Source organism: Schistocerca nitens, chromosome 9 (assembly GCF_023898315.1).
Source record: "Schistocerca nitens isolate TAMUIC-IGC-003100 chromosome 9, iqSchNite1.1, whole genome shotgun sequence".
Taxonomy (NCBI): Eukaryota; Metazoa; Arthropoda; class Insecta; order Orthoptera; family Acrididae; genus Schistocerca; species Schistocerca nitens.
In genome coordinates, this window is record NC_064622.1 from 250790390 (window position 1) to 250862478 (window position 72089).

At 42.2% G+C, this 72089-nt stretch overlaps 1 protein-coding gene across 1 annotated transcript; it reads right to left on the reverse strand.

Moving 5' to 3' along the window:
• Positions 1 to 20068: 20068 nt before the first annotated feature.
• LOC126203103 (flexible cuticle protein 12-like) lies at positions 20069 to 57821 on the reverse strand. The gene is made up of 3 exons (XM_049937346.1): positions 57740 to 57821; positions 37017 to 37135; positions 20069 to 20518 (listed from the first exon to the last, which is right to left on the reverse strand). The coding sequence occupies exons 1-3, from the start codon at positions 57752 to 57754 to the stop codon at positions 20257 to 20259; spliced, it is 396 nt and encodes a 131-aa protein (XP_049793303.1). The 5' UTR covers positions 57755 to 57821; the 3' UTR covers positions 20069 to 20256.
• Positions 57822 to 72089: the final 14268 nt, after the last annotated feature.

The following is a 72089-nucleotide window of genomic DNA, read 5'->3' on the forward strand; positions in this document are numbered from 1 at the left end:
ACTTCCATTACCGTGAGCTTCGCCGTTCAGAAGGATCATGTCGGTATATTCTGCAAAGTGTACTTAACTATGTTCCTCAAACACCCACAGACGCATGAATGAGCCACCAAAAAGGTCAGAGAGGTAGAATAAACTGCCGATCCGACATAACATTGGACCCTCCCCTCGCACACGCGCCATGTCTATGCTGTTGCATATCTGCGTAGCAAACATGCTTTCAAATGGCTCCGGACTTGGGATTGAGGCGCCCTGCTAAACCTGCAGGACAGGAAAGGTAGTTTAAATTGTGGAAAGGGGCCAAAATAAGCGATTGTCAGTTACACTCGAACATACAACTTTATTTATTTGACCAAACATTACAAGAGCCAAGAAAATAAAAAAAAAACACAGCATTAATTTTTGGAACTTAATTAGCGGCTGAATGCACACCACACAATTTCATGCTTTAAGGGTAAGACCATTTTAATTTAAAATCACCTTATCGCCTTATCATAAATCAGTTCATTAAATTAGGCTGAAGGCCCAAACAATCTCACACCTATAATTAAGAAACAATCGGCTGAAGTCCCATCACTTAAGACTCAACAAAATAAAATTTTTTAAAAGGACAAAAGCCGTACTTCAAACAGTTCATTAAATTAGGTTGAAGGCCCAAACAATCTTACACCTTAAGAGCAAAACAACTTTAATTTAAAAATCGTATAGAAGCCATACCAATACAAACAACAAGAACAAACAAGAAAAGGTAGTACATCCAATGGCGCTCAGAAGTTTCCGAGGGTCGGCCTGGAATTCAAACACTAACGCTCGCTTAGGTGAGACAGGCAGTCGGCGCAACCATCCTCGATCCGATGAAAACGCTACCGTATTGGCGCCCACAACCATATATACATTGAGCTGTCAAACTACACACCGAGATGGACAGCAACAACATGATTAGGAAAATACACTGCCTGAATTTACGTCAACAGCCAGGGCAGGTAACCGGAACGTTAACGGCCACAAGGCAGAAGATTCCACTGGTGCACTTCAACTCAAAATAACCAAGTACAGTTAAACTCCACTGGAGGGTGGCTAAACTTTGCCAATTTGAAAAACACACGTTGTTGCTCACAGGAATGTCCCAACAGCCGACAACGAAATTCAAATGACACATTGTGAACAGTCGTGACTTGCTGGTAAATGAAGTCAAAACTCAACTTTCGTCTCCAGGGTCGGTGAGCCACGGACCTCGTAGCAAAGGGAACAGCACCAAACACTCCGACCGCGCGTAGACGCCGCCAGTGACCCGGCCAAACTAGGCGCCGCGGAGACTTCCTCGCTGCTCCACGCCAACCGACCAACTGGTCGCACACAGCGCCGCCAGAAACGATAAGCGCCTGGCTAAAGATAGTACAAGGTGCGAATATCGATACACACCACTGCTGCCACTCGGGAAGAGAGAGGATAACAGCATAATCGCGATAACCACGGGAGACTAAACACAGAACAGCAACGAAGGTTTAATCCAACGCATAACATGAGCCAGCCACGGTTCAGGGATTTTAGTCAAAATATTATGTACTCACTCCTTCCCAGAAAGTCATAAAGTGAATTTACAAACACTCTTGCAGCCTGTATGCTGCGTCTGCTTCGCCTGCCACTACGAGAGGGAATATCACAAGACAATGCCAAACCGCGTCAGAGTATCGAGTTTGATGTATTAATAAATAAAACATGTTCGTTTGTTGTTTTCCTGCAGCTTCCCACAATGTTCAAAACACTCTCCCAGAACTCCACGAGTGGGAGTTGGACGCATCCTGACCCACGCCAAGACGTCTTCCACAATCCAGCAGCGGTCATTCGCTCCCCCATCCCGTTGTAATACATTGAGAGAGTTAAATCTATCCCGGTGCATTACTCAAAAGAGTAATTCTTTGATATTTCAAGGGATGTGTCAAACTGAAACGATATTCCTACGTTAAATCGAGACATAATCAATATATGACCTAATGTATTGACGTTCAGGTCAGGACATCAGATCACATGTTGATATTGTCTCAGTTCTAAGAAGGTATCAGAAAGTTTCCATTTTAAGGCGTTGCTGCTACGTACATGCAACGTAGCGTGACTACTATGCTAGAATATAAGCACCGACACGTAGGCAAAGTTGTAGTGTGGCATTTGTGTCTTTCGGGAGTGCATGCGGTAAATGGTAAGCGTGAACTGTAGCAACGACTTATCTTATCGAATGCGTCCAAATAGGACGAATGTGCTGTTATTCTTTTCTTGGCTGCCGAAGGATAAACTCCGGTAGACATCCATTGCAGAAGGGAGTGTGTGTAGGGGGCATCAAGTCCGTCAAGGAAAACTGCGCCGAAGTTGCTGCTGCTTCATGACAGTGCACGTCGCCCAAACGTAAATGCCGTAACGTCAAAGTTATGCCAACTCAAGTGGGAGACGGTGGAGTTTGCAAGCCGTCTCTTCCTTTAATCATAAATATTTATCTGTGTGATGCTAAAAGTTATTATATTTACATAAATAAAAACTTTATCGTCTAAATAACTTCACCCTTAATTTTGTATACGAAATTAATGGGTTTACTCATGGCACTTTTGTTGTCTAACACTGCAGTCACTTTCAGAACTCAAATTAATAATAAAATTAATTAATTTCATAAGAATGTCCCTTAAATTGCTGGTGTACCCACGTACCACTACCATAAAATAAAAACAGTGAATAGTTGAGGGAGTATGAATGAGAACAGTGGCGTATTTAATTTTTCAAAATAATGACCAGTTTTATTGATCCTTTTATAACTACAAGTACCTGATAAATCTTACGCAAAAATGATAAACACAAATCAGAAAAGGAATGGTGTTTAATTGGCAAAGCATTCCTCGAGGTGGAAGCTAAACAAATTCTTCCATGAAGTAATCCCGTTTAAAATGCAATCTGACTTTGTTTACATGAATCCTTTGTGAGGAACAACTGTATTCAAATGGAATCAACAACACTGATGTAAAGAACACCACTCACAGCTGGTAAAATTGTTGTTTATTAAAACACGACCGGTTTCGTGGCTCTAATGTGCATCATCGGGTGAACAACGTCAAAAGGTCATAGGCATACCCAACGCTCCTGGTCAAATGTTACTATTCAGAGACGAGGAGCGTTGGGCACGCCTATGACCTTTTGACGTTGTTCACCTGACGATGCGGCTCAAAGCCGCGATACTGGTCGTGTTTTAATAAACAAGAAAGTTACCGGTTGCGAACGAAATTCTTCCTTACATCATGCCTTTCAACAGGTGCGGTTGCCCGGATTGTAAAATAGTTTGAAATTAACTATGACCAAGTATACCAAAAACTATGGTTGGTTCACCTGATAACAGAGAGCTGTGAGTATCATTCAACAATCCTACGACGGTGCAGCTTGATTCAGCCGGCGGCAGAAATCGGCACGCTCTGAGCGAGGAGCGGCGCGCTGCGGCAGCTGTAATGTTCTGAGGCGTCCACGAAAATTTGCAAACTATGTGGTCTGGCGTTCTGATTGTCAGAACACTGCAAACTTTCCTAACAGAGCCCTAAAATACCTGCAGATTTCAGTGTGAAGTGCATTTGTTCGCTGGTCTGCTCAAACCAATTGGACTCACAGACACAAAGGTGCTTGCTGAAATTGTCAAACATCAGACGGCCGACTCAGGGCGAATAAGTTCACCCTCGTGACACACGATATGTCCGAGATGATACGCAGTTCCACTGTCGGTACAGTTGGAAACTTGCCACTGGCTGTAGTCCACCACAAGATACAGGCTACAACGCTCACCCACTAGGGAAAGACCTTACGTTCTCCATGAGGGGAGGACCAGAAGACAAAGAAAGCGAAAAATCATAACCACGTTCCAGCATGTCTCGGTATGGCAGCCAAATTAACAAAAATGAAACCGCCCCCACAGTGTACAAACTAATCGAATCTAGTCCCTTCACAACTGTTCTGTTGGCCTACTAACCAATTCAGACACAGCATCAAGGGCCCACACTAGGGGAGCATGCCTCTACTTCGCATATCTTGAGAAGAGCCAATCAGCAACTCAAAGTCTTTCTGGTCTGAAAAAAGGAGGTTTTCGACTAGGGAGGCATCGTTCTCACGTTAAGCATGGCCATTTTTGGGCAAAAAAGAAAAAATATATCCACCGAGATGGGACCACAGTCTCTCATTCATGGAGAGATCTAATCTTTTCAGGCCAACCATCTCCAATTTCTGAAAGACTGATAAGCTTCCCACGCAGTTTTGGCCATGAAATATATCTTTCTTGCCGCTCACTAAAAGAAACTGGCGACTTCCTGGCATCAGGGGGGACTACAGTGTTGTCTCCACTAAACATGTGAGCCAGCTGCGCTGCCGTTACCGCCCCAGATTCTAACGTGAGAATGCATGGAGTTTTATGATCTTCCCATGATTTGCACAAAGCGGTCTCTCTGAAGTACCTTCCTCCACCCATTTTTCGCCAACTGGCCGCCTTTGCGATGGACTGCTGCGTGGTGGAGACAAAAATGTTTTGTGAATCGGGGCCCTCCTGCGCAACTCTAAGTGGAAGTAGGAGAGTGCTTCGCCAGAAGTCCCCCTGCAGGTACAATCCACTGAGTCTTCCTTAACAGAATCACTCACAAAGCCTGGTCGCTAAACTGGGGAGCACCGAGATCATAACCTAAAATACGAATAGTAATCTGACTGACAACGTTGTGCAAGTAAGTGGCGTGCCACCTCTCAAGCTCTCTACCCTTGACATTCTGTCCCTTAAAAGTGGCCCTGAAGGTTGGGCGATTCCTTTAGGACAAGATGCGTTGTGGGCAATTATGTACTTCCTCAGCACATGGTGTTTTGGCTCTGAGCACTATGGGACTCAACTGCTGAGGTCATAAGTCCCCTAGAACTTAGAACTACTTAAACCTAACTAACCTAAGGACATCACACACATCCATGCCCGAGGCAGGATTCGAACCTGCGACCGTAGCGCTCGCGCGGTTCCAGACTGTAGCGCCAGAACCGCTCGGCCACCAGCGGCCGGCACATGGTGTTTTACCAGACGGGCATCTTCAACCTGGCGTGTCGGAGTGATGACTGCCTCAACGCTCAAGGTTATTTTGCCTTATGACCATTCTGTTTCTGGACTGTACAGCCTTCGAACGTGAAGAGTTTAGCCATGCACGAGACTGCTCAATCTTTTGCTCGGGTTATATCCTTGCTACAGTCCCAGCCCCATTTTTATACAGCTCTCTTGTTTCGCTTTAGGAAATCAAACGAAGTACAAATTTGGCGACACAGTCCCTGGAGGGTCCCTTCAATTGGCTTGTCCAACGGCCTGATTGGCTAACTTCAAAGCTAATTAACTTGGGAAAGGCGTATTGTTTCGTTATTTAACAACTATTTCTCAGTTCAAAATACTTTGCAACATGCTTAGAAGTTGTAGAGGTGGTCTATGACCACCCTTTACTGTGAGCTGCTTAGGGGTAACACCACTTTTCGATTCTCAACATCCATAGTTAAGTCTCCCCTTATTCCCTAACAGATGCCTGGCGTTCATAGCTTACTTAGATATCCGTTTCCCATCTTCTAGATGGTCAACTTCCTTCTGGAATTCATCTCCATACCTCCTTTGGCTACATTTTACCATCAATTCGTGCTAACATACCTACTGCTGAAACATTTACGAAACGTCGCGATCATGTTCTGCACTTGTAATGAAACTCTGGTCTTATTAACAAAATATTTGTTTCATTTCTTCCTTGCTGTGCCGCGCGTGGCTCATGTTCCTGCCATCATGTATTTTACACCCTGTTTTTAACGTACTTCCACCTCACTACGTTAATTTAAATTACTACTGTCACTGAGTTGCTGCTTTGCCTAACCGTGAGTGGCGCTAGCAGCGCCTATCAATATAACACCCCTCATACTATCTTTGCTCGACTGCTAGTACTTCCTGGTCGTTGTCTGTCGTAACTCTGCAGGTGTGCCCCAGGGCTCTGTCCTCTCCCCTCTCCTCTACCTCCTGTACACGGCAGATATGCCCCAACCCCCCCCCCCCCCTCTAGTACACCTCTTGCAATATGCTGATGACACCGCATTCCTCGCCCTCGCTCCTACCCTCCAATGGTCCCAACGACTTCTCCAGAATCACCTTGACCGTTTTGCTGCATGGTGTAACCAGTGGCTCCTGAAAATCAATCCTTCCAAATGGTTCAAATGCCTCTGAGCACTATGGGACTCAACTGCTGAGGTCATTAGTCCCCTATAACTTAGAACTAGTTAAACCTAACTAACCTAAGGACATCACAAACATCCATGCCCGAGGCAGGATTCGAACCTGCGACCGTAGCGGTCTTGCGGTTCCAGACTGCAGCGCCTTTAACCGCACAGCCACTTCGGCCGGCTCAATCCTTCCAAGACCCAGGCAATCATCGTAGGTCATACTACTCGCTCCTTCTGGCTCCTGGATTTCTCCCTTACTGCCTGCGCCCGTCCTGTCCGCCTCACCCCCACCCTCACCTACCTTGGCCTCACTATTGACCGTCACCTCACCTGGATCCCTCATCTCCGCTCCATCCAATCCAAAGCCCACAACTGCCTCTGACTCCTCAAACTCCTCTCTGGCCGGACATGGGGGTTGCACCCTTCTACCATCCTCCACACCTACAAATCCTTAATCCGTCCCATCCTCTGTTATGCCAGTCCTGCCTGGATATCTAGCCCCCCTTCAAATTCTATAAGTCCCTCCAGATCCTTGAGCGTCATGCACTCCGCCTCGCCTTCCGTATACACCTCCCGTCCCCCACGTGGATCCTCTATGATCTCATTCCTTTCCCCCATCTGCTCCTATCCCTCGAACATATCTGCATCCTCTACACCTCCCGCCACCTTGAACCCCCTCACCCCCTGGTTGCTCCTCTCCTTTCCCATCCCCGCCACCTGCCACGTCTTCACTGTTGTGTCCCCCCTACCCTCCATCTCTACACCCTACATTTCCTTTCCCAACGTGGCTTCCATCAACTCCCCCTCCCGGATGATGCCCTCTCTCCCTCCATTTATCCCTCCTATCAACTCTGATCCTCACTCCACCTCCTTTCCTCTGTCCTTTTCCCGGACTCCCTCTCCCCCACTTCCATCCTCTTTCTTCCCCACCGCCCCTCTCTTTGCCCCCTTCTCTCCCCCGAGTCCTTTTACATTTCCCTCCTCTGCCTCCTCTCATTCCCTCTCGCGTCTGCCCTTCTCCCCCTTTATTAGTCCTCTCCCTCCATGGTTCCCCCCCCCCGTTTTTTCCATCCTCCCTCCTTGTTCTTCCCCCTCCTCCACGTCCCCCCCCCCCCCCCAACTGCCTTTGGCTCGGCAGTGTCATCTTTGTGCCGCCACTTTCGTGCAGTGTTCTACAGTGAGTGTTCTACAGTGCGTGTTTTACAGTGAGTGTTCCGTGTTGTGTTTTTTGGGAAGTGTTGCGCACGGCCATCATACTGTCGCTGGGTGTGCCTTTTATCTCTTGCGAACAGAAACCAGACTGTCGCCATGTTTTTTAATTGTCTGTGTACTACGTTACTTGTCTGATTCCTGTGTCTTTTATTAACGTTGCCAACCCCTTTTGCTTTCTGTTTTATCTTTCCGCATTTTTCCGCCATTTTACACTTGACGTCACCATTTTATCGCCAGTTTTTCTTGTTTCTTTTCTTCTTCCGTTCTTTAAAATAAAAGTCTGTACGCTGTAGAGCAGCGTACTAAGCTGCTGCCAGCCAGCCCCCTTCGGGGGGAATTGAAAATCAATAAAGCAAAAAAAAAAAAAAATCTGTCGTAAGCCAGTTCGCGTTAGAGTTCGGGCTGCCAGTCAGTTGGAACGCGTCTGGAGCGCAGTCCGGACCTGCCAGTCGGAGAGTTGTAATGCGGCACTAGTGCAGTCTGCTTGGACCAGTGAGGTGTGCGTCGACATGGCTCGCCCGACCATTGCCGCCACACATCACTTGAGCCGGGCCACGGTCTTGGTGGATCGTCGGTTGGTCGTCCTACCGGACGACGCGTTTTGGCTCGCCAATCGTTCATGAGTCGTGTGTGTGTGTGCGTGTGTGTGTGTGTGTGTGTGTGTGTGTGTGTGTGTGTGTGTGTGTGTCTCGATTTGTCTTCGAGCGTGCCTAGTTATTGTTAGGTATCATTCACGTCTTCGTGCAAGTGTCTGTCAGGTTCTGTGTGTAGTTGGCGTTATTTCCACTGCCGAATATTTTAGATGTTGTCGGCATTCTGAGAGGAGTCGGTCGGTAGGTGCCGATCAGGAAGGATATCTCCGCGCGGTGCAGTCGGCTGTGTCCGCTGGCGGTCCCTGCGCAGTGTCGGAGCGTGTGTGGAGCTGTCCGATCGCTACGAGCTTCGTGGTCACCGACCCAGGACGTCAAAGCTGAGTGGTGTTTTAAGTACACAAGTCACGTCCATTCATATTGTGTGGTTCGTTTCGGTGGTTCGCTGTTGGGGATATTTTCGTGTGAGCAACACCGAGCGTTTGTACTGCTGAAGTTCAGCCCACATGCGGTGGAATTAACTATATTGCTTGACTAAAATTCAGTGCACCAGAGGAATTTTCTGCCTTGTGGCAGTTAGTGTTCCGTTTACCTGCCCTGGCCACCAAGGTACTTCAGGCAATGTCCTTTCGTCATCTGTTGTCGCTGTCCAACACGGTGTGTAGTTTTGACAGCTTAATACGCATACATATTTGATTGTGAATAATTTAGCTCGTAACATTTCGTGTTTGAGTTCTCATGTACCGATTGGTGGCAAGCAAGTCCTTTGTCGGTCGGTCCGTGGCTGTCCCTTGGTTGGGTTCCGACGGATCAAGTGTAGTTGGGCTCACCTAAGTGAACGAGGGCAGGCCGACCACCTGGAGGCTTCTGAGTGCCGGTTGTCGTTACTGTCTTTCTCACGTGTGTTTAATTGTCTGTATAATCTATCAAAGCCAATGATTTAATAAATTCTTGGTTTTACTGTGTTTTACGTAAATCAGAATTGATTGTTGGCCTTCAGCCGCTTGGAACCTTGTTCTTAAAATTACCTTTCAAGCTTAAACATTGCGGCCTTCTGCCCTTCAGGGTTTATGGTATTTTTGAATTTTTGAAAATCAACTGTGGACCTTCAGCCGCGTCAAACCTTATTCTTGAAATTACCCTTCAAGCAAAAACATTGCGGTCTTTTGCGTTTGAAAGGTTATCGTAATTAATTTTAAAATCTTGAAAATTTTATTGTGGGCCTTCAGCCGTTTGTATTGCAACTTCTTTGTTCGTCTATCCACTTTTGCCTTGAGGATTTCACCCTAGCTGTGATTATATACAGGGTGAGTCACCTAACATTACCGCTATATATATTTCGTAAACCACATCAAATACTGACGAATCGATTCCACAGACCGAACGTGAGGAGAGGGGCTAGTGTAATTGGTTAATACAAACCATAAAAAAATGCACGGAAGTATGTTTTTAACACAAACCTACGTTTTTTTAAATGGAATCACGTTAGTTTCCTTAGCACATCTGAACATATAAACAAATACGTAATCAGTGCCGTTTGTTGCATTGTAAAATGTTAATTACATCCGGAGATATTGTAACCTAAAGTTGACGCTTGAGTACCACTCCTCCGCTGTTCGATCGTGTGTATCGGAGAGCACCGAATTACGTAGGGATCCAAAGGGAACGGTGATGGACCTTAGTTACAGAAGAGACTGGAACAGCACATTACGTCCACATGCTAACACCTTTTTATTGATCTTTTTCACTGACGCACGTGTACATTACCATGAGGGGTGAGGTACAAGTACACACGTGGTTTCCGTTTTCAATTACGGAGTGGAATAGAGTGTGTCCCGACATGTCAGGCCAATAGATGTTCAATGTGGTGGCCATCATTTGCTGTACACAATTGCAATCTCTGGCGTAATGAATGTCGTACACGCCGCAGTACATCTGGTGTAATGTCGCCGCAGGCTGCCACAATACGTTGTTTCATATCGTCTGGGGTTGTAGGCACATCACGGTACACATTCCCCTTTAACGTACCCCACAGAAAGAAGTCCAGAGGTGTAAGATCAGGAGAACGGGCTGGCCAATTTATGCGTCCTCCACGTCCTATGAAACGCCCGTCGAACATCCTGTCAAGGGTCAGCCTAGTGTTAATTGCGGAATGTGCAGGTGCACCACATACGTCGACGCGTTTCCAGTGGGATATTCTCGAGCAACGTTGGCAGATCGTTCTGTAGAAACGCCATGTATGTTGCAGCTGTTTGGGCCCCTGCAATGAAGTGAGGACCCGGAGGTGGTCGCCAATGATTCCGCACCATACATTTACAGTCCACGGTCGCTGTCGCTCTACCTGTCTGAGCCAGCGAGGATTGTCCACGGAACAGTAATGCATGTTCCATAGATTCACTGCCCCGTGGTTTGTGAAACCCGCTTCATCGGTAAACAGGTAGAACTGCAACGCGTTCTCTGTTAATGCCCATTTACAGAATTGCAGTCGATGATTAAAGTCATCACCATGTAATTGCTGATGTAGCGACACATGAAACGGGTGAAAGCGGTGATGATGCAGTATGCGCATGATACTACTTTGACTCAGTCCACCGGCTCTCGCAATGTCCCGTGTACTCATGTGTGGGTTCATGGCAACAGCGGCTAACACACCAACTGCACCCACTTCTCCTGTGACGGGCCTGTTACGGACCCGTTTGGGTGCTACGACCATACCTGTTGTATAGAGTTGGCGGTAGATGTTTTGCAATGTGCGGCGCTTTGTACGGGTACCGTTCTGCATACACCCTGCAGGCTTCAGCTGCATTTCGTCGACACTCGCCATAGATGAGTATCATCTCCGCCTTACACCATGGTCACAGTTCCTACAACACTACACTATCACAGACGTCTGGTAACACGGTGTACTACAGTTGGTCTGCGTGCGGAGACGAATGCAGAATAAGAACAGCAGCAAGCGCTACATGCGGACACTGCGACAGCTAGACCAAACCACAACAGTGCACTACAGCCACACTCGTAAACACGGTCGTCATCGTAAACATGTCCCTGCAGATGCTGCTCGCCGACCGTGGCCCGTGTTTGTTACAACACGCAACTGAACGTCGGAGGTTTCAAGCGTCAACTTTAGGTTACAATATCTCGGGATGTAATTAACATTTTACAATGCAACAAACGGCACTGATTACGTATTTGTTTATATGTTCAGATGTGCTAATAAAACTAACGTGGTTCCATTTAAAAAACGTAGGTTTGTGTTAAAAAACATACTTCCGTGCAATTTTGTATGGTTTGTATTAAACAATTACACTAGCCCCTCTCCTCACGTTCGGTCTGTGGAATCGGTTCGTCAGTATTTGATGTGGTTTACGAAATATATCCAGCGGTAACGTTAGGTGACTCACCCTGTATATACAGAGTGTTACAAAAAGGTACGGCCAAACTTTCAGGAAACATTCCTCACACACAAAGAAAAGATGTTATGTGGACATGTGTACGGAAACGCTTAATTTCCATGTTAGAGCTCATTTTAGTTTCGTCCACCTACGCTCAATGGAGCACGTTATCATGATTTCATACGGGATTCACTACCTGTGCTGCTAGAACATGTGCCTTTACAAGTACGACACATGTGGTTCATGCACGATGGAACTCCTGCACATTTCAGTCGAAGTGTTCGTACGCTTCTCAACAACAGATTCGGTGACCGATGGATTGGTAGAGGCGGACCAGTTCCATGGCCTCCACGCTCTCCTGACCTCAACCCTCTTGACTTTCATTTATGGGGGCATTTGAAAGCTCTTGTGTACGCAACCCCGGTACAAAATGTAGAGACTCTTCGTGCTCGTATTGTGGACGGCTGTGATACAATACGCCATTCTCCAGGGCTGCACCAGCGCATCAGGGATTCCATGCGACGGAGGGTGGATGCATGTATTCTCGCTAACGGAGGACATTTTGAACATTTCCTGTAACAAAGTGTTTGAAGTCACGCTGGTACGTTCTGTTGCTGTGTGTTTCCATTCCAAGATTAATGTGATCTGAAGAGACGTAATAAAATGAGGTCTAACATGGAAAGTAAGCGTTTCCGGGCACATGTCCACATAACATATTTTCTTTCTTTGTGTGTGAGGAATGTTTGCTGAACGTTTGGCCGTACCTTTTTGTAACACGCTGTATATATTAATTACTGTATTTTATTTGTAATTTTAACTGCGTGTCTTCAGACACTTGAAAATTACCTTGTTGATTAAGATTTCTTGTTTGGAAGCCTTCAGCCGTGAAAGAATTGGAGTTAGAAACTCGTAGTTGTAAAAGTTTCGCTATGTACCGTTTTGGTTTAAAGGTGCTATTAAATTACAATAAATTACAATTTTGAAGTGAAACTGACCGACACCTGATTTGGCCCTTTCCACAATCCTAATCACCTGAATTGCCCAGCGGGTATAGCGGGCGCCTCATTTGCGCTTTGTGGCATTATGCAACTGCCAGAGGAAATGAGCATAAAACGAGAGGCACACAGTGAGAAACGTATCTACATCATGAACACATCTACAGACAGCAGAATTTAATCCTACCAGAACACTGTTCATAGAGAGTAAGAGTTGGATTGATACTCATTATCAAAAGTTTTCTGGTAGGTGCAGCTTCTGTTGTCTGCACTATCGTATTCAATTTCCTGTGTAGATACGTTTCTTATTGTGTGCTTCTCCTTTTACATTCACTTCCTTTGACAATGGCGTACAGCCGAAACGCTCAAGAAAGAAATACTATAAACATTTTGTGTCTGTATGGAAATCGCCTGCCGATGTGACCGTGCGGTTCTAGGTGCTTCACTCCGGAACCCCGTTGCCACCACGGTCGCAGGTTCGAATCCTGCCTCGGGCATGGTCGTGTATGATGTCCTTAGGTTACTTAGCTTTAAGTAGTTCTAAGTCTAGGGGACTGATGACCTCAGATGTTAAGTATCATAGTGCTCACAGCCATTTGAACCATTTGTATGTCCATCTTTTCAGACGGTTGCAGGACTTCAGCTGTTCAGTAAAAAATGCCAAATCAAACACCTTACAGCCTTCTAAATTTGCAAATTGTTATTTAATTGGGCTACCAGTTTCGGCGATATATTACGCCGCCTTCAGGCCCCCTGACCAACGTGTAGGAAGATTCCAACCTCGGTTCCGGTCAAAATAGGGGCCAGGATTTAAAGACTGGTACCTGTATATTTTTGAGACAGCGATCAGACGTAACTGTGGTCCACACGGGAGTTTTATTATACGTAAAGGCTGATTAAAAAACATTTACATACAGACATAGCTAGTCGGTCATACAACAAGGATCAGTAATCACATTGGAACCGGGGGTCGCAAATTGCAGGAGAGCACGCTACGGTTAGGATAGGGCGGTGCCCAACTAACATCAGCGGATCACACGGAAACCGTCGCCATTCAAGCCCTGGCATGGCTAGCTACATGTACCACGTAATGGCTGAGATGAATTTGATTTATGGTGCGGCCAACAGCAATGGACGAGTAGCTGTGCGAGTGTATCGTGCGAAATATCCCGATAGAAAGATGCTGTACCATACAATATTCGTGGACCGCCGATTGTGCCAAGTCGTCTCTTTCCATGCGCACAAACTAGTTCTGGTCGCCAGCGAACAACACGAGCAGTTCAGGCGGAAGGATGTTTCCTCGAAAGGACACAGCATGCGCCATCAACCAGTACACGAGATGTATCCCGCGCCATTGATATCCCCCAACCCTGTATATGGCGCATTGTACTCTACGAAGGACGGCATTCGTTTTATTTCCAACACGTCCAGGCATTACAACCTGCGAACTACAACGAGCCCTTGCGATTCGGGCGGTGGTTTCTGCAGGAATCGACTGAAGACAGAAGCTTCAGAGCGAGTGTCCCCTCTACTGTTGAGGCTATTGCTATACCTACAAATGCCTCGCAAAGCAAATTTATCCATAACGTGTGGGCTGGCATCGTTGGAGACTGTTTAATTGGGTTGCACATTCTTGCGGACCGACTTGGCGGTCACACATATCGTATTCCTACGAGAGGTGAGGCCAGACATGACGAATGATGTTCAGTGCCTATTCGTTGCCGCATTCGGTTTCAGTACGACGGTGCCCCTCGCATTTCAGCAGACATCTACAGGCAACCTACCCTGACTGCTAGAATGGTTGCGGTGGGCCACTCACATGGCCACCACTATCACGCGACCTGCCCCAGTGGACTTTTCCTGTGGGTGTACTGAAGAGCTTTGTGTATGAAACACCTGTTACGTCGCTGAAGTACGTAGTGGGCAGGATTCCTGCGGCAGGTATCTTTGAGAGAGTGCGCTGTTCAATGCAGTGTCGATGTCAGCCGTGTATCGATGAATCTGGGCAAAACTTTGAGCATTCCTCTAGTGAGCGTACGTTGTAGAATGTGACTTAACAACGGCAACGCCGTTTAGTATCACTGCATGGGCTTTGCGACCTCCGGTTCCTACGTTTTAATTCATCCTTGTTCTATGCCCGATGTGCCACGTCAGTCTGTATTTTTTTCTTTTTAATCACCTTGTCTGTTCCTTCTAAACAAATGTACCCTTCCACTTCCATAATTTTTCTGATTTCCTCATTTCTGATGTTGTCAAATCTCGAGACTCCATCACTTCGCTCCCAGTAATCAGTTCCATGGCAAATAGTTTATCTTTTCCTCCATCCTTATTTTTCAATCAATGCATATGCTTAGTGGTACCGTTTTGTATATTATGTATTGTTAGTGATCTTATTACACTAAGTGACTGAGTTCAGTTGTCGAATAACACATTCCTCTTGTCCAGTCTCACTTTCAACATTACAGAAGAACAACGTTTAATAAAAGGTTCCCACAACCTAACTTCTGTTGTTAATCACTACCTACTGTCCTATACAGATTATTCTTAGTGTTTGTTTTTAAACTCCACACTTATCACATTCTTAAAGCAGGTTCGTTAGCCTAGAACGAAAGTCGTAACTGTATCTGACGTTATCAACTAGTCGTCGGTGAACGGGAGAACGTATGGCTTATCACCTTACGCTGACATTCTCATCCGTATAAACATAATTTGTTCGGTTGCTAGGCGCTATGGACGAGCCTTAGAAAACAAAACTGAGAAACTTTTAAAGCATGGAAAGGCCAAAATGGATCCAAGGCCGGTAGGTCATACGAAAATGATATTGCCATTGCTAAAGAAATAACAGAAAACAGTATTTGAAAGCGGAAGTACAATTTAATGTTTTTGGACCTAGAGAGGGTCTTACGCAGAACCGTTAAATAAATTGTGACTGACTATGAGGAATAACAGCGTTTTAATAACCTACGTTACTGCTGCCAGAGCCTTATATTGTAGACGTACCAGAGTACTGAAAGTGGGTCATGTATTTTCAGACGAATTCCAAATTACCAAAGAGCTTCGACAGTGTTGTTCACTGGTTCCATTCGTAATTATGTAGCTAAAATTGAGTTAAAAGTTCTTACAATCTATGCATCCGAGACAATATCCTAATCAATTTTCTTTCCTCGTCTCACTATATTCCTTGATGATTTCCAAATAGTGCTCTGTGCAGCTCCACTTTTAAGCGTGGTTGTCATATTGCGCGACAAATTCCCATGGGTTTTTAGAAGCAGTTGGTAATCCTCCAGTTTTAGTGACAGGCTACTCGGTTTATAGTTGTTCCTGTGATTTGTATCTCTCCTTTTTATGAGAAATTACAACACCCAGTTTGGAACCGCTGTCATCTTATAAATAGATTTTGTAAATAATTTACCAAGTAACTATTTTATTACTTTTAGTCCACCTTTTAACGAATATATTTTAACACCAGGGACTTCAAGTGCCTTTACGCGAACCTCGTACCCACCTTATTAGAGATTACTTCCTGTTAGCAGCTATTGTGGTTCATCTCTCGAGTTACGCAAAAATTTGTAAAAACATACTGTTTCTTGCAGTTTTTCTCATTGTTAATTACTGAGCGACCATTATTTTTAACTGATAACCATCCAATTTTCATCAAATACCGTTCTGTTTCGCTTCATTATTTTTCTCGAAGTTTTCAGCTAATGTATTATCAGATTTTTATAGCTCATAATGTCCTGCCACGTCTGTGTCATCGTTTGAAATTAACTCTCACCTTTTCTGTAATAGAATCTTGTTAGCGTTTCTTTTTTTATATATTTCTCATACTCACAGCATTGTTTGCTTTCTGGTTTAGTGAAGGTAAAGCTGTATTGAAAACTGAAAGATTCTGCCACGTATGTTATGGTTCGATTCAGGCTCCAAAGGCTGCCGGCACTTTGAATTCCCGCTGAGTGGCGCCTCTGCCTCGGGCAGAACTGTCCGGAAGTGGACGACGTAAACTCTTCAACAGAGACAGCTGATGAAGAGTGGCTGCTGTCTTCACCCTGGTGATCCGTTGGGCTGGTCGGATATTTGGTCAGTCAACCGGATGCTGCAAGCCGTTGTTGGATCCAGTGGGCATGAGGAGTTTTACGAAGGGTTCCGCTGGCAAACTGCTGCATAGCGCCGTTTGCCGAATTGTGGACCCTGAGCGACGTTCAGCAGTCACATAAAACGTGATGTTCGTCGATACGGCCGTTTGCTACTGTTTAGCCTATGTAGATTCGAGTGGCCGCTACAGCTTGTAAATGCGTAGTCACTGACCAGACGCTTGAGTAGCTTAGTTGGCTGGAGCGATGTACGTTAATGGTGCGCATCGTGGTTATTGTACTGAGTTCACGTGGTTTTGGGTGGGCGTGCTTCACTTGACAAGAGTCACGTTTATTACATTATGTGCTAGTCATATGAGTACTGTGTGTCCTGTTATTCATCTGATCATTGTTGAAAAAGGTTTTGGGAGGAGGGCTGTATATAGGCATTAAAAACATGTGAGTTATCAAATGAATGTAGCACTGGACTTGTCTGTTGTATAAGGATTACCTGTGGTCATTTTCGTATCTATTCTCAAATACGGGATGGTGAACTTGTTCATTGCTACTGAGATCTGTGGGACTTCTGTCTACCATGTCAGTTGATGTAATTTGTTCTTTTCTAACGATTCTGGGGGCGCTTTAAATTGTTTATTCTAAATTTAGGAAGGTGAACCCAGCACATAATTTGAAAGTTTTTTTATTGATTCCAAGTACGCTTATGTGAAGCTGGTTCATTTGCTGCTGTTTTAATATTAATTTTTTCTTAAAGATAAAGAAGGAATCAAAGTTTAAATTGGAATATTCCCTGCTCATTGATCTTAAAAGTTTTATTTAAAAAAAAGACTCTTTTTTTGTTCAGCGTTCAGAACACTGTGTTATAAAAAATGTTTTACGGATTCTCTTGTAACTCGAACTGGGGTATCACCTCTTAAATTAATTTCCTGTTTAAAATTTTGCGTCTAAGAAGAAGATGGAACATTTTTCATTGGAATGTTATAACGCATGCCTGGAAACCCCAGTATTACCACTCCATTGCTACGTTACAACATTTGGTTCTGTTCTTTCGACTGAACTTCCTTGTCCATCCGTTTATGGGAGATTTAACGTTTAATGTGGACTTGGAACCGTCGTGCACCTTGCATTTGCTTTGCATATGTCAATAATTGCCAGGGTTCGCAGAACGTACAAATGAGATAACAAATCCTAGGACAAGCGGGTCACTAAACATCGAACATTTGAATTTGTAGTATGACTACGTAAGTGTGCTGAAAAAATTAATTTCATCATGGTAGCGACAACAGCAACCGTTACGAAATTGTTTCAAATGAAAAACAGCCCACAGCTGCACTAAATTATGTTTATTTTAAATCTTGACCATGGTTTCAGCTATAATAATATAACCTTCTTCATAGCCAGCGCCGCTGGGCTAAGACATTTTTCATTTATTAGTGTGTATGACTTCTGAGGAAGGCTATATTATTATAGCTGAAACCATGGTAAGGGTTTAAAATAAACATAATTAAGTGCCACTGAGGGCTGTTATTCATTCGAGACAATGCTAAAAACAGTCGCTTTCTTCTGTGAAGATATAATCTTGATTTTCTAAGCTTCTGTGCTGGTTGCTTAATTTTACTACCGTACATTCGCTTTCCCATAAAAGTTGTCACATGGTAGGTATCTGTTCCTTTCCTAGATGAGTTGATTTCTTAGAGCCTTATGTGAAACTTTACTGTGATTATTATTCACGTATTTCAGAAAAAAAATAACGAGGGCTAAGACAGTCACAGAGCTCGCAGGACATTTTGGCACTGCTAGAATTCTGAAAGAACATGGAGTATCATGCTTTTATATTCAAGTTCTTGTGATCCATTGCAAAATATAGTCGACAGATCTACGAGGAAGAACAGACTTACATATTAGTATCATTACTGTTAGGACGTTATTTGAGAAAGGAACACACGAGTCTTACTGCTAATCGACCTACCTTAGTGATAATTTACAGGCAAAGTATTGTCCGTTTTGAGTGATATTATCATCACAAACCACTACATAAAAAGGAAAAGATGGGGCACAAGCCCGCGACTGCGCTATTGGTCTGCCTTTCTCCAGCGCGTCACTAGGAGGCGGAGAGTAGCAAGCCCAGCGCCCCAGTCACTCTCCTGCGAGAGATACCCCAGTACTCATTTGATAGCAGGCTGATTGGAACCAGGGCCGACGTGGAGAGACTAGAACGAGGAAAAATGAACACCCGTATATGACATTGAAACTGGGATCATCTGGGCCAAATACCATTGCTCTAGTTCATAGACCATCACAGTCACGTAAACATATACGGCCACCAATATTTTGTTTATGAAAACCTGCAAATGTTTAAGGATATATTTGTTTTATTTCAGACTGGTCTGACTGTCTGTAGAGGAATTATTTCAAAGCATATCTAGGAGAGGGTCACTAAATTATTGAAGAATCGATAAGCATTTTGCGAAAATTATGTCATTCAACATTTTTAGCAGTAAGGCATGGTGCTCAGAAGAAATTCGTGTATTGTCTTCGTTACAAAACACACGCATATGTGTCGTAGTGTGACAGTAATATAGCGATCGTGCCATTGTAAATAAGACAGGGTTTATGAACAATAATACGAGGGGTATTCGTTTATTAAGGTCAGATCGTTCATGAAATGAAAACAACAGCAAAAATTCAATGAAACTTTTCACAAATGTTGGACAGTGGCTCTAGTATGTCCGTCTACAGTGTCACGTCTGTCTTTCCAGTTCTCAGCATACCGCGAATACATAAAGATGCATAGTAAATAGTCTACCATGCCAAGCAAAAGTGCCTGCCGTGACATTTCGCCTGATTTTATGCAGCCCACCTAACATAACTGCCACGCATTTCCTTTTTCAAAACAATTCTCGGCTGCACACTGCAGGGGCAATGAAGACGCCCCAATAGCATTTCCGATGGGTAGTGTTTGATCACTCATGATACAGGCCGGATTTGTTTCTCCTGTGAGTTTCATCTCCGCTCACATGAACAGTTTGCTATGAAGATGGGGTTTTGGCACAGACAAGGAGCTGCACACCAGCGCAGAAAATTGTCGGAAATTTCTACCCTATGGCGAGGGTACTGGAACGTTGGTACTGCGCTACGACAAATGTCTAAGTCGGAATGGCCACTGTGTGGAGAAGTAGCTGGGAGGTGAAGTCAACTATCGCGAATAAAACCGATCGGACCTTAATAAACGAATGACCCTCGTAAATAGAGGCACATCATCGTAGCAAGAATGCCAGCCGGTGTGGCCGTGCGGTTCTACGCGCTTCAGTCTGGAACCGCGTGACCACTACGGTCGCAGGTTCGAATCCTGCCTCGGGCTTGGATGTGTGTGATGTCCTTAGGTTATTTAGGTTTAAGTAGTTCTAAGTTCTAGGGGACTGATGACCACAGATGGTAAGTCCCATAGTGCTTAGAGCCATTTGAACCATTTTTTTTTTGTAGTAAGAATGTAAACATAATTCATTCACTTCTACGTACGATAACTTCAATAAGTTATATTGATGAAGAGTATACCGTTGGTGCAAATTCCCATTTAATCTGTGAGACCGTGACATATGCGGATCTTAGATGCCAGGAATTAATAGCAACATTCCAGCTACAAGTGGTAGGTGTTAAGCACTTGCTTGACGATTTTAAGCTGTTAGTTCAGAAACTTGTGTTGAGATATTATACATTTGAATGATCGTAAGCAGTGACAGTCCACTTAGCCGACAAGTGTAAGTGCAGCGTTGCTTCCAAGGTACGCGGAGGGCCGTAGCAGCGGCTGCTGCGGTGCGGGGCGCACCGTGACGGGACCGCTGCCGAAAGAGACTTTGGGCCGGTAGCCGTTCTCGTCGGCCTCGTAGGTGACGCTGTAGGTGGCGCCTCCAGCATCCGGTGGCTGCCACGAGAAGCTGCCCCGCAGGCGCGCGCCGTCGCCCTCCGTGCCGAACTGCTCCTGCCGGATGCCGTTGCTCGTCTCGTACCTGCGCAAGCATTTCACCCACCAATCATTACTGCAGAGGGCGGAGTGCGAAGCTATCTACAGAGCAAGGTGATCTTGAGTATGTGTAGGTGTGTGGCTCCAAAACGCCAGGGACAATTAAGACCACAGCTGGTAAATGTATGAATTAGTACTATCAAACGCTTGCTGTGGGGTTAAGACCAAGAACTGGTATTAAAATTCAGTGTTTAAAAATACATGTCCAGGCTGTCCCCAACTAACGTTACTAATGTTCACCTATTCAGCCACTAGCTACGTTCGCGATTTAGACTGATATGAATAGCTTCGTGAAGTAGTTTTCAACTGCAAAAATAAAAAACCACGTGAAATCTATGTACTTGTACGTTTATCTAGAGTATCGTTAAGAAATCAGTAAAAGAACGGCTTCTGTTTATGAAAAATCTGTCTTTATAAAAAGAGAAATAACCTTCCACACAGTTAAGGCTCTTACATTACCATTGTCCTCTTAAATAGTTTTTGGAATTTACTTAAAATATAAAGAAATCTACTTCACCAAAGTTCACGAATACGTTCTGAGATCAAATAATGATGAATTAAGGTAAATATAAAGAAAAATAAACAATGATTTTCAATAAAAAATAACAGTAGGTGCATGGACGAATCATCTAAAACAACGAAAAATATCCTAGTCTAAATCATGGAATTTATTTTCAGTCATCACAGTCAAGACCTACATGTTTATATATAAAAATAGCCACATTCTTACTATTTTTTGTTTCTCTTCATAAATGTACCCTATTTCGCTGTCATTGTCATCATCAGATATTTCTGTTTCATTGTCACAACACTTGTCTGCCTCTTAAAAATAAACTGATGTATTCGATGAGTCAGTCTTCACTAGCTAATACCAATTTAAAATTTGATCATTGTTCTAACACTGCTCTGTCTGAAACAGTCAAAAATGATTTATGATAACAAGTAAGCGTTTATAGCTTTGTGCGGTATGTTTCCGCCTCAACTGGTACGTATCTACGGAAATAACGGTCGCTGCTTAGAACACAGCTGCACAGTGTAGAAGCACAGCCAGTACACAGATTGCATAAAATCGAAGTCGCAACGTTGCAATGGGAATCGTAAATAAAAGAGTGACACGTCCAGTAATAAATTACCCCAAAAAAACAGTTTAAGGTTAATTAAAAATATATGTACAACAAGAGCCAATAAACTATGTGATCTAAAGTATCCTGACACCTGGCTGAAAATGACTTACAAGTTCGTGGCGCCCTCTATCGGTGATGCTGAAGTCCATAAGGTGTAGGCCCACCCTTACCCTTGATGACAGCTTCCACTCTCGCAGGCATACGTTCAGTCACGTGCTGGAAGGTTACCTGAGGAATAGCATCCCATTCTTCATGGAGTGCTGCACTGAGGAGAGGTATCGATGTGGGTCGATGTGGCCTGGCGGGAAGTCGACGTTCCATAACATCCCAAAGGTGTCCTATAGGATTCAGGTCAGGACTCTGCACGCCATTACAGGGATGTTATTGTCGTGTAACCACTCCACAGGTGAACAGGTGCTCGATAGCGTTAAAAGATGCAGTCGCCATCCCTGAATTGCTCTTCAACAGTGGGAAGCAAGAAGGTGGTTGAACATCAATGTAGGCCTGTACTGTGATAGTGAAATAAGGGGTGCAAGCCCCCTCTATATAAGCACGACCACACCATAACACCACCGCCCCCGAATTATACTGTTGGCACTACTCACGTGGGCAGATGGCGTTCACCGGGCATTCGCCATACCCACACGCTGATTCAGATCGCCATATTGTGTACCGTGATTCGTCACTCCACACAACGTTTTCCACTGTTCAATTCAGCCAATGTCTAAGCTCCTTACACCAAGCGAGGCGTCGTTTGGCATTTACCGGCGTGATGTGTGGCTTATGAGCAACCGCTCGACCATGAAATCCAAGTTTTCTCACCTCCCGCCTAACTGTCATATTACCTGCTGTGGATCCTGATGCAGTTTGGAATTCCTGTGTGATGGTCTGGATAGATGCCTCCCTATTACACTTTAAAACCCTCTTCAACTGTTGGCGGTCTGTCAGTCAATAGACGAGGTCGGCCTGCACCCTTTTGTGCTGTACGTGTCCCTTCACGTTTCCACTTCAGTATCACATCGGAAACAGGACCTAGAGATCTTTAGGAGAGTGAAAATCTCGCGTATAGACGTATGACACAAGTGACACCCATCACCTGACGACGTTGGAAGTTATTGAGGCTAATAACTAGTGGGGTCGCTGATATGGAGTACCTGGCAGTAGTAGGTGGCAGCACAATGCGCCTAATATGAAAAACGAATTTTTGGGGGTGTCCGGATACTTTTGATCACATACTCTGTGAAGCATTAGAAATCATTGAAGTTTAACCAGGCCGCCCTACGTGTCAATGCAGAGGAGGCCAAGCGCCCAGTCAAAACATGGTTGAAATAAAAAGCAATGAGATTAAAACGAGGAGGTGCCCTGTCTTGCTGCTACACAATGAAATTCAGATTTCAGTCAGGCTGTAACTGCAGTTCCAAGAGAAGCTAATACACGACAAGGTAAGTAGTACCTATTGTCGTTTGCTTTGCCAAAACGAATGGTCCATAAATCCTAGTCTTGGTTATTACTAGCAATCCGTTCTGTTTCAGGGTGTTTCTCTTACCTTGTTGCATCAGATGACTCCTGCCGGCTGATATATGGCAACTGTGACGGTTCGCAAAACTACATGTACGCAATGTGGCCTGTCTAAGCTTAGGAGGTTATCTAACAGTATTTCAGTGGTCAGCACACACACAGATATAGACAATGTAATCGTCCTTCTCCGGGTAATATAATACCAGGATGCGATACGCCGTCAGCGTGAAAAGGAATACGCACCTTTCAGCGACCTTCTGAATGCCCCAGGCTTATTCGTCAGATATAGATGGCCGTCCAGGACTTTCCTTGTCAAGCATACTACCTATTTGCCGGAATTTGTTGACATGAGGCCGGATTTTGGTTCATCTTTCTTTCTCTTTTTTCTCTATCTTCGACTGCGCAGCCCAGTCACCTCTTAGAATGTTTCATTCCCAAGTTCCTAGTAATCAATGGCTCTCATTTCCACTACAGAGAGACGTATGGATGCATAGATTACAATAATTCTTTCATGAATCGTTAGTTTTGGGGCACCTTTTAAAGGGTGCTCTATTTGTCTTGGCCACTGTGAATAACTCTTTGTCCAGATGCAAAATAAAAAAACGTCTATAGCAAATGTTATTTACCTAATCGCGGGACATTAGGCAGCATGATTGTTTTACTTATAGCATCGTTCATTACGAGGATGTGAACAGCAGTTCGTCTTTTTTAAATGGCGCCAGATATTTTTGTTCGGCAATCCGCTTTCTCTCCTCAAGAACTGTTGAAATGTATGTTGTAATGTACTATCCCCATAAACAATAAACAAGACGTTACTAAAAACGTGACACAAAACTGATTTCAAGCGTCCCGCATTAGCACAGTACAGGTGCCCGCCGTACCGCAACTCATCCACTTGCTGGAGATAACATTAAACGAATGGAAACACGAGCAAGCGCACACTAGTCATTCAGTGGACTATCTTCTATTGAAGGTATGTGCGAGTACAATGCACAACAGTGTTCAGACTCAAGAGTCATTATTAAGTGGTGATAATATATACCTTAACAATTTAAGGGCGCCAGAAAATACGGGAAAGGTCAAAATTACATTGAGACGTGACCTGTTTTCTATACAAGGTGTAAGAAAAATACATGGCCAAACTTTCAGGAAATATTCCGATATGTCGCGAAGTTACGCCTGCAAGGTAGACAACACATCATACTTCCCAGGGTTAGAGGTTGCCCACTAGGCAGGTTACAAATTTTCACCGAAAAGTACGAGAGTTGGAACTTTAATAGTGGCAACTATTTATTTACTGCTCTTACGAAATAGATACGTGTTTCAAAGTTTTACTGACCTTCAAAGTAGTCACCAGCATTGTGTATAGCCCGTTTCCAGCGATGTGGACTGGCACTGTTAAGACTATCCTACGACTTCCACACCGCTGGCAGCGTGTTATACACGATGCTGGTGACTGCTGTGAAGGTCATTAAGGCTTTTAATCTATCTTGTACGTGCTGTAAATAAATAGTTTCCATTATTAACGTTCCATCCATTGTAGATTAGCTGTTTTTCCAGAGGGCGGTCGTAGCAACGCCACCAGGGCTCGCGGATCTCAGGAACCTACTTGCTTCCGCAACACACGTGACCGAAACTAGATCCCAAGAGATTCTGATGCGGGACAGTATGTAGACTGGCACAATGCCGTCCATCGGCATTTCACTACGAGCTAGGACTCCAAGTCAGACGTCCAGCCACACTTCCGTCCCAACGAGCCGCCACCGGCACGGATAACGCCCTGATTCGCCACGACGCAGAAGACAGATCTTTCTTCGTGGTTGTGAATGTCGTAAAACTTTGCTTAAATTATTCTTGTAGTACATACACTGTAAACTGTTCCACGGGAACTTGAACTCTCTGGATAGACAGACGAACTTTTTCTTGGAATTCCGTGCATAATAGAAGAACTGAAAGTGTAATTCAACTGTGCTTCAAAACAGTCTCACTGAGGCCTGCCATTTTCATTCTGTGAGGCCAGTTTGTTTCTAAAATACGGCCTTCAGCTAATGACTTTCATCGTGTCAGTCTTGTATTATTATTCGTCGGAGTAGACGGACAGTGGTTTCTGGTTTTGTTAACAAACTTTTCGAAGAATCTATGACATTGTCACCTACGACGGATTCTTCACGTCTCTCACGTGTAAAAAAAGAGAATATGTCATGTGCACATGAATCCCGAAAGACTGTCTCCAAGTTGAAGTCAGTTTCTAGAACTGAACATATTAAATATCTGCTTTTGAACGAAACCTCATCGTGATCAGCGTATTTGGTGTACGGTGAGGATTGACACATTGACGAATGAACCATTCGTGATGGCTACCTTCGCATAATATTATGCAAAAAGTCTCTCATTAAACCCAAAGGAATTCTATCCACATGTAAAGGCTGTAAGTGGTACGAAAGTTAATGTTCGGACAGTCTTGGATGAAACAGGAACTGAAACTGAAGGTAACAAAGCAAAAGCGGAACTGTTAAACTCAGTTTCTAAATGCTCCCTTTACAAAGCCAAATATATCAGTATTGTCACAAATTAATGGTCACATCACTTCAAATATGAGTGGTATGGATATCAGGGTCAGTGACATTGAAAAACAGTTGATCGCTTCAAAACTGTACAAAGGTCTAGGGCCTTACACTCACTGTCAGACTCCAAACCGAATTCTCTGCTCATTTATCTCCTTCTTTAGCCATAATATACCGAACATCCATAGAACCAAAAACAGGGCCAGAGAGCACCGGTGACACCTGTCTGCAAGTGTGGTACGGAAGTGACCCACAAGAACCGTCCAGTATCCATGACAACTATTTATCTTAAAATATTAGAAAATATTTTGAGCTCAAATGTAATGAAGTATCTCAAACAGAATAAGCTCCTTCTTGCTAACCAGCATGGGTTCCGAAAATAATGATCATCTGGAGACCATGTTACACTTATCTCACATGACATCCCGAAAGCCAGAAATCAAGGCTGTCGCAGAGATGTAAGTTTTTTTTCCCCACAAAGTACGAGGGCTATTCGGAAAGTAAGGAACGATAGGTCGCGAAATGGAAACCACAGTGAAAATCAAAACTTTTTTGTATGCGACAGTTAGCTACAACTTCCAGCTACTTATCTCCATAGTCGCCGATTCGACTTAGACGTTTGTCGTAGCGTTGTACCAACTTTCCAATATCCTCGATATAGAAGGCAGCCGCTAGTGCTTTCCACCAATTCTCTACGCTGGCCTACAGCTTGTTGTCTGTGCCCAAATGTTGTCTCCATAGCCAGCGGTTCATGTGAGCAGAGATGAAACTCAGAGGGAGACAATTACGGGCTGTTTTGTGGGTACTCAAACATTTCCAATTGAAAACGATGCAGGAACTTCTTCGTTGCCCCTGCAGAATGCGGCTGACAATTGTCTTGAAGAAGAAAACGCACGAGAGTTATGTAATGTTGGTTGCACAACTTCAGGCGAAATTTCTCACTAGACCCACGTCCTTGGCGGGAGACACGTATCTTTATGTGCTCCCTGTGTGCTCGGAAATAAAAAGGACGACGTAACGCGATCGACGGGCATACTAGAGACACTGCCCAACACACCTGTGCAAAACATCGGATCTTCAAAGTGGTTTCCATTTCGCGACCGATCGTTCCCTACTTTCCGGATTCAGAATTTCTTGGTAGGGAGAATGCAACGTGTTATGTTCGATAGGGAGCCAGTGACAGGTGTAGAACTTGTTTCAGGGGGATTGGAACACTTACTGTTCGTGTTGTACGACTTTAAATATATCGTCAGACTATTCGCTGATAATGCGGATCTATAATGAAGTACTTTTTGAGAAAAACTCAACAAATATTGCGGCCGGTGTGGCCGAGCGGTTCTAGGCGCTTCTGTCTGGAACCGCGCGACCGGTACGGTCGGAGGTTCGATTCCTGCCTCGGTGATGGATGTGTGTGATGCCCTTCGGTTAGGTTAGGATTAAGTAGTTCTAAGTTCTAGCGGACTGATGACCTCAGATGTTAAGTCCCATAGTCCTCAGAACCATCTGAACCATATGAACAAATATTGAGTCGGATCTTGAAAAGATATCAAATTCGTGCGAAGATTGGCAGCTTGTTTTAAATGTTCAGAAAATGAAGTAACATTGTATTCTATGACTGTAATATATAACAGTCACAACTAGAATCGATCAACTCTTACAATTAATGGTAGGTAAATGTTTTGGTTTAGTGGCAGAATGCGAGGGCGTTCAATAAGTAATACATTTTCGTCTGATTGTATTCAGGATTGCAATACGTCATGATATTCCCCACTCTTCTGGTTACACAATGCTGTTTTTTACCATAATGCGACGGCCTTACGCCACCTTACTGGAAGGCTCATGGTACCGCTCTACTGATCGACCTAGAGTCCAAAGTTTTGCTGCGCCAATAACCGCCCCAGCACCCACATACTAGTTCCTGTGGAGTGCGTCCTTCATTGCACAGCTGGTCCTTAGTTGCCATTTATGGTCTTCTGTTAGGCGGCGAGGTACCCAGCGAGCAAACGCCTTTTGAGTATCCCAGGTGGTGGACGAGTGTGGCAATACTAGCAACAGAGGCGTCCAATTGTGCAGCGAGGTGCTTGATTGTGATCCGTCCACCACTTCGATTGAGAGTGTCCGCACGTTCCAACATTGCAGAAGTCACAGCTATGCGCGACCAACGGGTACGAGGGAGATGGACAGGTTTGAACGACCTCGTTGCGTTGCTGACGACTCACGGTGCTTTGGTTCACTGTCAGGTGTCTGTAGAGATTCTGCAAGCGCCTATGAATATCCGCGTTGGTCTGATTTTGCACCAAAAATATTAAGTGATTGCTCTCTGCTTGGAACGCACCTGCCTTACACACGCCATTTTGAAGGCTATGTATAGAGCCGCCAGCTATCGGTACTTCATGGAACTATAGAGGCTGAAGCGTGAATATTTCAATATGTCCCACAGCAAATTCCACATTTTTTTCAGTTGAAACTGTTAGAGAAAAAAAAGTGTTGCATTACTTACTGAACGCCCCTCGTACTACGGAATGCAATGGGTCTACAAAGGAGATTGATTACAAAACATTTCTGCGACGCGTATTAGAAAATGTATGGGGCACATACCAAATGGAATCAACGTTGAACGTATGCGAAGGAAACATGTTTTTTGACCCGTGGGAGTGTGTCACGAAGATCCTGAAAAAACTTGTGCAAGTCTTGAACATAGACGTAAAGTATCTCTAGAAACCGTAGTTACAAAATTTCATGGACCAGCCCTAAGAGAAAAATGTAGGAAGACAAGATTAGATAAATTACAGCGCCCACAGATGATTTCAAGGAATCATTCTTGCAGAGTTCCATATGTTTAAGCAACGGAACGGGAAGAGCCGTAATAGCTAGTAAAATGCCAAGTACCCTTCTACCATGCACTGGACAGTGGCTTGTGGGGTGTCGACTGAATATATATATATATATATATATATATATATATATATATATATATATATATATATATATATATATATATGTCTCGGAAACGCTGTGTGGCACAATCATGTACTATGACTTTGCGAACTTCGCCACAGAAGTACACTTTGCTCAAAACGAAAACTACGTTTGAGATGTTATATAAGAGGATACCTTGTGTTGCACATAGTTTAATTTACATCCAAATCAACGCAGATATAATGTTTAGCAACGAATAAATAATTTTCCTTATAATGTAAAGCAAAAAAGATAAGAAAAAAGAATCAGAGCCAAGAAGCTAGCCGAAGAAGGCAAAAAAGGAAAGTGAATGGACACGGACTGTGTTACGAGATGCCCGATTTGAAAAAAAAAAAAAAAAAAAAAGGTGAGGGACCTGACGTTTTAGTCAGATAGTGAACACTGGACTAGTTCTTTGAGATCAGCTGTTCATATCTCCGGGTGGCCATCCAGACTACGGTTTACGTACTACTTCCCTAAGTTGATTAAGGAAGATGTCCGGATGGTTCGTTTGAAAGAACACGACCGATTTCTTTCCCTATACTTCACTAACCAGAGTTTCTTCTCCGTCTCTAATTACCTTGTCGTCCAATGGGAGTTAACCCCTAATTTTTCTTTTTAAAAACGAGAACACATTTGAGCGAGTATTCATTTTAATTATTCTCAAATGGCTCTCAAAATTGATGTAGGGTTATTTTAAGGTATAGCGTAAGTCTGGTTTTTGAAAGAGGTCTAAAGATGATTCGTAACGAGCACTCACTGTTTTTTACGTCAGCCTAGCATTTATTTCTATTTACACAATTATGTTTCACGCTGCACACAAGTCGTAATTGGATGCGAGTTAATGACGAATCCAATAGCGTGTTGCGATCTTTGCGGCTAGTGTTTACTCAACAGCTGTACGAATGTGGGTCGCGGTGCGAAAGGTCGCACTGCTGCAGCCGACCACCTCGTCGTGCCAGTCCTCCAGCGACTGCGAAGTAACGCACGAGTCACTAAACACGGAACTCACGTGCGAGTAATGGTAATCACGTAAACGTTTAATGAAAGTCTAAAAGTATTCTTGACACGCAGGTATGTCGAAAATTTACGTTCTGAGGTCGTGTTTGCGTAAAATACAGTTTAAATAATAACCAGCCACTATTAACCCCAGCAAGACCAATTCATATCGCTTATCGCGCTATACGAGAAGGTTAGGGGGCGAGAGGGATATCTTGAGCCCATACAAAAAATTTCAAAATTCGTTAATTATTGTTGACTCAATAAATATTGATGTGTAAATAAGGTCCTGAACTTGAAAATATTGAATACAACATTCACTGGGAAGAGTAGCATCTAATACGAAGACTTAAATTTTTGGATTAAGTTTAACTGGAAAATTTAAAACATTTCTAGAATGTGGAAGAAGGATTCATTAGGTACAAGATTTTTCAAAATTTTAAAATATAAAAAACTGACTAGATTACCATATTTCCAAAAGGTGTTCATAAAGTAGCCCCATCCGTCCCTTTGGTATTACGAAGTTTAATGATGCTTAAACCACATGCCATGTTGGCTGACTTTCGTTGCGGTGGAAGTTGATTGTGCTGGTGGTGATAAATAGCAAGAAACGATTTAAAGAATAGAACTTCCATCTTGAGTCAGCAGTCTGACTGATTTGGTGCGGCCCGCTACGAATTCTTCCCCTACACCAACCTCTTCATCTCAGAACATTACTTGCACCCTACGTCCTCAATTACTTGCTAGAGGAATTCCAGGCTCTGTCAGCCCCTATAGTTTTCACCCTCTACAGTTCCCTCTAGCACTACGGTGGCTATTCCCTGTTATCTTATGACCTATAACCCTGTCCCTTCAACTTTTCAGTGTTTTCTATACTTTCCTCGCTTCGCCGATCCGACGGAGAACCTCCTCATCCATTACATCCACCTGACTTTCAGCATTCTTCTGTAGGACCACATCTCAAACGTTTACGTTCTCTTCTTTTCAGGTTTTCCATTATCCATGATCAGGCTTACTTTTGGTTTCTCTTGGCCTGTGCAGGTTCGCTTTTTATATCCTTCTTGCTTCGTCCGTCATGTGTTATTTTCCTTCAAGGTAGCACAATTTTCTAAGTTTCTCGCTACGTGACTTTCAATTTTGATGTTAACTTTCTCACTGCTCTCATTTTTGCTGCTTCTCATTACTTACGTCCTTCTCGGTGTACACTAAATTCGTATTCCGTACTCATTAGATTGTTTCTTCTACTGAACAGATCCTGTCATTCTTCTTAGTTTTCTTCTCCACTTTCACTGAGAATAGAAATGTCAGCTGGAAATCTAATCATAAATATTTTTTTCTGCCTGGATTTGAATCGCACTCTTGAACCTTCCTTTCATTTCCGTCATTGCTGCCGGCCGCGGTGGTCTCGCGGTTCTAGGCGCGCAGCCCGGAACCGTGCGACTGCTACGGTCGCAGGTTCGAATCCTGCCTCGGGCATGGATGTGTGTGATGTCCTTAGGTTAGTTAGGTTTAAGTAGTTCTAAGTTCTAGGGGACTGATGACCACAACAGTTGAGTCCCATAGTGCTCAGAACCATTTGAACCAATCCGTCATTGCTTCTTCGATGTATATATTCAACAGTAGAGGCATCCCTGCCTTACATCATTTTTAAACCGAGATCTTCAGTCTTCGTCCAGTCTTATTGTTGTTGTTGTTGTTGTCTTCAGTCCTGAGGCTGGTTTGATGCAGCTCTCCATGCTACTCTATCCTGTGCAAGCTTCTTCATCTCCCAGTACCTACTGCAACCTATATCCTTCTGAATCTGCTTAGTGTATTCATCTCTTGGTCTCCCTCTACGATTTTTACCCTCCACGCTGCCCTCCAATGCTAAATTTGTGATCCCTTGATGCCTTAAAACATGTCCTACCAACCGATCCCTTCTTCTAGTCAAGTTAAGCCACAAACTCCTCTTCTCCCCAATCCTATTCAATACCTCCTCATTAGTTACGTGATCTACCCACCTTATCTTCAGCATTCTTCTGTAGCACCACATTTCGAAAGCTTCTATTTTCTTCTTGTCCAAACTGGTTATCGTCCATGTTTCACTTCCATACATGGCTACACTCCATACAAATACTTTCAGAAACGACTTCCTGACACTTAAATCTATACACGATGTTAACAAATTTCTCTTCTTCAGAAACGATTTCCTTGCCATTGCTAGTCTACATTTTATATCCTCTCTACTTCGACCATCATCAGTTAATTTGCTCCCCAAATAGCAAAACTCCTTTACTACTTTAAGTGTCTCATTTCCTAATCTAATACCCTCAGCATCACCCGATTTAATTTGACTACATTCCATTATCCTCGTTTTGCTTTTGTTGATGTTCATCTTATATCCTCCTTTCAAGACACTGTCCATTCCGTTCAACTGCTCTTCCAAGTCCTTTGCTGTCTCTGACAGAATTACAATGGCATCGGCGAACCTCAATGTTTTTATTTCTTCTCCATGGATTTTGGTACCTACTCCGAACTTTTCTTTTGTTTCCTTTATTGCTTGCTCAATACACAGATTGAATAACATCGGGGATAGGCTACAACCCTGTCTCACTCCCTTCCCAACCATTGCTTCCTTTTCATACCCCTCGACTCTTATAATTGCCATCTGCTTTCTGTACAAATTGTAAATAGCCTTTCGCTCCCTGTATTTTGCCCCTGCCACCTTCAGAATTTGAAGGAGAGTATTCCAATCAACATTGTCAAAAGCTTTCTCTAAGGCTACAAATGCTAGAAACGTAGGTTTGCCTTTCCTTAATCTTTCTTCGAAGATAGGTCGTAGGGTCATTATTGCCTCACGTGTTCCATCATTTCTACGGAATCCATACTGATCTTCCCCGAGGTCGGCTTCTAACAGTTTTTCCATTCGTCTGTAAAGAATTCGCGTTAGTATTTTGCAGCTGTGACTTATTAAACTGATAGTTCGGTAATTTTCACATCTGTCAACACCTGCTTTCTTTGGGATTGGAATTATTATATTCTTCTTGTAGTCTGAGGGTATTTCGCCTGTCTCATACATCGTGCTCACCAGATGGTAGAGTTTTGTCAGGACTGGCTCTCCCAAGGCTGTCAGTAGTTCTAATGGAATGTTGTCTACTCCGGGGGCCTTGTTTCGACTCAGCTCTTTCAGTGCTCTGTCAAACTCTTCACGCAGTATCATATCTCCCATTTCATCGTCATCTACATTGTCTTCCATTTCCATAATATTACCCTCAAGTACATCGCCCTTGTGTAGACCCTCTATATACTCCTTCCCCCTTTCTGCTTTCCCATCTTTCTTTTGAACTCGGTTTCCATCTCAGCTCTTGATATTCATGCAAAGGTCTCTTTAATTTTCCTGTAGGCAGTATCTATCTTACCCCTAGTGAGATAAGCCTCTACATCCTTACATTTGTCCTCTAGCCATCCCTGCTTAGCCATTTTGCACTTCCTGTCGATCTCATTTTTTGACGTTTGTATTCCTTTTTGCCTGCTTCATTTACTGCATTTTTATGTTTTCTCCTTTCATCAATTAAATTCAGTGTTTCTTCTGTTACCCAAGGATTTCTACTAGCCCTCATCTTTTTACCTACTTGATCCTCTGCTGCCTTCACTACTTCATCCCTCAAAGCTACCCATTCTTCTTCTACTGTATTTCTTTCCCTCATTCCTGTCAATTGTTCCCTTATGCTCTCACTGAAACTCTGTACAACCTCTGGTTCTTTCAGTTTATCCAGGTCTCATCTCCTTAAGTTCCCACCTTTTTGCAGTTTCTTCAGTTTTAATCTACAGGTCATAACCAATAGATTGTGGTCAGAGTCCACATCTGCCCCTGGAAATGTCTTACAATTTAAAACCTGGTTCCTAAATCTCTGTCTTACCATTATATAATCTATCTGATACCTTTTAGTATCTCCAGGGTTCTTCCATGCATACAACCTTCTTTCACGATTCTAAAACCAAGTGTTAGCTATGATTAAGTTATGCTCTGCGCAAAATGCTACCAAGCGGCTTCCTCTTTCATTTCTTAGCCCCAATCCATATTCACCTACTATGTTTCCTTCTCTCCCTTTTCCTACTCTTGAATTCCATTCACCCATGACTATTAAATTTTCGTTTCCCTTCACTATCTGAATAATATCTTTTATCTCATCATACATTTCATCAATTTCTTCGTCAACTGCAGAGCTAGTTAGCACATAAACTTGTACTTCTGTAGTAGGCGTGGGCTTTGTGTCTATCTTGGCCACAATAATGCGTTCACTATGCTGTTTGTAGTAGCTTACCTGTACTCCTATTTTTTATTCATTATTAAACCTACTCCTACGTTACCCCTATTTGATTTTGTATTTATAACTCTGTATTCACCTGCCCAAAAGTCTTGTTTCTCCTGCCATTGAACTTCACTAATTCCCACTATATCTAACTTTAACGTATTTTTAATTTATCTAACCTACCTGCCCGATTAAGGGATCTGAAATTCCACGCTCCGATCCGTAGATGCCAGTTTTCTTTCTCCTGATAACAACGCCCTCTTGAGTAGTCCCCGCCCAGAGATCCGAATGGGGGACTATTTTACCTCCTGAATATTTTACCCAAGAGGACGCCGTCATCATTTAATCATACAGTAAAGCTGCATGCCCTCGGGAAAAATTACCGCTGTAGTTTCCCATTGGTTTCAGCCGTTCACAGTACCAGAACAGCAAGGCCATTTTGGTTAGTGTTACAAGGCCAGATCAGCCAATCATCCAGACTGTTGCCCCTGCAACTACTGAAAAGGCTGCTGCCCCTCTTCAGGAACCACACGTTTGTCTGGCCTCTCAACAGATACCCCTCCGTTGTGGTTGCACCTACGGTACGGCTATCTGTATCGTTGAGGCACGCAAATTTCTTGCACATATTTTACACTGTCTAATATCGTCTAGGGTCACCGCGAGCACGCAGAAGTGCCGCAACACGACGTGGCATGGCCTCGACTAATGTCTGAAGTACTGCTGGAGGAAATTGACACAATGAATCTTGCAGGGCTGTCTACAAATCTGTAAGTGTACGGGGGGCAGAGATCTTTGAAACGAGACTCTTCCGTCCAGGCAACATCTTTCCAGTCACCAACAGTCCAATGTCGATGTTGATGGGTCGCGGCGAGGCGTAAAGCTTTGTGTGGTGCAGTCCGCAAGGGCACACGGATGGACCTTCGGCTCCGAAAGCCCATATCGACTATGTTTGTTGAATGGTTCCCTCGCTGACACTTATTGATGGCGCAACGTTGAAATATGCAGCAATCTGCGGAATGGTTGCACTTCTGTTACGCTGAACGATTCTCTTTAGTCGGCATTGTTCCCATTCTTGCAGGATCTTTTTCTAGCCTCAGCGATGTCGGAGATTTGATGTTTTACCGGATTCCTAATGTCCACGGTACACTCGTGAAATTGTTGTACGGGAACATCCCCAATTCATCGCTACCAATCCAGTATGTCATTTCGGAATCTCTGTCTGCCAATTATGTAATCTAGCTGAAATCTTCCATCGTCTCCAGGTATTTTCCAAGCATACCTCCCCCTCTTTTGTTTCTTGAACGCAGTATTCGCTATTACCATCTGAAATTTATTGCAGAAGTTAATTAGTCTTTCTCTTCTCTGATTCGTACTGCCAAGCACATATTAACCCGTAACTCTGTTCCTTCCCATACAATTGCGGTTCAGTCGCTATTATCATTAGGATTTCATCTGTCATCTGTCATCTGACCCGTTTAGTATCCTTATATACTTTTCCTACCTCTTCATCTTCTGCTTGCGACCTTAGCAGGTATAACTAAGCTATCGCTGTCCGCGTTGATTTGCTGTCGAATGTGATGAGAACAACTTTCCACTGAACCGTTCACAGTAACTCACTTTCTGTTGTACTTTCTTAATCGTAAAGAATCCACCTCATGTTATACCACTTTCTGCTGCTGAAAACTCCTACATTACTGTAATTTGAGCCAACAATGCACTAAAACTAAATAGATAATTTTCTAAGAAAAGAACTGAATTAGTTTTGTTTTACTTACATTGAAAATCGTATCTTATTTTATGACTTCCTTTCAAATATCCATGTTACTACAGAAAACTGATCTAGATTCAACACTTTCTTGAAAACACATACTTACACGGAACTTTACGTACAATGAAAGTGACTTACAAAAGCAAGCCAGCACTAAAGTATTTGTCTGTCAGGGAGGTTACATTATTTACGTGAATATTAAAAGAGATTGTCTCAGGAAAACGGGAGTAGGATTCGTTACGAATAGGAAACTCATGGTAGTGACTGAGGTGTTGTGAACAATTCAGTGAAAAATATATTCTCATCAGAATTGGCAAAAAACCAACGCCAAGAACAATAATTTGTACTAGAACAACAGTTAGGGTATACATTTCAGCATCAAAAACATACGATGAAGAATTAGAGTATGTGAGGGCATTGAATAGCTAACTCAGTTAGGAAAAGGAGATGAAAATCTAATAATCGTGGGGGTTGGAACACTGTAGGTGGGAAAGCAAAAAAGATTGCATCAAGGGAGAATATTGGCCCGGTAGTAGAGATGAGAGAGGAGAAAGATTAGATTAATTTTGCAGTACGAGGGTGAAGACAAAGGAAAAAGAAAAGATATACAGAGTATATATTATAGCCATTCGGAATAAAAAAGACGACACCTCCTTGAGTTCTGTGATAAATCTGAGACAGTGATGATAAATATACTGCTCAAAATAAAAGAAAATAAGATTTACCTAGGAAAGACAGATACGGGAGGATACAGGTTGAATAACATCATGGCGAGACATAGGTTCAAAAATCAGAAAGGAGTAAGAAATCCAGGAGGTTGCTGGTTCCATGGAACAATGGTGAAGGAGTTGGACTCGCATTCTGTAGGTGCGAGAATCACATCTCTAACCCACCATTTTCATTTTCATTTTCTTCCAACAGGACAGAACCGGTATATCTGTCAAACGTGCGTCTATACTCTGTCTCCAGTGATAAAGTAACCTTGTCTTCGATGGGGAGTTTAACCACACTTGCTTTTCTCAACCTCTGTAACGCTGGAGAAATGTTTCCTCACAACAGAATCTCTGCACCAGTGTCCCGTATTTTATTTTAAGGTCTATGTACAGTGTGATTAGTTGAGAGACTGTCATTATTTCTCTACTTTTACTATATTGAGCACAGTCTCCATGTTTAATGAGAAATCATAGGAAACGTTTTATTTAAATGTATTAGCATTAAGTGTGATAGCGTGTGTGTTAATCATAATACATTAATGACATACTTCCAGTGCCACGGGTCAATTCCATTGAAGTCATTCTCCAGTAGACGAATGGTAGCATCTCCCGGGCTAAACTGCGGTGCTGCTAGAACAGCGTTCAGAAACGCAGCAACCAAGAAAATCTGAAAAATATGTACAACATAAAAGATAACTGCATTTGAAACACTAGACTGCTCTCTAACACAACCACTAAGAACGTTCATACCAAATGTACAAGCACAATCATAGTCACCCTTACTCGCGGGTGCACATTCACATAAAATCTAGTTTTTTCGTGACAACGACACAAATTTGGTAAATGAGTGACAGCGTGACCCAGTGCTAATGTTTTTTTTTCTTGTTCAGTTTTAGTGGTGTAACAAGTTACTAAAATACACTGACATCATTTGTACTTACGTTAATATGGTTACTTTTGTGATATATCTCGATAAGGAATGGAATTCTACAACCGAATGTCCATCTGTAAATTTCAAAGGAACGCCATATTTTGTTCAGAACGTTTTTTGTGGGTGTATATGTCAAAGAGCTGTAACAAATCGAGAACTAACACAAAGCAAATCAACGCCGCAAACATAGTTCACTTTGTGTGCAACGTTAACTGATTCTATCGTTCTCAAAAGTGAAGCTTTTGACTGGAAATAATGTTTTTGTCCTTTGCAACAATAACAAATAATTCATAATGGCCTGCAAGACTTTCGAACAGTAATTCTTTATCATATGAAACTGTTCTTCAGAACGCAGGAACGTGACGAGATTTCCTTTTCAGTCTCTTTATGTTCGTAGTTATAGCGACAGCAGAGGAAGAACTCGTCTATGTGGGGCAACCAGTCAGTCATACCGGAAAAGTTCAACATAATTTGGCTTTATGTACAAATTTATTTATTTCTTAACTGGGCGAAAAGTTAATCTTCATAGGAAATATCATGGCAAGAAGACCTCTGTATCTTACTGAATCGTTTGGTGCACAATCAACTGACAAATTTATACGCTTGGTTCAAAACTTATCTGCATGACTCATCACTACCTATTACCGAAATGCGCCTTCTTGGGTATTATCGAGGGATACCAAACTGAAAATTATGTTCATGTTATCGCATTTCGTGATCCATGCAGGAATATGAAAAGGAAAACGGATGAAGCTTAAACAGTAAGAACTCAGCGGTATCATAGTTGACACGGGCACAACTAACGCAGACGTGAAGTTTAATGTGTAGAAAAGGAGAACCATATTTTATCACCGTACCAGCGTCTCTAGGACGTTAAATTAGGTGAGCATATCTCTTGAACTGAAAAGTAGGCTGCAATTTTTTTCGCTCTTTACAAGATATTTCACAATTCCTGTTACAGGTTTCTAGGGTTTGTAGAGAGGACACAGTAGGTAAAGTGTTAATGAAGACTCATATCTGGGACGTATCTGTGCATGAACCTCGTCGGCTCTCGCGAGAAAACAATTTATCAAAAAGGGAAACCAGATGCTGGGCTATCCTATACGTCAGAAGAAAACAAAAAGAACACCTACTTGCACATACCGTAAGAGATTTAATACAGTTCATTATACCACTATACGAAGCAAGCGCCAAGTGATGGAGAGATTTCTCCTATAAAGCTACTATTAAGTGCTGCCTCTCCTCCAACATGTTGTCGAAGTAGAGATAGCCTTCCGACAATCATTAGGAGATTCCATTACCCTCACAACTGCATCTGTTCATGCTATTAGAGACAGTCAATCTCATAGCAGATGAGTCTCCGTGACTGAACACTGCGTGTGTGTGTGTATGTGTGTGTCACCAAAGGACCGTGGGCTCAATTTCATCTAATACCATTTACCATTTTTCACATTAGTCCAAATGAAAGCACGCAATCCTTGAATAATTCGAAAACTACGGCTTCTAGCGAAAACGCATCCCAGGATGACAAAAACGTCTTATTCATTTTCTTCTGTATGACTAATAGCTTACACGTAGCAAACGATGAATATGATAATCTTGCACATGGGTATTAGAATGCATTACAGGTTGCATGAAAGCCAGTAGTAGGGGCAACTGAATCACCGTGTATAGCGTGTGTCAGGAGCAACGGTCAACATTCAGAGGTGTGACAATCTATTACTTGGAGCAATAAATTTCATATGGACATATGCCATATTCCGAATTCAATGTAAACTGATATTTATTTTCTGTGTTATTCAGTACATTCTCAGGTTTAAACTAGCACACATATACAACAGTAAGTAAACGTTAAAGCATGCGTTTCACGAAGTATCAGTTGGACAATACGTATATTAACAAGTAAATCCGTCTCCAAGCGTTATCGTTGATGTCACATTACACATACAGCATGGTTCACAATAGATGTTCGAATATTTCACCGTCAACTTCAATATATTTGTGTAGTTGTGGGAGACGATGTTGTGTCGCTTGTCTGAGTGCCTCTGCAGCTTCCATAATGACGACAGAAGAGCCCTTGATGCGACCAAGCAGTTCATGTCGCGTATTGTCCGCTCGTTTGTACTCCTCAGCCTTCATCCAATGCCATAAACAAAAATCTAATGGCGTAAGGTATGGCACTCTTGGTGGCCAGTTAATTGTATTACCATGACCAACGCAGCGATTAGGATAAGAGCGGCTGAGATATTCCACAGCATGTCTCGTAAAACGTGGACAAGCTCCGACAAAAAAAAAAAAAAAAAAAAAAAAAAAAAAAAAAAAAAAAAAAAAAAAAAAAACCTTTCTGTCCAGCCATTCGCTCTTCTAAAATGGAACTTGGAAACTGGTTCCCACTGTAGCCCATTGATTTTCCTGCGACAGTCAACGATTATTACGTGTGATGTTGATTGCAAACTGTGTAAAAGTGGCTTCAGCAGCGAATGGTAGTAATAGAAGCAAATGACGAGTTTCATTTAACCAGTCACATAAGTCAAGTCTTGTGAAATTGTCGTCAGTGTGAAGACTGTGGAGATGAAGTGTGTGAAATGGCTACTAGTTTTCTGCAAGTAATATTCGCATGCCCGTGTTTGTTGGACATTGGTTAGTGCGGAAAGCTGCCGTGTACTGGCGGTAGGACTAGGCTGCACCATTTCAACAATATGTTGCAGTTGCTGAACAGGTCGTTGAACTACACGTTCAAAAGAAAAATGGGACATTGGAAGAATACATGTTTTACATACTTTGTTGAAAACTGTGGCAAACAATCTATCAGGAAATCGACTATTCGGAAGGCACCGATGGTATTCTTCTATAGCTGGAGGAGCACTACTTTCGCAGAAGCCGTAAACATACACCATACCCGCATATTCTTCATTAGTGTAAATCCCGGGGACTCGGTGTTTGTGTTGTCCCCATCATTTCATCGTCATCATTCGCGATAGTGTATACATTGGACTGTGTAAAAATTGTACTGTGTAAAAAATTGGGACTTTGTATGTGCGCTGATGACTGCGCAGTTGAGCGCCCCACAAACCAAACATCAGCATCATCATTAGTGTATATGTGTGGCACTGTAGCAAGCGCGTTTACAAACACGGCTAATCGATGGTTCTGTCGCATACACTCTTAGTCCTTCGCACTAATTCACTAGCAACACACCAGTTCCCGTTTATCGCGAGCAGTAAGCAGCGATAAGCGGAATCCGGGTTCTAGTGCAGGTCCTGCACAAATTACCATTGTCGTCATTCAAGTTTACAGCTGATGGCCACCCATATTTGGAATGGCGAATACGTTCATGCAATATTCCGCTGTCACTTCCTACAATTTTCGATGAAACTGAACAAAGAGTATCGAGACTTTATATATTACTGAAACGTAAACTCAAGCGGCATGCCTGAAACGATTTTTCAATTTAAAACTCGCTGTTGTTGAATTTTTAAAGGAAAAAGGAGTGCAGGAACGAAAATTAGAACACCCAGAATAGATTGCTGGCCTTGCATTTTAAGTGTGCTTGGCTGCACACTGCCGACAGCAGGACACTGCAAGCGGATAAACAACTTATTTCTGATTTGCTGGGGATGCATTTAAAGAGAAAATCGCATTATAGCAAGGACACATTCTGACAGAGTCCAGTCCCTAAGCTCATTGGTATTAAAGAAATCGCGATGTTTGAATAATTCATTATGGCCTTGCAAAATTACAAATTTAGCTTAATACACGTTTTGAGGGCACTGTCAGTGTCACAACTGTTTTAGAGATCGTAAGCCGTTTCAGTAGAAATGTAACTGACTGATCAGGACGTGTACATTTCTTTCTTCAGAGTTTCCATGTTTCCATAACGAGGTTGCAAAAGTGCTAAATTATTTCGATCAACATACACGAATGTGTGAGAAAGATTTGTTTTTAAAAAAAATTATAGCTCTTCATCGGGCCAAAAATGATTGTATAATACTGAAAAGTTGTTTTGTTTTTCGTCTATGTTGTTGAGAAATGTGAAATATAAAACCAACTCCTTCACAGTACTGGTGCATTGAAATTTTAAGTCTAGGCGTTTCCCCCTCGTCTTCGTCAGACAGCGTGGTGTAGTGGTGGAGAAAAATGTGCCAGATAGGTTGAGTTGTATGGCACTCGTGCCAATGTCTGGCCCTTGGGCCGAATTTTTGGTCGCACCTGAGTTAAAGGACAAGACATAAGCAATGACCTTAAAATATTTGTAATAAGAGAGAAAACCGACACATATAACCATAAATGGAAGAAACATGCAGGATGGCAGACACACTAGAAATTTCTGCAATATATACCCTACAGTTGTGAGGAACATAGGTGGGCGCAGGAAGCGATGGAGCTAAGAAGTTGAAACCAGAACAGCTTCCTCGAACCTAATCCATAAAAGCAGATGTAGATTTTATGCGTAAGAAAATTTTACACTGCACTGACGATGCACTGAAACGATGGTTGTTTGTGAGAGGCTTGTGTAAAAAGGGCAAACGTCTGTAAACTTGTATCGGAAATCGTCAGTGGCAGGAGTACTGCTTACCGAGATTGCAGTTTATCGTTTCGCGATACTGGTGTTCACGTTAATCAGCATCCCACAGCTGTAATGCGAATACGGACTGGATGGTTTAAGGAGGGCCACAATCAAAGCCTTGAAGGCTCTAGCCCCACGCGACTAGCGCGCGAGAGGTCAGACTTGTTGCTCACGCGTGCAGCCAACTCACTTCGAGTTAGGATGTGGCTTGTTCTCAGCGAAAAACTGACTCCTGAAGATAGACGTTGCCTGTGGATATCGTATCACAGAGACAAAATCCCTTTGACTCTTCAGAGATGTCACTAAATCCGCCCAAACATGTAAACAACCATGCATGAGCAGCACCTATTAGACGGAGGGGGTCCGACAGCCGATAAGTTCCAGTCATTCCACCAGGAAGGGGGTACACGGCTCGTGTTTTCTGTAGTTCAACCATGCCTAGACGGTCAATACCGCCGTTCGATCACGTCCGCATTGTTACTTTGTGCCAGGAAGGTTTCTCAACAAGGGAAGTGTTCGGACGTCTTGGAGTGAACCAAAGCTATGTTGATCGGACATGGAGGAGAAACAGAGAGACAGGAACTGTCGATGACATGCCTCGCTCAGTCCGCCCGAGGGCTACTACTTCTGCAGTGGATAACCGCTACCTACATATTAAGGCTCAGAGGAATCTTGACAGCAACGCCACCATGTTGAACAATGCTTTTCGTGCAGCCACAGGACGTCGTGTTACGACTCAAACTGCGCGCAATAGAATGCATGATGCGCAGCGTCACTCACGACGTTCATGGAGAGGTCCATCTTTGCAATCACGACAGCATGCAGCGCGGTACGGATGGCCCCAACAACATGCCGAATGGATTGCTCAGGATTGGCATCACGTTCTCTTCACCGATGAGTGTCACATATGCCTTCAACTAGACAATCGTCGGAACCGTGTTTGGAGTCAACCCGGTCAGGCTGAACGCCTTAGACCCACTGTCCACCTAGTGCAGCAAGGTGGAGGTTCCCTCCTGTTTTTGGGTGGCATTATGTGGGGCTGACGTACACCGCTGGTGGTCATGGTAGGCGGCGTAACGGCTTCATGGAAGACAATTCGCGCCCCCATCGTGCACATGTGAATGAATTCCTTCAGGATAACGAGGTCGCTCGACTAAAGTAACCAGCATGTTTTCCAGACATGAACCCTATCGAACATGCCTGGGATAGATTGAAAAGGTCTGTTTATGGACGACGTAACCCACCAACTACTCTGAGGGATCTACGCGGGATCGCCGTTGCGGACTGGGATAATCCGAACCATCAGTGCCTTGATGAACTTGTAGATAGTATGTCACGACGAATACAGACATGCATCAATGCAAGAGGACGTGCTACTAGGTTTTAGAGGTACCGTTGCGTACAGAAATCTGGTCCATAAACCTGTGAAGGTCTCGCTATAGGATGGTACAACATGCAATGTCTGGTTTTCACGAGCAATAAAAAGGGCAGAAATGATGTTTATATTGATCTCTATTCCAATTTTCTGTACAACTTCCGGAATTTACGGAACCGAGGTGATGCAAAACTTTTTTGATGTATGTATATCCAAATGGACCGAGCGATGACATGTGGAGCACCCAAGACTGTTAGCACAGCTATTATTGCTGCAGTTTCACGTGACGTGACAGCAGGGACAGGCACTTGAACAGCGGTGGATCCGACGGCAACACTGGAGACAGGAGTAGTCAAGTATTCCGGTTTCTTTTACAGTGAAACGCTTGAGTCCGGAACAACACGGCTGCTCCGGTCGTAGGTTCTAATCCTGCCTCTGGCAGGGATGTGAGTGCTGTCCTTAGGTTAGTTAGGTTTACGTAGTTCTAAGTCTAGGGGACTGATGACCTCGGATGTTAAGTCCCATAGTGCTTAGAGCCATTTGAACCATTTATAGTGAAACCATGGACAACGAACGGTGCCAGACTACAGCTGTCATTGTCGAACGGGACCGGCACCTGACGTTATGAGCTGGAGTATCACTGGGTAAACGTTAACCTTTCGCACGTTGCCGATGCTGTCATTAACTTCCTCGCTACAAAGAGTGTTCGACTGTTGCTCTGGCCGTCACATCCTTCACATTTATTAATCATTGCAAACATCGTGTCATGGGATGACCAAAAATTGGCATGGTTGAGTAGAAGCAGCATCCCATGACCCGATGTTTGCAATGATTGAGGGATCTGAAGGATGTGACGACCACAGCATCAAAAAATGGCTCTGAGCACTATGGGACTCAACTTCTGCGGTCATTAGTCCCCTAGAACTTAGATCTAGTTAAACCTAATTAACCTAAGGACATCACACACATCCATGTCCGAGGCAGGATGCGAACCTGCGACCGTAGCGGTCTCGCGGTTCCAGACTGTAGCGCCCAGAACCGCACGGCCACTTCGGCCGGCACCACAGCATCAGTCGAACACTCTTTGTAGCGAGGTAGGTAGCGACAGCATCGGCAACGTGCGAAAGTACATCGTTTACCCAGTGATACTCCAGCTCATAACGGTGAAGTGCTGGTCCCGTACGACGATGCCCAAATACCCTTATCTACCATCCGAGCTCATTTCAAATCGATGGCCTGCCGGTTTAGTACATTTGCTGCTGCTAGAAAAAGGTAAACCACCGTATTAAATTTTTCTCTCGGTATGTCTCCACATCACCTGCTAATGTTATTCTTTTTTTTTTTTTGGTCATCAGTCTACTGACTGGTTTGATGCGGCCCGCCACGAATCCCTTTCCTGTGCTAACCTCTTCATCTCAGGGTAGCACTTGCAACCTACGTCCTCAATTATTTCCTTGACGTATTCCAATCTCTGTCTTCCTCTACAGTTTTTGCCCTCTACAGCTCCCTCTAGTACCATGGAAGTCATTCCCTCATGTCTTAGCAGAAGTCCTATCATCCTGTCCCTTCTCCTTATCAGTGTTTTCCACATATTCCTTTCCTCTCCGATTCTGCGTAGAACCTCCTCATTCCTTACCTTATCAGACCACCAAATTTTTAACATTCGACTATAGCACCACATCTCAAATGCTTCGATTCTCTTCTGTACCGGTTTTCCCACAGTCCATGTTTCACTACCATACAATGCTGTACTCCAGACGTACATCCTCAGAAATTTCTTCCTCAAATTAAGGCCGGTGTTTGCTATTAGTAGAATTCTCTTGGCCAGAAATGCCTTTTTTGCCATAGCGAGTCTGCTTTTGATGTCCTCCTTGCTCCGTCCATCATTGGTTATTTTACTGCCTAGGTAGCAGAATTCCTTAACTTCATTGACTTCGTGACCATCAATCCTGATGTTACGTTTCTCGCTGTTCTCATTTCTACTACTTCTCATTACCTTCGTCTTTCTCCGATTTATTCTCAAACCATACTGTGTACTCATTAGACTGTTCATTCCGTTCAGCAGATCATTTAATTCTTCTTCATTTTCACTCAGGATAGCAATGTCATCAGCGAATCGTATCATTGATATCCTTTCACCTTGTATTTTAATTCCACTCCTGAACCTTTCTTTTATTTCCATCATTGCTTCCTCGATGTACAGATTGAAGGGTAGGGGCGAAAGGCTACAGCCTTGTCTTACACCCTTCTTCATACGAGCACTTCGTTCTTGGTCGTCCACTCTTATTATTCCCTCTTGGTTGTTGTACATATTGTATATGACCCGTCTCTCCCTATAGCTCATCCCCACTTTTTTCAGAATCTCGAACAGCTTGCACCATTTTATATTGTCGAACGCTTTTTCCAGGTCGACAAATCCTATGAAAGTGTCTAATTTTTCTTTAGCCATGTTTCCATTACTATCCGTAACGTTAGAATTGCCTCTCTCGTCCCTTTACTTTTCCTAAAGCCAAACTGATCGTCACCTAGCGCATTCTCAATTTTCTTTTCCATTCTTCTGTATATTATTCTTGTAAGCAGCTTCGATGCATGAGCTGTTAAGCTGTTAAGCGATAATTCTCGCACTTGTCAGCTCTTGGCGTCTTCGGAATTGTGTGGATGATGCTTTTCCGAAAGTCAGATGGTATGTCGCCAGATTCATATATTCTACACACCAACGTGAATAGTCGTTTTGTTGCCACTTCCCCCAATGATTTCGGAAATTCTGATGGAATGTTATCTATCCCTTCTGCCTTATTTGACCGTAAGTCTTCCAAAGCTCTTTTAAATTCTTCTATCACATCAGACAAATCTTCACCCTCATAGAGGCTTTCAATGTATTCTTTCCACCTATTTGCTCTCTCCTCTGCATTTAACAGTGGTATTCCAGTTGCACTCTTAATGTAACCAGCGTTGCTTGTTTTAATGTCACCAAAGGTTGTTTTGACTTTCCTGTAAGCTGAGTCTGTCCTTCCGACAATCATATCTTTTTCGATGTCTTCACATTTTTCCTGCAGCCATTTCGTCTCAACTTCCCTGCACTTCCTATTTATTTCATTCCTCAGCGACTTGTATTTCTGTATTCCTGATTTTCCCGGAACATGTTTGTACTTCCTCCTTTCATCAATCAACTGAAGTATTTCTTCTGTTACCCATGGTTTCTTCGCAGCTACCTTCATTGTACCTATGTTTTCCTTCCCAACTTCTGTGATGGCCCTTTTTAGAGATGTCCATTCCTCTTCAACTGTACTGCCTACTGCGCTATTCCTTATTGCTGTATCTATAGCGTTAGAGAACTTCAAACGTATCTTGTCATTCCTTAGTACTTCCGTATCCCACTTCTTTGCGTATTGATTCTTCCTGACTAATGTCTTGAACTTCAGCCTACTCTTCATCGCTACTATATTGTGATCTGAGTCTATATCTGATCCTGGGTACGCCTTACAATCCAGTATCTGATTTCGGAATCTCTGTCTGACCATGATGTGAACTAATTGAAATCTTCCCGTATCTCCCGGCCTTTTCCAAGTATATCTCCTCCTCTTGTGATTCTTGAACAGGGTATTCGCTATTACAGAACTCAATTAGTCTTTCTCCTCTTTCATTCCTTGTCCCAAGCCCATATTCTCCTGTAACCTTTTCTTCTACTCCTTCCCCTACAACTGCATTCCAGTCGCCCATGACTATTAGATTTTCGTCCCCCTTTACATACTGCATTACCCTTTCAATATCCTCATACACTTTCTCTATCTGTTCATCTTCAGCTTGCGACGTCGGCATGTATACCTGAACTATAGTTGTCGGTGTTGGTCTGCTGTCGATTCTGATTAGAACAACCCGGTCACTGAACTGTTCACAGTAACACACCCTCTGCCCTACCTTCCTATTCATATCGAATCCTACACCTATTATACAATTTTCTGCTGCTGTTGATATTACCCGAAACTCATCTGACCAGAAATCCTTGTCTTCTTTCCACTTCACTTCACTGACCCCTACTATATTTAGATTGAGCCTTTGAATTTCCGTTTTCAGATTTTCCAGTTTCCCTACCACGTTCAAGCTTCTGACATTCCACGCCCCGACTCGTAGAACGTTATCGTTTCGTTGATTATTCAATCTTATTCTCATGGTAACCTCCGCCTTGGCAGTCTCCTCCCGGAGATCCGAATGGGGGACTATTCCGGAATCTTTTGCCAATGGAGAGATCATCATGACACTTCTTCAATTACAGGCCACAAGTCCTGTGGATAAACGTTACGTGTCTTTAATGCAGTGGTTTTCATTGCCTTCTGCATCCTCATGTCGTTGTTCATTGCTGATTCGTCCGCCTTTAGGGGCAATTTCCCACCCCTAGGACAAGATAGTGCCCTGAACCTCTATCCGCTCCTCCGCCCTCTTTGACAAGACCGTTGGCAGAATGAGGCTGACTTCTTATGCCGGAAGTCTTCGGCCGCCAATGCTGATTATTTATCAAAATTTAGGCAGTGGCGGGGATCGAACCCGGGACCGAAGACGTTTTTGATTATGAATCAAAGACGCTACATCTAGACCACGGGTACGTAGAGCAATATTATTCCTAGTACAGTCATAAGTAATATTTAAACTTTTGCTATCATTCTTTGTTTTGTAATTTCAACAAGTAGTAGTGTAATGATAATTATTTTAGTACAGTATAACAGTAACAACTCGCGGACTGTTAGCCTTTCATCCGTCGGTTCCCTAGGTCTCAGACAGGGGAATGATTTCCAGGAATGTAAGTACCGGAGAAATCAAATATGGAAATCGTACAAACACTAATTCAGCGGACGAAAACAGCGATGGTAAACGCTTGGTGATCAGCAGCTTCACGGCGGAGGAACCCCAGAGGTTTTAGCGGTGGAGAAGCTGTATCCATTGCAGTCAACTGTCCAGCAGTCAAAAGCGACTGTTTCCCCTTGAGGCCATGTTACACACTGTACTAGGTATAAGATACTTGACTCTAAAACATTCAATAAAAGAAACCTGTGAAAAAGGACGCTGCTTGGGGATGCCAGAGCACCTCTTAAGCTACCTCTGATGGTGACAACATATGAGCCGCCAAGAGGGGGACGGGAATTCAGAGCGGCCTCCCATCATCCACGAAGTACCCTTCATTTCCATCTAGCAATCAGTCGCGACCTATAGTGCAAGTGTTGTAGCTAGATCAGTCGACCACAGCCCACACATCACCCAGATATGACGGCAAAATGCGAGTGCACATGAAATGTACCGCTTATACACTCCCCTATAAAATTAATCTGTGCACACCATATAATGCAGAACTGACCATTAGATGTGGGGCAGCCACTATAAAAGGAGGCGGGCGCTGTTTTAAGTAGAGGACCAGTAACAGCAGAATGTTCCGGCAGGAGTGCTCACTGACTTCGTATGTGGACTAGTCATTCGCTATGACATGGGTAAGAAATCGTAAGGGAGATCTAGAACCCTTCTACAGCTGCTAATATTTTCGTTTTCTTTTTAACACGTCTAGTTGCATAGGAACAAACTGAGGAGCAAATCTCCGTACCCACAGAACGTGTCAGTACATGAAATTACAACAGAAAAGTATTAATAAATAAAACAAAATGTTTATAAATCCTAAAAGGACGACAGACTATAAGTTTATAAAAGTGCAATCAACAATATAACGTAGGGATCACTTTAACTTTTCAAGGGTCTCCTTGACAGACTAGAGTCCGCAGCTCGTGGTTTCGCGGTCGCGTTCTCGCTTCCCGAGCACGGGGTCCCGGGTTCGATTCCCGGCGGGGTCAGGGATTTTCTCCTACCTCGAGATAACTGAGTGTTTGTGTTGTCCTCCTCATTTAATCATCATTCATGAAAGTGGTGAGTTTGAACTAAGCAAAGGTTCGGAATTTGTACGGGCGCTGTTAACCTCGCAGTTGAGCGCCCCACAAACCAAACATCATCGTAATCATCATCGACAGACTGGAAGGAGTGGCCCGCGAGGATACTCATCAGTTTAGATTTGAAAGCGCGTGAATTACTGAGTTTTTGAATGACGACTGCTAGTAGTGTGACTGTGAAGTGGAAACGTGAAGGAACAGCCACAGCTAAACCAAAAACAAGCGGACTATACGTATTGACGGACAGGGACTGCCGAGCATTGTGAAGAGTCGTTGTAAAAAATCGTATGAAATCAGTGGAAAGAATGACCCACCAGTTCCAAAGTGCTTCCAGCAGTCGGCACGATGACTGTGCGTTAGAAGTTAAAAAGACTGGGGACACAGTGTTCGAGCAGCTCTTCATACTCCACGAATATCTGTAGTCATTGTTATGCGACACTTGAAGTGGTGTAAAGAGCGAAGCCATTGGACGGAGGCTGACTGCAAACGAGTGATATGGAGTGATGAGTCAGACTGTACCCTATGGCAATCCAATGGTAGTATTTGGGTTTGGCGAATTTATTGTTGTAAAATTTCCTTGGTATGTGCTGTTCCGGGTTAACTGTAAGAGATGGCCTTAGGCCCTAATCAGTTCCGGCTAAGTAAGCAATAAATGAATAAATACTACTCATGTCGATGGACATGAAAGGGAGCAGTGACTGAGCAGGGAGTGAGACAGGTTCGTAGCCTGTCCCTGATGTTATCCAATCTGTACGTTGAACAAGCAGTAGGAATTAAAGTTCAGGGGAAAGAAATAAGAAAGGGAAAAGAAAGAAAAACTTTGAGGTTTGCAGATAACATTGTAATTCTACCAGAGACAGCAAAGCAGTTGGAAGAGCAGTTGAATGGAACGGACGTTGTTTTGGAAGGAGGATATAAGATGAAAATCAACAAAACCAAAACAAGGATAATGGAATGCAGTCGAATTAAAAGACGAGTTTTGCTATTAGGGCAGCAAAATAACTGATGATGGCCGAAGTAGAGGGGATATAAAATGAAGACTAACAATGGCATGAAGAGCTTTTCTGAAGAAGAGAAATTTGTTAACAACGAAAATAGATTTAAATGTTAGGAATTCATTTCTAAAAGTATTTGTATCGAGTGTAGCCATCTATAGAGATGAAACATGGACGATAAACAGTTTAGAGAAAAAGAGAATAGAAGCTTTCGAAACGTGCTGCCTCAAAAGAATGCTGAAAGTTAGGTCGGTAGATCACGTAACTAATGAAGAGGTACTGAATAATAACAGGGGAGACAAGAAATTTGTGGCACCACTTGACCTAAAGAAGCGATCGGTAGATAGGACACTTCTGGGACATCAGGAGATCACCAACATAGTACTGGAGGAAAGTGTGGGCGTTAGAAATCGTAGAGGGAGAGCAAGAGATGAATACAGTAAGCAGATTCAGAAGGGTATGGGTTGCAAAAGTTATTCCGAGATGAATAGGCTCGCAGAGGATAGAGTAGCATGGACAGCTGCATTAAATCAAACTAATTACAGGGCAGAGCTAAATGTTTAGTTTAGTGAACTGTAAAATAAAGTTATCCTCTAGTGGAGAACTCCACTAGACATGCTCTTATTGCAGGTTGCATGCCGTTGCTTTCATCTGTCTATTGGAACGACCTACGTGGACAATTACAAGGGATTCTTCAGTTTATAGCAAACTCAGAACCACGATGGTTCTTGATGTTTTTCACAATAACAAATAATTTCCAGAGGTGAAAAAAGCGGCATCAATAAAAAGAAATTGCCTGTTAGTAACAAGTCACCATTGTTCACGAATGCCTAGGTTGAATTCAATTCTAATGAACTATTTAAAGCGAGTTGCTGCTGAGAATACATATACTATGATGAGGTGCTCAAACTAGCTTTGCTGTACAATATGCTCGTGAGTCAACTTAAAACAGTAGCCTTACTTCAAATTTCTTGCAACGATAAGTAAAACTTCCTGGCAGATTAAAACTGTGTGCCCGACTGAGACTCGAACTCGGGACCTTTGCCTTTCGCGGGCAAGTGCTTTACCATCTGAGCTACCGGAGCACGACTCACGTCCGGTCCTCACAGCTCTACTTCTGCCAGTATCTCATCTCCTACTTTCCAAACTTTACAGAAGCTCTCCTGCAAACCTTGCAGAACTAGCACTCCTGAAAGAAAGGGTACTGCGGAGACATGGCTTAGCCACAGCCTGGGGGATGTTTCCAGAATGAGATTTTCACTCTGCAGCGGAGTGTGCGCTGATATGAAACTTCCTGGCAGTATCCTTTCCTTCAGGAGTGCTAGTTCTGCAAGGTTTCCAGGAGAGCTTCTGTAAAGTTTGGAAGGTAGGAGACGAGATACTGGCAGAAGTAGAGCTGTGAGGACCGGGCGTGAGTCGTGCTTCGGTAGCTCAGATGGTAGAGCACTTGCCCGCGAAAGGCAGTTTTAATCTGCCAGGAAGTTTCATATCAGTGCACACTCCGCTGCAGAGTGAAAATCTCATTCTGGGAACGATAAGTAAGGTACACCAAATACAGAATGGTACTTATTGTAGGAGCAGCGGGTTGTTGCTTTCCCCCTAACTCTTAATAACAAAAAGAACATAAATAACTGAGAAGTTTCTCTCCACGAGTTGGAAAAGTTCAAATGAAATCGACTTCATAGTATCGTTTCAGGATGCTGCTGCTTTTTTTTTTTTTTTCAAAGATGAATTCTGTCTAGGCACAAAATATTCTCACCTGGCTATTAACTACTGTCCACGAAGTATTACTGGAGTTGTAATTTATAATGTGAGGTCTAAGGTTGCTATTTTTGTGAGCAGGGAGGGAATGTTCACACACATATTTCTTTACAGATATTTCTCTTGCTGTTCGTGTACTGATATTGGTTATAACACTCACCTGCACCAAGTGCTAGGACTCCTTGATGTTCGTGAAATTGGTCTTTTACTTATACGATGGACATTTGTAGACATAAGACCGTATCGTGTCGATATACATTCATGAATCTCTCCTCTCATAACGTTATCCACTGTTTACATTTATGAGTTACCTGGCACAGCCTGTTTATTCCTTTCGTTAAGTAGAGCGTGAATTACTTGATAGATACATAATGAAACTGAGAAAGAGTTTCAAACAAAATTCTGCAATTTAGTTAGTAAAATATCTTGGACAGGTCACAAAAATAAAATAAAAAGAAGTGAATATAAACCAACTTGACGATTGTGACATAGGTTACTTGTAAAAATGTGATAAGTGAATATGTAAATTGTGTTCGAAGTCCTCCTGTCTTTTAAAATGCAAAACGACAGTCCTGTGCTAATACCTACGACAGTAACAGTAGCAGATAGACTGCTTAACGAGGTTATCACAAAAGACCCAGCATATATACGGGTGACTCACCCTGCCGGTATCCATTTCTGCTGGAGGCTTCTAGGGGACTGTGGGACTAGTGACCTACGATGCGCGCGCTGTATTATATAAGGTCTTCGGAGGGAATCGACCAGTCCCCCCCCCCCACCCACTCACCGGTAGGGAGGCATGGACAGCGCTAGTCGTCTTACAAGACGTTGTGCTCGAAACTTGTTTGAAATTGCTCAACATAATTATCCATTACTAGGCGGCTCTTCAATTTCTTGTGGTCTTACTGCTGTACCCAGCTAATCTTGCCACGCACAGAAAAAAGTTTTCTGCTTCCAAACGTTAAATCGAAGAGGTGAAGTGTCATGATAATGGAGCTCGAAAAAGCAATAGCGTGTATTTCTGCTTAAGCAACAGCAAACACAGTATTTCCCTAAAATTAATGCGAGGGTACAATCTGTGTCACTGCTGGGTAGCGTCTGCCTGTTTATGGCTCGAGAAATGAATGACTAGGTATCTGAATTTCGCACCAAAGCAGTTTTCGTATCGTACCGGTACTTGCAGAAAAAGAAATACATGAACAGTACCGAAGAACACGCACTACTACACTTTTTATTTGTGTTATAGAAAACTCTTCTAGGTATGAAGAGCTTATTCGATAAACTTTGTCTTTTACATCTTTGTGGTAATCAGATACAACGGCTTATTGTAAGACTTTGACTTCAACTGGTGCCCTACACACACAAAATTAAAAAAAAAAAAATCAACAGTTGCTCAGAATTTTCCCACGAAAAATGTAGGAAGATACTTTTTTCAAATCAGAAATTTCATTATTATTATACACTGAGAAGGTGCCCATATTGTCGTCTTTCGAACACCAAGACGATAATCACAGCAGATCAGCCCTCCAAAATCGAAGATCGACAGTGACAGCAATGCATTCTACAATCGTTTCACACCTCAGAGGGCGATACGAGTTCTAAGAAAACAAGTGATCGTTACGTAATTTTCCACCGCATCATACTCTCCAAATCGGCCTTCCTCGTGGCTCCAAGGTTGGAAACTGTTATTTAGTTTAAAATGGTACCCTCAAAATGTTCTGATGTCCAGTGAATGTTGATGTGATATGACTTTTATAAGAGATACTAGCCACTAACTTGATTATACATACTTAAAATATCTCATTGCATCTTTATTATCGTGGTTTTAAAAACGTTTCGTTCCTCAGTAAATGGCTAAATTGCACATACAGGAAAACTTTAGATCAGATATGATAGTATCGTAAGCGAAAAACCTTTGAACCGAAGTATGCTCGTGATGACTATAAAAATAGAGGATAAATTCTGCTTAAAATAATAGGCTAAATGTATCGTCCATGTACCTCCAATAAAAAATTCAGTTACTTCCAAAAAATGCGTTTTCCTTGTAGTATGAAATGTCAAGACCTGAAATTAGCAGACTGATCACCTTGAGCGTGGGCCGGCCAGAGAGGCCACGCGATTCTAGGCGCTACAGTCAGGAACCGCGCGACCGCTACGGTCGCAGATTCGAATCCTGCCTCGGGCATGGATGTGTGTGATGTCCTTAGGTTAGTTAGGTTTAAGTAGTTCTAAGTTCTAGGGGACTTGTGACCTCAGCAGTTGAGTCCCATAGTGCTCAGAGCCATTTGAACCATTTTGAACCTTGAGCGTGGCAATTCACGTAGGAGTGATGCTCTGACTCTCCACAGCTGAAGAAAGTCATGGTAGTCAATTATATGTATGAGCTCGGTAATGCACTACTGGCCATTAAAATTGCTACACCACAAAGATGACGTGCTACAGACGCGAAATTTAACCGACAGGAAAGGGATGCTGTGATATGCAAATGATTAGCTTTATAGAGCATTCACACAAGGTTGGCGTCGGTGGCGACACCTACAACGTGCTGACATGAGGAAAGTTTCCAACCGATTTCTCATACACAAACAGCAGTTGACCGGCGTTGCCAGGTGAAACGTTGTTGTGATGCCTCGTGTAAGGAGGAGAAATGCGTACCATCACGTTTCCGACTTTGCTAAAGGTCGGAGTGTAGCCCATCGCGATTGCGGTTTATCGTTGGTCGAGATCCAATGACTGTTAGCAGAATATGGAATCGGTGGGTTCAGGAGGGTAAAACGGATCGCCGTGCTGGATCCAAACGGCCTCGCAAGAGCCTGTCATCTCGACAGGCATCTTATCCGCATGGCTGTAATGGATCGTGCAGCCACGTCTCGATCACTGAGTCAACAGATGGGGACGTTTGCAAGACAACAACCGACAACATTTGCAGCAGCATGGACTATCAGCTCGGAGACCATTGCTGTGGTTACCCTTGACGCTGCATCACAGACAGGAGGGCCTGCGATGGTGTACTGAACGACGAACCTGGGTGCACGAATGGAAAAACGTAATTTTTTCGGACGAATCCTGGTTCTGTTTACAGCGTCACGATTGTCGCATTCGTGTTTGGCGACATCGCGATGAACACACATTGGAAGCGTGTATTCGTCATCGCCATACTGGCGTATCACCCGGCGTGATGGTATGGGGTGCCATTGGTTACTCGTCTCGGTCACCTCTTGTTCGCATTGCCGGCACTTTCAACAGTGGACGTTACATTTCAGATGTGTTACGACCCGTGGCTCTACCCTTCATTCGATCCCTGTGAAACCCTACATTTCAGCAGGATAAAGCACGACTGCCTTTGCAGTTCCTGTACGGGCCTTTCTGGATACAGAAAATGTTCGACTGCTGCCCTGGCCAGCAGATTCTCCAGATCTCTAACCAATTGAAAACGTCTGGTCAATGGTGGCCGAGCAACTGGCTCGTCACAATACACCAGTCACTACTCTTGATGAACTGTGGTATCGTGCTGAAGCTGCATGGGCTGCTGTACCTGTACACGCCATCCAAGCTCTATTTGACTCAATGCCCAGGTGTATCAAGGCCGTTATTACGGCCAGAAGTGGTTGCTCTGGGTATTGATTTCTGAGGATCTATGCATCCAAATTGCGTGAAAATGTAATCACATGTCAGATCTAGTATAATATATTTTTCCAATGAATATCCGTTTATCATCTGCATTTCTTCTTGGTGTAGCAATTTTAATGGCCATTAGTGTATGTGCCGGTCCTATTCAGAGACCGAGTCAAATCAAACTAATTCTAGAGCAGAGCTATATGTATAGGCCAGTGTGTAGAAAAACCAAAGTTATCCTCAATACAGAGATTTGTTTCAGCACCGGAGAGCTTTACTACATAGTGTCATTTTGGAAGTTGCATGACGTTGCTTTCATTCGTCCTTTGAAACTATTTACGTGGCTAATTACAGGGGCAAGTACAATTTGACGTAAACACAGACCCACAGTACTTCTTGACGCTTTTTATAGTAAAAAAAATGATTCCAGGAGGTGAAAGAAGCGACAAGTGGCACAAAAAATTCTAGGATCGGCAGAAGTTGGAATCCTGATCATTGGCAGCCTGACATTAATACGTTTGGCCACTGAGCATTTATTGAAATCAAGGCAACGACCAGAGGTTGCATATTAGTGAAAAAGTTTTGTAGCGAAAGTCTGGTGCCAATAATAACTACTTTTCATAAACATCGCTAAGTGCAACCCATAATCTGCAGATAACCTAAATTCAGGACATGAGTAAATATAGGTATATGTCAGACGACGTAAAAGTTGTGTAGGATGTTATATATGTCTACGTTGACCCAGTATAAATTTCAAGAACGGAAGTTTCCCAAAACAAACTGTGAAGAGTCTACAGGAACCTTATCTGCTCCTTTCACTGTAATGGCGACTGCAGGTCACACTTGTGCAGAACAAGTGCAGAACAGTACGGGGGCTCTCGGTTATCACACAGGTTACTGATAACGTGTTGCTCAAACTGACCTCAAGAAAACAGTATCGTGCAAAAGGAGAAATCCATTAAATAATTACAATAATAGTAATATTAATGAAGTTACACATTCCATAAAAAAATTTTGATGGAGTGAAAGGAGTCGTCTGTTACTAAATCAGCCACTAAAAGTTTTGAAAGTAGTATAGTACACAAATGTCTACGCTTAATTAAATTCTAATGAATTGTTTGAAACGTGTTTCTAATGGGAATATACTGTTGATACTGTGACGAAATGACAGAACTAGCATTTCTGTACAATATGATCCAGCGTGAAACAGCATATTACCCTCACTACAAATTTCATGCAACGAAATGTAGGTTACTACAGAATACAATTCTACAGGACAGCAGTGGTAGTAAAAACAATAGGATGCCAGTTTCTGTCCACAACTTGTAATGACACAAAATACAAAAATGAGTAAATGGAGTAGATTGTCCCCAAGACTTGAGAAAGCACAAAATAAAGTGACTTAACAGAAGCATTTCACGATTTACTTAATTATTTAATTATTTTTCACAAAAGTAAATTCTCCTCAGTGTCTAGGCAGCAAATACTGTCGCTACTGTGAGAATTAAGGCTGCCGTTGTTATTAACAGAGAAAGAATTTTCAAGACACCAGTTTGATTACACCTGTTATTTAGAATTTCTTCTGTTGATTCCGTATATTGACATACATCTGCTAAAAGTGCTAGTACTGCTTGTTATGTATTAAATGCGTCTTTTACTTACATGATGGACATCAGACTGAACCTTCCAGATATTCATTTATGAATCTCTCTACTCAGAAAGTTGTCCGCTTACTATATTTATGACCTACGCATGAAACCTATTTTATTCTTTTCATTAACTATAGCGGGACTTATTTGGCAGTTACATAATGAAGCTGACATAGAGTTTCTAGCGAAATTCTGCTATTCGCTCAGTAAAATTTCTTCGACAAGTCACAAAAAATGTAAAAAGAAGTTAATAAAAACCAACTTGACCTGCTATGATAACTTTTACTTACAAAAATTTGCTAATGGTGTATGTAAATTATGTTACAGGTCTACCAGTCCATTGAAACGCAAAATGACAGGCCTTTGTTCAGGCATTTACGACACCAACAGTAGCGGACAGGTTTTACTAGTAACAATTATTACACAAGGACCAGAATATATCCCGGTGACTCACCCTGATGACGGCCATTTCTGCTGGAGGTGCCTGGAGAACTAGTGCCCTCCGATGCGCACGCCGTAATATATAAGGTCCTTGGCGGGCATCGTCCCCCACTCACCGGTAGGCCGCCAAAGGCCGCGCTAGTCATCTCCATGAGCTGTGCCAGAAACTTGTTTGAAATTGCTCAAGGTAATGCCCCATTATTAGCCGGCTGTTCACTTTTTTACAGTCCTACGGCCAGGAATCAGATAATCAGATGATGTTCAGATGTGTGAGAAAGCTTATGGGACTTAACTGCTAAGGTCATCAGTCCCTAAGCTTACGCACTACTTAACCTAAATTACGCTAAAGACAAACACACACACCCATGCCCGAGGGAGGACTCGAACCTCCGCCGGGATCAGCCGCACAGTCCATGGCTGCAGCGCCTAGACCGCTCGGCTAATCCCGCGCGGCATCAGATAATCCTGCCACGCGTCAGATGCACGGATAATTGAAGTTTTCTGCCTTCAAATGTTAAATCAAAGAGCTAAAATATCACGATAATGGAGCTGGAAAATAGCGACAGCGAATTTTTCTGCTGAAGTAACAGCAAGCACAGTAATCTCCAAAACAGAATGCGAGTCTACAATCTCTGTCATTGCTGGGTACCGTCTGCCAGTTTATGGTTCCAGAAATGAACAAAGAAGCATCTGAATTTTGCACCTGAGCAGTCGCCCTGTCCTGCCGGTGCTTGCAGGAATATTGTCGAAAGATTCCTACGTTTTATAAAATTAAGAACCGGCACTGCTACACGTTTTACTTATTTGCGATAAAGAGAACCCTTTTCGGTACGAATAGACCTGCTAAACCAAACTTGTGTTTACTTCTCTGTAGTACTCAGATACAACCGTTTATTGTAAGACTTTGACTTCACTTGTGATCTTGGCACCCCAGTCCACATGTAGGTTTAAAGACAGTAAGACAAATTCAAGATTAGGGTAAAGCAGAAAATTATAATTACAAAATTATTAATCATGGGTATCAAAAACCTGCGAATATTCGGCAGTTCTTCACCGAAGAAAGGGGAAAAATCCTTTTAAAAATGAACGGCAATTTTAACAAACACCAATAACGAGCACAGATTGTCGTCTTCCATACGCAAAGACGACAAGCATAGCAGATGAGCCCTAGAACGTCGAATATCGACAAAGATAATAACGCATTGTACAATTATTTCACATCTCGGTCGTTGGTGGGCCGGCCAGGTTGCGGTCGAAAGAGGCGCCATGTACAGATGGTCTGGCGTACTGACCGCTCTGCTGCTAAGACCGTAGTACTAGCCCTGTGTTTCCGTAAGTTTGAGTTATTCTGCCCCCCCCCCCCCCCTCACTGGCACCCCGACCCCGTTGATGAAACTAACCGAACATCCATTTAGTTATGCTGTAGACGTATATTCCTGTATGGTAGCTTGTCATCGCGACCTCGTTAAGACCCACAAGAGAAAAGGGCTTGCTTTAGACAACTACATAATTTTGAAACAGTTAAAAGTTCCAAAGAAAAGTTAAGAAACTACCACCTTCTGTAATGATCGTCGGTCTCAGAGTGAAAAAGTTATGTTTCTGTATAACATCACCTCCTTTATTGATTCAATTTTATATATGTTAGTTACCATCTAAAAATCAGAAATCCTTACTATACTTTATTAGCATTGTAATTACAATGAATTGTTAGAATACCATCTACTCGTTTCGGATCCAGTCTGCTTCGTCTTTCCGAGATAAGGTTCCCTGCCGCACTGAAATTTCTTTCACTGTCTGGATTTTTCGCAAAAATAGCTAACTTCGGATCTAGACTTAGTTACGTTTCCACCACCCAAGCGAGTCACGTCATCATCATCATCACCCATTTGCATTAAGTACAGCACAACCTCATTGGCAGATTCAGCATCGAGTGGCCCACAGCCCAGCAGCTTAAAAAACAGTCACTTCATATAAATGCTAGAACAGGAAAACAGCCCAGTAAAGACCTAATCGGAATAAACGGAGAATCTGCAGTTAATCAGAATGGAAAAATTTCTATAGACTTTGTAAACTTAAATTCACCACGAACAGAAAATAAATTTTACAAGAGCAGACGGATTCACGAATTTACCTGGATATTCCGGAGATGTTTAACAATAACATCATTTAATAACAAATGGAAAAAAATTGTTGTGAAAAAATCGGCGATCGATAGTGAAAGGAGAATGAGGAAGTAGAAGAAAAGAAGCTATGTCTTGCGGAACTGGACAATATAGATTTTAAGAAATTTCAAGAGACCTTACTAAGCTGGAAAATCCGAATACCTAAAGAAACTGACAATCTGAATAGAGAACTTTGCAAATACCTACTGTAAGAAGCTAGCACAGGCTCTAGATTTTGTAAATCAATGCTGACAGCAAAGAAAATTACTAATGTAATAGAAGAAACCAACACTAATTCCTATTTTCAGAAGAGCATCAATAACAATGGAAATTAGAGGAATAAGTCTCTTAAATAAGTAATACAAAATACTTGTGTCAATAGCAGTAAAGAGAATGAGAAACATGGTAAATATCACATTATTCGGAGAATAAACTGGTGTTCGGAAAGGAAGGCCTGCTAAAGCTATATTTTCTCATTAAAATAAAACACATAAAAAAGAAGAGAAAATAATTTAAAATCTTTGCAGACTATGTTAAAGCCTTTTGCAGTGTGCCCAGAGGAAATCTTTGGAGTATTATAGAAAAAGAGGGACACCACAATATCTGATTCAAGCTATCGGAAATAGATCAAAGATCAATTTAAAGCTAGAATCTTTGAATAGGTCCCAAGGAAATATTAATAAAGAGTTCAGACCAGGGTGCATTCCATCGGTACTCTTTAATTTACATGTTGACGATATTGTGAGGGAATGGTATCAACGGATTATGAAATTTGATATAGAGGACTGCTGGCCTGAGTGGCCGAGCAGTTCTAGGCGCAACAGTCTGGAACCGCGCGACCGCTACGGTCACAGGTTCGAATCCTGACCTCGGGTATGGATGTGTGTGATGTCCTTAGGTTAGTTAGGTTTAAGTAGTTCTAAGTTCTAGGGGACTCATGACCTCAGAAGTTAAGTCCATAGTGCTCAGAGTGATATAGAAGACAGATTCAACGAAAGAAATAGTTGAAAACGCTTTATGTTTGCTGATAACATGATTCCAGTTGCCGACAACAAAGATAACTTACAGAGAGCACTATATGAAGTATACGTAGTGGCAAAGCAACAAGTATTTCGAGAAATAAAATCAAGTTGATGGTGCTTCAGGGCTCTCAGCCTTTAAAATGTATATTCGTAATGGAAAACAAAGCTATTGAATAAGTTGATATCTTCAGGTTCTTGGGATGCGACATATCATGTCTCGACGAAATGAATACATAAAAATAGGGTTGAGACGTTCAATGTGATGCGTGGTACCCTAAAAAACTGTAAGGGACAATTAATAATACTACAATGCTAAAATTTTACGAAGTGGACGACATTGAAGTGAAAAACTATACTTTGAACTCTAGAATATGTAGCGTATTCTAGGCTGCCAAGATGAGATATTTGACAACAGACTATGGCGTAAAAAGATTGATTAAAAATGGGACCATGACAAATAATGAAGGAATTTTATGTTAAAATAAAGGTTAAGGAAAGAACAAATCGAAATAATTGGCGATGAACGTATCCTGTAACAATTGCTACAGTACTTCGATAAACATTGGTAAACCAAAGAAGAGATGGACTGGTCAAGATGTATCGTTGCATCAACTGGTCTAATGCTTGAGGGAGATGATGAAGAAGATAAAAACAGAACAGCATATTACTGCATGGTTATCTGTAACTGAAACTTTGTCATCAATTTGAGACACAGGAATTAGTGTCTCGTCTCTATCAGCAACGGACATCATTTTCAGTGTTCGTAATGGTGGACATACAAATGTAGCTCATCTGTGCAACGTCTGAAATGCTACTTTCTCCTAAATGTTGGTATTTCGTATGGTGTTGACCCACCCTTAGCCTTGATGACAGCTTCCACACTCACAGGCATACTTTCAATCGGGTGCTGGAAGGTTTCATGGGGAATGGTAGCCCATTCTTCACAGAGTGCTGCACTGAGGAGATGTAGCGATGTCGGTCAGTGAAGTCTGGCACGAAGGTGTTCTACAGGATTCAGGTCAGGACTCTGAGCAGGCCAGTACATTACAGGGATGTTATCGTCGCGTAACCACTCTTCCACGGGCCGTGCATTATAAACAGTTGCTCGATAGTGTTGAAAGACGCAATCGGTATCACCGAATTGCTCTTCTACATTGGGAAGCAAGAAGGTGCTTAGTACATCAATGTAGGCCTGTGCAGTGATAGTGCCACGTAAAACAACAAGGGCTGATTCGCCATACCACACCCTGCCATCGGATCGCCACATTATGTACCGTGATTATCACTCCACACAACGTTTTTCCACTGCTCAATCGTCCAATGTTTACGCTCCTTATACGAAGGGAGGCATCGTTTGGCATTTACCGGCATGATGTGTGGCTTATGAGCAGCGGCACGAGCATGAAATCCAAGTTTTCTCACGTCCCGCCTAACTGTCATAGTACTTGCAGTGGATCCTGATGCAGTTTGGAATACATGTGTGATGGTCTAGATGGATGTCTGCCTGTTACACAATACGACCCTCATCAACTGTAGGCCGTCTCTGTCAGTCAACAGAGGAGGTCGGCATGTACGGTTTTGTGCTGTGCGTGTCCCTTCATGTTTCCACTTCACTATCACATCGAAAACATAGGACCTAGGCATTTTAGGAGAGTGGAAATCACGCATACAGACGTATTACATAAGTTAAACCCAAACACCTGACCATGTTCTAAGTCTGTGAGTTCCGTGGAGCGCCTCTTTCTGCTCTGTCACGATGTCTAATGACTACTGACGTCGCTGATATGGAGTACCTGGCAGTAAGTAACAGCCCAATGCACGTAATATGAGAAACGTATATTTTTGGGAGTCCCCGGAAACTTTTGATCACATAGTGTATTTAGTGTATCTTTTGTAAGTTATACGTCAATGCCATTCACATTTATTTCGACAGTACTTGATTCCTCAAGAGATCTAGCGGTTACGTTAGTTTACTCATGTTTGGAGGCCATAGCCGCGCGGGATTAGCCGAGCGGTCTAGGGGCTGCAGTCATGGTCTGTGCGGCTGGTCCCGGCGGAGGTTCGAGTCCTCCAATGGCATGGGTGTGTGTGTTTGTCCATAGGATAATTTAAGTTAAGTAATGTGTAAGATTAGGGACTGATGACCTTAGCAGTTAAGTCCCATAAGATTACACACACATTTGAACATTTTTTTTGGAGACCATACTTTTCAGTTGAGAACAATAGCGTCAACGAACAATTATATTTTTCAATCGCTGCTGGATCTAATTCATAAATCTTTTGTGGATGTTATTAACGTTAGACACTGTGTTATGCTTACTGGAGACATAGATAGGAAGATATTAGAAACATGAGGGGAATATTGCCGCCCTTCAGGCTGAGTTAGACAAGGCCAGGGGAGATCTTGACAGGTTAAGGAGGGAGAAGGGTAAAGAGAGGTGGGAAGTGGCCAGAGGCAACAGGAGGAACAGGACTAGAACTTTGTCTGACAGCTTCGTGGTGAATGTGGAAAATTGATTTGACCTGTTGCTTCAGTTAGAAGCTGGTGCGCCTCAAGCAGTTGCAGGTGTAGACAGGGCACAGCAAACTTTCAGCAGCAAATTGAAAAGTAAGAATGTAGGGAAATCAGTAAAGAGAAAGAAAGTGTTGTTGTTAGGTACTTCCTATGTAAGAGGTGTTGGCCAACTTTTGCAGGATGAACTAGGATCAGAATACCAGGTCACAAATTTTTTTAAACCTAGTGCTGGTCTGGAGCAGGTGACAGAGGATCACTTTGCAAAGATTTCTCTAAGGAAGACACCATGGGTATAGTAGGTGGGGCAGGTAATAGTATTGACAGAGATCCTGGGTAGGGTATAGAGTGTGGCCTGGAAAAGATTGCAGCAGCATCGAAGCATACTAGTGTTGAGTTTGTTCTTGTGCGCCATTACCGACCTCATTAGAACTCTTCTGTGAAGAGAGTTTGAAACGTCCCCTTAGAAAAATTAATGAATTACTGTGCTGATAAACCTCATACATTATTTAATTTGAAACAGCTGAGCAGAACTGAACGTACTCAGACATTTCGCTCTTTACCTATTCTGATCAACACTAAACTGACACACAATATTTTTTGGCGCAACGCAATGTGACTTTCAAAAATCCCTACAAAAGAATGGCCCTGACTAACATTAACCTGTACCTTTCACAAATCACTTACCTCCCAAAATCTTCGTTACTCGAACTACTGCATTACAGCGAGCGCCACTACTGCCAGCTAAATAAAAGATTCAAACTACTGAAGGCGCTAACTACTGATAGGCATAGTTAGCAAATGAAAGATTTTTATAGAGAACAAACAATGCATTTACCTCAATAGTGTTCAAAAGTCATATATATATATATATATATATATATATATATATATATATATATATATATATATATATATAATGACTTTGAACATTATATATATAATGACTTTTGAACACTATTGAGGTAAAACCTAAACTGCCTACTTACATAGCCCCCATGCTCCCCACAAAATATTTTACAAATTGTTTTTAGCACTGGCCAATACATACTTGTCAAAATTTTTTCACAATTACAATAACAAAGAAATCAAATGTACACACTTATTGATACACTGTTGGTCAAAAGCTAAAATTTTCTCACAGTCCATAAAGACAGTCCTGATCATTCATCATAGAAAAATTGCAGTGGTTTCTTTTTTTTACTCAAAGTCTGAGCAGTAAAAGAGAATGCACATGGAAGTAGTGGATTTCCATGCAGTCTTGAAGAAATAGTGTTGTCCTTCCAACGGAAAGACAGTGCTGACTCTTGACATGCAGACAGCTAATGGGCCACAACAGAGCAAACCCACGGCAGAGTCAGTCGAAGTTGAAGAATATTGGTAGGTAGGTCATCACAGAGCCAACCCACTGCAGTCCTTGTAGAAATAATTGTATTGGTGAGTCATCAAAGGTGTAGACCCACTGTAGTCCTGGTAGAGATAATGGTATTGGTGAGTCATCAAAGGTGTAGACCCACAGTAGTCCTTGTAGAGATGGCTAGCAGCCATCCGTTGCGACTATGCAGGTGCACAATCACCATCAAAGAGTCTTGCGGAGAATATCAAGTCCATAAATCATCACTTGTGCACGCACAAAGTTTTTGGAATTGTCCTTAGAACCAGCAATGCTGTTAATCAGTCCCTTGCTGAATTATTAACACATGTCCAAACACTAACAGTCCTCTTTTTTGCACATCTTGTGCGTATACTATGACCAACAGAAATATGTGCGGTGAAATTAATGCTTACAAGTTACTTAATTTGATGAACTGGTGTCAATTACAATTTTATAACATGAGAATACAATATCAAAGGTACAAAATACATCATTAAAGAACATAACAATACAGATAACATTTGTAGTAGTACAGGCTTTACAAAGGAATAGAAATAAACAGATACATCAGTGTTACAGGAATTATGACATAAGTGAATATATAAAATAATGAGAATAGTTTTCGAAACATTAATTTCACACATGAGCATTAAAACAGAACAGTATAAATAATGTCTAAACATCTTTACAAATAAAATAACATAGTATTTGAAAAATTCTACAACATAAATCTTAGGACAGGGTTTGTTTTCAGTGTAACATTTGGTACTGCAGTCCAACCCAAAACTTCGTTCTGTAGATCTTTCCTCTTATTTCAACATTTGTTTCCACAAAAAAAAATCCTATCCAAGCATGCTTTCTGTATTTATATGTTCACATATTTCTTACCTCATTATTTATTTTCCATTACCTTACCTCATCATTTATTTCCAAGAAAATCCTACCTAAACCTGTTGTCCCTAAACCCTACTTTTTTGTTCATATCCTCTTTCAAAATACTTTTTTGACCAAACCATTTTCTTATAGCTTCTCAATGCATTTCTTCCAATTCATCACAATTCGTTCTCTTATACAGCCTACCCCATCTTAAACTAACTTAAATATACTGAGCTCAGATATATATACCAAGGGACGAGATAATGCAGCAGCACTTAACAAATTAACACAAACAGCAATGATCAAAAAATTCAAATTGGTAAAGCAAGCAGCAATATTACAACTAATATAAGGCAATGAGCAGCAAACATGAAAAATAAATCACTAGTAAAACTGGCTTAACAGAGTAATACAAAGTGACATTCAGTAGCACTATGCATGGTAAACAGCAGCAGCAAATGCTATAACTTATACCTAAACATGACAAAGCTCAAGCAGAAAAAATATTACACTAAAAATGACCATGTTTAATACCTATGTCACATCTTAACACTAGAGTGATGCATCACAATTCATTCTACAAAAGAAATTATCAAGTAATTGAAAACAAAATTATGTATACAGTTACAGTTATTAGTTCCTTCTTATTGTTCTTTCCAAGTGCTCCTTTTTCGAAGAATGTGGATCATAAAATTATTATTTAATAGATCTGTTGACAGAAAGTGTTCACATTAGCAAATGCATTTAATTTTATTTTATAAAACCAATGCTGCAACACAGCTGGAAAACAGATATCAAATGAAATAACCAACTATGTAAAGCAAAGCATAACAATATCATTCAATAGTCATGTGGCATTTCATAAGTTAGTAGAAATTCTCTCAATTCTCGTAGAAAGACACTTGTCATAATCAGGTATGCAGATGTAAGAATATTTCCCATCAATTCATAAGCATTTCACTAAGTAGCACAAAGTACGAGTAATCATATGTTTCCAAGTAATGAGCGTGTCGTATTTGCGATGCTTTCTACAAAGGAATGTCAATAGCGAGGTTAATTGTCTCTCTTTTTTTTTTTCTACCTAATGGCTTTTTCCCAGGCGACTGTCGCGCAGCTGGGTGCCCATGACGCATTACGTGAAGCTGCTCACTTAACTTTCGTAGCGAAATATTTACGACACCAGTCTGCACTACAGTGACAGTCTCATACAAAAATTTCACATGTCGAGAATTTGCGTTGCAAATCTGTAGAAACAAAATGCTATAAATATAACAGTGTCCAAAAAATATTCGTCGGCATTGTGATACATTCACGTATTTACACACATTTCATAACTCTTAAAGTACGATTCTTGGTTTCCAACATACTTTTTCAAAAGTCCGAGTCCCTAACCACTACTCATTATTCCTTACCTTATTACACATATACATATTCGTCGACACTTCTTCAATACTTCATCATAATAAATATGTAGCATAATAAAATTCCTCATATAGAATCAGCTTATTGATCATGAACATACCTCAACAGCATAATAAACATCGTCATCGTAAAAATAACATCATAACACCTCAGTCAAATCTCAAAAAAGGCGTAGCTTTCTGCAATAATGTCAAAACCTAAAAAAAATTATCTGCTCATTTCAATAGTGTCATCTACATCCAACGTACTTGAAAAATCATGACCCCATACCAAATGCATCATTCAAAGGTTTAATAGTATCACAATGGTTCCGAAAAAATATGAACAGTTCACAAAGTACAGACAAAATGCAATTTCATAAGTGTGAAGTTATCAAACTGTGTAATTGCGTAAACATCTGTCACTGACGTAGTAAAAAAAAATGTTTGTTTCTCTGTTAAATAATCAGTTAGCTATGTAATTCTGTGTTAGAGGAATATGGTACCGATGTGTAAAGTTGTATAAGCAAATATCATATTAGCTAGGGCTCCTTGTGCTTGCCAAACACATGGTACCCAAAGTAAGCACGTACCCCCTGAGGATTAATGTAATTATACCCTCAGGTGTTACAGATTACAGCAATGGAATGAAATGTATCACAGAAAACTTTATTTGTAATTCAAAAATCTTGAAAAATAAATGGTTTAAGTACCAAATTAATCACTCAAATGCGTGTCCTGTAGCGCTAAATGTGCGTCTTGCTGTAAGATAATTCTGTGGAAGTGTCGTAGTTATCGTCCTCTGTAAGCAAAGTTCTGCTGAAGTCAATGTACTTACCTCATCATAAACGAAAGTGAAATGCTTTGCGTATATATATCGTAGTTATTACGTACCTTACCGTTATCAAGAAAGTACTATAATGTGACCTATTGTTGTGCTACGAAAAAGGCTGTCTCATTGTAGCTATACCACAAAAGTTACTACTAAAACAAGTTTTACTTTCCAGAATAATACAGAAAAACTGTGCAGATATAAAACAGATATACCGCAAAAGCAACAATGTAAATTGTGTCACACATTAGTAGCGTCGTGATATAATCATGTAGCTGTCAAAGAAACCAAATGCTAAGTCATCTTTAATCCCACAGAAAGTAGTTTAAATCCACAATGTATTCTCAAGTAAACCAAAATGTTGCATTAAAATCTCGTTAGCAGTACTGGTATATGTTCTAAGTATGTGAGCCTTGTAGTCGTTACGTAATCGTACAACTAACAAACAAAGATGTACAAATAACAACACTATGTCGTCTGTTCACTATAACAATGCATTCGTAATTACTTGTCTTAGTTCACTAGGTTCTTGACTGGATAGTTAACTTTAAAACATAGTTGCATGGTAACAGTTTGTAAGTGTGACAAAGAGTAGTAACGTGAAGTGAAATTTTTTTTAGCAAAGACTAAGTTAAAAAGCAGATTATCATTCAATAAACGGTTTTCCATGTGAGATGTAATGTAAACTTTTACTCTTCCTAGTACGTAGAGTTTCAACTTCAACGCAATTATCATGTTGTATACATCGGTAAGGAATGCTAAAATTTGCTCAAGGTTAGCGTCTATGTTTATTTTCTCTGAGTCAGCTGCCACACGTGGCTGCCTGCGGTGCGAGTCATTGTCTGCTATCTCTTTGTTAGCGTGCGTCGTCATTGGGATTAGGAGACCTAACTTCTACAGATTCACCTTGACGAGAAGGCCCTGCACTGTTTGAAGCTCGCCTGTTCTGATGAAATTCGGGTCTGTCGTTTTGTCAGTAGTTTACATAGTTTCTTGTTTGTCGGTCATGTGGTAGAGAATTTCTCCCGGAATCGTAACTGCGTGGTGGACCGTTGTGTTTGAAGTTATTCTGTCTCCCTTGATAATAATTATTTTGGTTCCCATATTGTCTGTTTCTGTGGTTGTCTCTGTCACATTCATTACTATGGAAAAGCGATCTTTCTCTGTAACTATTACTCTGCCAACGGTTGTCATACGGGTGGTGTCTGTTTTGGTCACGATTTGTGTTGTGAGAATAGCCTTGTCGTGTCCAGTTATTATTTCTTTCATCACGGAATTGCGACGGATGTGACCTGTAATTATTGTGTTCCTGTTTTCGCGTTCCGCGATTGTCAGTGTCAATTTCTAATTCTTGTAAGAGTCCCTGAAAAGCTTCAATGTCGCCTTTGCAACGTCCTGCCAAAACAATATGTCGCAAATGTTCAGGTAATTTGATTAAGGAAATGCGGATGAGTTCTGAGGGGCTGTATGGGTTTGACAGGTACTGATTCTTGTGCAACATGTCTTCAAAATATTTCACAAGACTGGAAAATTCAGATTGTTCGAAATGTTTCATCATTATGATGCTGTGTTTCACTCGGTCTTGTGTAGCTTGAGACCAATATGCTGAGAGGAAGGCATGGTAAAATTCTCCTTCACTGTGGCAATCGTGAATGACCGATCGCATTCTTACAGCTGGTTCATTCTATAAATAGCCACACATAAATTCTAATCTGTGCTCTAATGACCAGTTGGGAGGAAAACAATGAGAGAATTGATGAAGCCACACTTGTGGATGAATGTCGTTGCCGGAATTCTTAAATGTTTTGAATTTACGTGTAGTAATGAACAGCTTATAGCCAAAATCATCATGTAGGCGAGTCGCATGTCGGTCATTGTTACGTCGTTTCGGCGGTTCCATCTCAAAATTCGGTGTACCTTGCCAATTTCTTTCATAATTTCCTAAGTGCCCTGTGTTATTATTTAGTGGCTGTTCCGTATTTATATGTCCCTCTTCCCGTAATGGAGCGCGAGTGTCCTCTAAAATATGTAATTCCTGTATTACCTGCGTCAACTGATCTTGTACTTCCCGGATTTCTCTTTGGTGTTGCGTATTAATTTCATTCTGATTTTGTTTGAATTTCCTAATTTGTTCGTACTCTTCTGTGTCATTAAAGACTACCGGGTTTGTGTCATTCAGATTATCATCTACCTTCGTAGATAAATTATTTAGCCGATCCGAAAGTTCAACTACTTTCTCTGATAATGAACTAATTTCCTCCATGTGTCTTTCTGAAACAATTTTCAGAGTATCTACTGTGTCCTTTAAGTTTTCCTGAGGTTTTGCAAGTTGCGTAACCGAATCGGTAGATGCAACTGAGTCAATTTTAGCTTGCAGGGTGTCGTGATTTTCATGAACTATTGTTTGCAGTTCCTTTATGGCTGCTTCGTGATTCTGTAATGCATTTTCATTACGCGAAAAAATAGGTTGGAAATGCTCACAATTTGTATTTTTACGTCATTACAGACTTTTTATCATTTCGATTCGATTTTATGTAACTCATTAGTTAAATCTTCACGTGTTTGTTCAAGTGTGGTGTCTAACTTTTGAAGATTTTGTTACATTGCGTCTAACTGTTGCTGTGTTTGTCTCTGGTGTTGTTCCATTGTGTCTAACTTTTGAAGATTTTGTTCCATTGTGTCTAACTTTTGAAGATTTTGTTCCATTGTGTCTAACTTTAGAAGATTTGAAGATTTTGTTCCATTGTGTCTAACTTTTGAAGCTTTTGCTCTGTTTGTCTCTGGTTTTGTTCCATTTATTGCATTAATTGCAATAATAATGTATTAGTGTCTGGAATCTGTTTCTCTATGTTTTTTGGCAGTGTATTTTCACAGGCAACATTCACATTTTGACAAGCAGAAAATGTGTCTTGACTCATTTGAGAAAACGGTGAGGACCCAAAACCTGAGTCAACAGTATTTGCAATATTGTGTTCTGTCATTTCGGATTCCTGAGGCGAGCTGTTGCCGACCGATCGATCGATAATGCTTCCCTGTCCACTATTTGTTTCACTGTCTACACCATTATTTGCCGCCCGCTCCATTTCCCTACGCACATTTACCAAATTTCTACTTCGAATGTCTGTTAATTCATTACACAGTGGTGCTGATAAGCTACGCTCGTCGTCACTATTATTTCTCAGTTTACTTTGGAGCCTAGTGTTGCGTTTCTCACACGCCATTATTGTTACAATATTTCACACGATAACACAGAAAAGCACAATTTGAAGAGCAAAAATAAGAGAACACATTAACATAGCACTGAAAATAATATCTAGTTAATTGCAAGCGCAGCTGCGAAATACTTGGTGCAAATCTACATGCATGCCACAACTGTTTTTGACTGTACAACAATGAAAGACTGCAACTACAAAGGAGATTCTCTCTACAATTACGCACTAGCAATAAACAAAAGCTACACTAATTACACAAACTACAAGAAACAAATCAGAAGATTCCAGTGAGGTATCCTCGGCTAAGGGTCGACATATGAAACATCCCCTTAGAAAAATTATACATGACTGTGCTTAAACTGACACACAATTTTTTTTGGCGCAACGCAATCTGACTTTAAAAAATCCCTACAAAAGAATGGCCCTGACTAACATTAACCTATACTTTTCATAAATCACTTACCTCACAAAAATCTTCGTTACTCGAACTACTGCAATACAGCGAGCGCCATTACTGCCAGCTAAATAAAAGATTCAAACTACTGAAGGCACTAACTACTGATAGGCATAGTTAGCAAATGAAAGATTTTGGTAGAGAACAAACGATGTATTTACCTCGATAGTGTTCAAAAGTCATTTTATACACATACATACATACATACATACAGGGTGTTGTAGATAAGTAATGAGACTCAGTCTAGAAAAACAAATTTATTGATCCAATTTGTACAAAACGTTAATATTCTTCAAAGTAATCGCCTTGGGCGTCGACACAACGTTGCCAGCGCGTTTTCCAAGCTTCATAGGCCCCACTGTAGTCCGTTTGAGTTATCCCAGTTAGTGCCTTCGTGACAGCACGTTGGATGTTCGGAATATCGTCGAAACGATGACCCTTCAGGCATCTTTTGACCTTCGGAAATAGGAAGAAATCAGGAGGACTCAAGTCAGGGCTGTATGGTGGCTGTGGCAAAA

Excerpts from the sequence above, each read along its gene's own strand:
- LOC126203103 (XM_049937346.1), bottom strand. Across the intron at positions 20,519-37,016 it reads ATTGACCCGTGGCACTGGAA|GTACGAGACGAGCAACGGCA; the intron begins GTATGTCATTAA and ends ATGCTTGCGCAG.